At 45.8% G+C, this 72,089-nt stretch overlaps 1 long non-coding RNA gene across 1 annotated transcript; it reads right to left on the minus strand.

Annotated features, from left to right (window-relative positions):
- Window positions 1-21,237: 21,237 nt before the first annotated feature.
- Window positions 21,238-47,539, minus strand: LOC140188297 (uncharacterized). Its single transcript, XR_011883268.1, has 4 exons — window positions 47,380-47,539; window positions 27,558-27,728; window positions 24,786-25,054; window positions 21,238-21,398 (listed from the first exon to the last, which is right to left on the minus strand). It is a non-coding gene; the product is annotated as an uncharacterized lncRNA (long non-coding RNA).
- Between the last annotated feature and the right edge of the window lie 24,550 nt (window positions 47,540-72,089).

Raw genomic sequence — 72,089 nt, forward strand, 5'->3', positions numbered from 1 at the left:
GGGAGACAGCAACGCAGAACACAGAGCCTTGGTCTTGGGAGACAGGAACGCAGAACACAGAGCCTTGGTCTTGGGAGACAGGAACATGGAACACAGAGCCTTGGTCTTGGGAGACAGGAACATGGAACACAGAGCCAGGACCCCTCCTTGGGAACAGGATGTAGGGCTGGGACTCATATACAGAACACAGAGTCGGAACCCCTCCTTGGGAACAGGACACAGGGCTGGGACTCATACACAGAATGCAGAACACGACGAGACCGTTCACAACTCAAGGTAGCGGCAAATGGCCAGACCTACCTAGTGAAGGCGTGGACACAGAGACAGTTCCCAACTCTAAAGGTAGCAGCAAACGGCCAGACCTACCCAGTGAAGGCGTGGACACAGAGACGGTACCCAACTCAAGATAGCGGCAAACAGCCATACCTACCCAGCGGAGGCGTGGACACAGAAACGGTTCCCAACTCAAGGTAGCGGCAAACGGCCGGTCCTACCCAGCGAAGGCGTGGACACAGAGACAGATCCAAACAAGGATAGACAGTTCCTTATCTAGACAGAGCAAGGCTCCAGTCTTGCTCCAGAGGTAGAACCTGACAGTGATACAGGCAAGGACGCAGGTGAGGGAGCAGGCAAGTCTTCAGACCAAGGCTTCAGGCAAAGGTTGCAGGCAAGGCTTCAGGAGGAAGGTGAAGGGAAGGGAAAGGAACAGTCCAGCAACTGAAGCTGAACCCGAACCCAGGAGTTGTTTATGTAGCCAGCCCAAAATGAGAATCATGTGCCACAATTAAGGCACACAACAGGACAAGGGAAAACCGGAAAACCTGGATTAAGGAACAACGGACCGGACCATGAACCGGAATGCGGACTTCATGGACTAGACCATGACACTGGTGGGTTTAAGATCAGTAGCTGACCTGGATCAGACATAAATTGATCATGTTTACAAGAGCAGGTCAAACATTGGTTCTGTGGCTACTAGTGACAAACTAAGCACTCTGTCTGTTCAAAGCTTGTTCTACTGCCATGATGAGGCCAAACTCAGGTTAGAGGAACAACGTGTCATATTCTGTCTGGGTAGCCTCCAACCTGAAGGCATGAACATCAATTTCTCTAACTTCCAGAAATTTCTCACCCTCCTCGCTTCTCTCTTTTTCCATTCTCTATTCTGGTTATTCCTTCCCTTCTCCTCACCTGCCCATCATCTCCCTCTGGTTCCCCTCCTCCTTCCCTTTATGCCAGGGGCCACTGTCCTCTCCTATTAGATTGCTTCTTCTTCCACCGATCATTCCCGGCTTCTTACTATATTCCCCTCTCTCCCTTGCCCACTCACCTTCGCCCTCACTTAGTCTCACCTATCACCTGCCAATTTGAATTCCTCCCCCCTCCCCCTTCTTATTCTGATTCTGCATCTTCCTTTCCAGTCTTGATGAAGGGACTCAACCTGAAACGTCAGCTGCTTATTCCCCTCCATAGAAGCTGCCTCACTTGTAGAGTTCCTCCAGCATTTTCCATGTGTTGCTCATGATTTCCAACATCTGCAGAATCTTTTATGTTTATCCTAAACACTCACTCCCCCCATCAATGCTACATCCTGGAACTCCCCCACCCCCCTACCACGCCAACACCCTCACCAAGTCCACAGTACTTCCAGAACGAGGCTCATCCCACCTCTGCAGGAACAATTAGCAGTGCATGATAGAAATTGTTCATGATTTTGAACACTTTTTCAAATTTTCCTTCAACACTCTGCTCCAGGCAGAACAGCCTCAGAGTGTCTATTCTCTGCACGTACCCAAAGCCCTTCATCTCTGAGACCATCCGGGTGAATCTCATGTCTCCCCACCTACCTCCCCAAAGTTTTAGCATCCTTTCCGAAATCCAGTGCACAGGACTAAATGCAACAGCCCAGTTAAGACTGACCTTTGTATTGTGTCCTTCAGCCAATGAAGACTGAACCACATTCACTTTCACACATTCTCAACATGTTCTGTCATTTTCCTAATGAGTACACCTCCAAAGCATCTGCAAACTGGGATTGTGGGTGATCAGGGTGTTAATCATTAATAGATGTCATTCATATCAATGATTCCTGATAAACACTGGTGTTTACTTCCTCTAATCTAAAAGAACTTGCTGACTGTTATTCTCCAATTTCACTCCTTCAACCACCACCCAAGAGTAACCCACAGGGAGAATGTGCAAACTCCTCGCAGACAGAACCCTGCCACGTAGCATCTCTCCATTGCACGCTGCATGGAAGGTTTTATATTCTACCTAACCTTCCACTACAACATTGAATGAAATCTTTAGAATTGTTTTATGTTCCTACATAAATCTGTGAAGCTGTTCTGAAAAGCCCTTAATAAAGGATGAAATTTGTTAGCACCAGTTCCAAAGAGCTTGTTCAGTCTGAACGCAGAGTCTCAACCCAATACGTTGACTCTCCATTTCTTTTCTCAGATGCTGCCTGACTTACTAGGTGCCTTCAGTGAATTCTTTTTGATCCAGATTACCAGTATCTGCAGTGATGTGTGACTCCAGTGAGGCTGCTTTCTTCTATTTCAGGGGATATTAAGCATCAGAGATCAAATTTTCTATGTTAGCAGCAGTCTTCCTCACAGATGCGACCTCAGAAAATGGCCCCAAGAGGACCACTCGCCAACACAAGCAATGATCGAGCAAATGGGAGGACTGACAAGAAGTAGCCTGTGCTCCAGTCATGAGGAAGAGGGGTCAGTATAGTTTTGAATGACAGCAGAGTCCGGAGTATGGGGTTTGTGAAATCCCACATAGGAAGCTGATCCAAAGGGTTCGGGCCCATGGGATGAAGGGTAATTTGACCAATTCGATCCAAAACTGTCTTGGCAATAGAGGGTGAGTTGCAATGGTAGATGGCTGCTGTTCAGATTGGCCAACTATAACTATTGATGTTCCACAGGGACGGGCCAGGCAGCATCTATGGAAAAGACTAAGCAGTCGATGTTTCATAGAACATAAAACATAGAATAGTACAGCACAGTACAGGCCCTTCAGCCCACAATGTTGTGCCGACCCTTAAACCCTGCCTCCCATATAACCCCCCACCTTAAATTCCTCCATATACCTGTCTAGTAGTCTCTTAAACTTCACTAGTGTATCTGCCGCCACCACTGACTCAGGCAGTGCATTCCATGCACCAACCACTCTCTGAGTCAAAAACCTTCCTCTAGTATCTCCCTTGAACTTCCCACCCCTTACCTTAAAGCCATGTCCCCTTGTATTGAGCAGTGGTGCCCTGGGGAAGAGACACTGGCTGTGCACTCTATCTATTCTTCTTAATATCTTGTATACCTCTATCATGTCTCCTCTCATCCTCCTCCTCTCCAAAGAGTAAAGCCCTAGCTCCCTTAAACTCTGATCATAATGCATACTCTCTAAACCAGGCAGCATCCTGGTAAATCTCCTCTGTACCCTTTCCAATACTTCCACATCCTTCCTATAGTGAGGCGACCAGAACTGGACACAGCACTCCAAGTGTGGCCTAACCTGAGTTTTATAGAGCTGCATCATTACCCCACGACTCTTAAACTCTATCCCTCGACTTATGAAGCTAACACTCCATAAGCTTTCTTAACTACCTTATCTACTGTAAGGCAACTTTCAGGGATTTGTGGACACGTACCCCCAGATCCCTCTGCTCCTCCACACTTCCAAGTATCCTGCCATTTACTTTGTACTCTGCTTTGGAGTTTGTCCTTCCAAAGTGTACCACCTCACACTTCTCCGGGTTGAACTCCATCTGCCACTTCTCAGCCCACTTTTGCAACCTATCAATATCTCTCTGCAATCTTCGACAATCCTCTACACTATCCACAACACCACCAACCTTTGTGTCATCTGCAAACTTGCCAACCCACCCTTCTACCCCCACATCTAGGTCGTTAATAAAAATCACGGAAAGTAGAGGTCCCAGAACCGATCCTTGTGGGACACCACTAGTCACAACCCCCCAATCCGAATGTACTCCCTCCACCATGACCCTCTGCCTTCTGCAGGCAAGCCAATTCTGAATCCACCTGGCCAAACTTCCCTGGATCCCATGCCTTCTGACTTTCTGGATAAGCCTACCGTGTGGAACCTTGTCAAATGCCTTACTAAAATTCATGTAGATCACATCCACTGCACTACCCTCATCTATATGCCTGGTCACCTCCTCAGAGAACTCTATCAGGCTTGTTAGACACGATCTGCCCTTCACAAAGCCATGCTGACTGTCCCTGATGAGACTATGATTCTCTAAATGCCCAGAGATCCTATCTCTAAGAATCTTTTCCAACAGCTTTCCCACCACAGATGTAAGGCTCACTGGTCTATAATTACCCGGACTATTCCTATTACCTTTTTTGAACAAGGGGACAACATTCACCTCCCTCCAATCCTTCGGTACCATTCCCGTGGACAACGAGGACATAAAGATCCTAGCCAGAGGCTCAGCAATATCTTCCCTCACCTCGTGGAGCAGCCAGGGGAATATTCCGTCAGGCCCCGGGGACTTATCCGTCCTAATGTATTTTAACGACTCCAACACCTCCTCTCCCTTAATATCAACATGCTCCAGAACATCAACCTCACTCATATTGTCTTCACCATCATCAAGTTCCCTCTCATTGGTGAATACCGAAGAGAAGTATTCATTGAGGACCTCACTCACTTCCACAGCCTCCAGGCACATCTTCCCATCTTTATCTCTAATCGGTCCTACTTTCACTCCTGTCATCCTTTTGTTCTTCACATAATTGAAGAATGCCTTGGGGTTTTCCTTTACCCTACTCGCCAAGGCCTTCCATGCCCCCTTCTTGCTCTCCTCAGCCCCTTCTTAAGCTCCTTTCTTGCTTCCCTATATTCCTCAATAGACCCAACTGATCCTTGCTTCCTAAACCTCATGTATGCTGCCTTCTTCCACCTGACTAGATTTTCCACCTCACTTGTCACCCATGGTTCCTTCACCCTACCATTCTTTATCTTCCTCACCGGGACAAATTTATCCCTAACATCCTGCAAGACATCTCTAAACATCGACCACATGTCCATAGTACATTTCCCTGCAAAAACACCATCCCAATTCACACCCGCAAGTTCTAGCCTTATAGCCTCATAATTTGCCCTTCCCCAATTAAAAATTTTCCTGTCCTCTCTGATTCTATCCTTTTCCATGATAATGTTAAAGGCCAGGGAGCGGTGGTCACTGTCCCCCAGATGCTCACCCACTGAGAGATCTGTGACCTGACCTGGTTCATTACCTAGTACTAGATCTAGTATGGCATTCCCCCTGGTCGGTACCAGAGATGTGACCACTGCAACTTGTCCCTGGTAGGTCATCCCCACCAATAGTATCCAAAACGGTATGCTTATTATTGATGGGAACGGCCGCAGGGGTACTCTGCTCATTCTGTCTATTCCCCTTCCCTCTCCTGACAGTCACCCAGCTATCTGTCTCCTGGCTTTTAGGGGTGACTATCTCCCTGTAACTCCTGTCTATTTCTGCCTCTGCCTCCCGAATGATCCGAAGTTCATCCAGCTCCAGCTCCAGTTCCCTAACTCGGTTTGTCAGGAGCTGCAGCTGGATGCACCTTTTACAGGTGTAGTCGTCAGGGACAATTGAGCTTGCCCTGACTTCCCACATACTGCAAATGGAGCACTCGACTGCCCTAACTGCTGCCTCCATTACCTACTCCTGAGTTAATTAGAGTAATTAAAGGAACTTACCCGGCCTTACCTCACTGGGAGCAAGCTTGTCCTCAGCCTCCGCTCGCCGAAGTCTCTCGAGCCAAAGCCTTCCTACTCTGTCTCCCACTACTCCGTCGCCCGCTCTGTTAATCTGCGCGCTTTTGAAACTCTCCCGCCGTCTCATGGGCCTACTTTCACGCGCTTGCGCAGTCGTGCCCCGTTCAAACAGTTGAAGAAAAGAATTTCAGGCTGAGATCCTTCATCAGGACTCAAATTAACCTTTAAGGAATCCTGCACAAGGGCTACCAAGTCCCTTTGCACCTAGGAGTTTTGAATTTTCTTCCTATTTAGAAAATAGTTTATGCCTTTATTCCTTCTTCCAAAGTTCATAACCATGCACTTCCCTACACTATATTCCACCTGCCACTTCTTTTCCCTTTCTCCTAATTTGTCTAAATCCTTCTGCAGACTCCATGCCACTCCATCTGTCTTCATATCATTCCACAAACCTGGCCCCAAAGCCATCAATTCCATTATCCAAATCATTGACATATGACATGAAAGGAAGCAGTCTCAACACCGATCCCTGTGGAACACCACTAGTCTCCATCAGCCAACCAGTAAAGAATCAGAATCAGGTTTCATATCACTGGCATTTGTTATGAAATTTGTTAACTTCATGGCAGCAGTACAATGCAATACTTTATACTTATGCTTTGCTTTATACTTCATTGTCGCCAAACAATTGATACTAGAACGTACAATCATCACAGCGATATTTGATTCTGTGCTTCCTGGTCCCTGGAGTACAAATCAATAGTAAATATCAAAAATTTAAATTATAAATTATAAAAAGAAAATAGAAAAATAGGAAGTAAGGTAGTGCAAAAAAACCGAGAGGCAGGTCCGGATATTTGGAGGGTACGGCCCAGATCCGGGTCAGGATCCGTTCAGCAGTCTTATCACAGTTGGAAAGAAGCTGTTCCCAAATCTGGCTGTACGAGTCTTCAAGCTCCTGAGCCTTCTCCCGGAGGGAAGAGGGACGAAAAGTGTGTTGGCCGGGTGGATCGTGTCCTTGATTATCCTGGCAGCACTGCTCCGATAGCGTGCGGTGTAAAGTGAGTCCAAGGATGGAAGATTGGTTTGTGTGATGTGCTGCGCTGTGTTCACGATCTTCTGCAGCTTCTTTCGGTCTTGGACAGGACAACTTCCATACCAGGTTGTGATGCACCCTAGAAGAATGCTTTCTACAGTGCATCTATAAAAATTAGTGAGGGTTTTAGGGGACAGGCCAAATTTCTTTGTTTTCTCAGGAAGTAAAGGCGCTGGTGGGCCTTCTTGGCAGTGGACTCTGCTTGGTTGAACCAAGTCAGGTCATTTGTGATATTGACCTCGAGGAACTTAAAACATGATAATATAGGGAAAAAAGTAAATCAATGATGATTTACTTTATTATATAGGTGTACTAGATAGTTAAACTTAAAATCAGGGGAAAAAGTTGTTCTTGAATTGCTGAGTGTGTGTCCTCAGACTTCTGTACCTACTTCCTGGTGAGGAAGTCGAGGATCTTGTTGCAGAGGGAGGTACAGAGAGCCAGGTTCTGTAGCTTTTCAATCAAGACAGTAGAAATGATGGCGTTAAATGCTGAGTTATAGTCAACAAACAGCATCCTGACATAGGTATTTGTATTGTGTAGGTGATCTAAGGTCATGCGAAGAGCCATTAAGACTGTATCTGCTGTAGACGTATTGTGGCAATAGGCAAATTGCAATGGGTCCAGGTTCTTGCTGAGGCAGGAGTTGAATCTGGCCACGACCAATCTCTCAAAGTATTTCATCACTGTAGGTGTGAGTGCTACTGGACCTTTAAGAGCCGCCCCCCCCTTTATTCCTACTCAGCCGATCTTCTATCCATGCTGGTATTTTTCCTGTAATACAATGGGCTCTTATCTTATTTAGCAGCCTCGTGTATGACAACTTGTCAAAGATCTTCTGAAAATCTGAGTGAGCAACATCCACTGACCCTCCTTTGTCTATCCAGCCTATCGTTTCCTCAAAGAATTACAACAGATGCTGGGTTTGGTCTTTCTGGTTTTCTGGAGGGGTAGAAGTGGGTCAATTAACCTGGGGGAGTAACAGTGGAGGGACAGTCAATGGAGAGTTCATCAGTGAATGGATGAAACTGACAGTGTTCTCAGATAACATCACTGAAGGTTGAGAAAGAGGAGGACCCAGTGTCTAAAGGTGGTGAAGACACATGGGTTTGGAAGGCTGCCGTAGTCTTATAATTGAATGGCTGGGCATAACCTAGGTGAGGTGATCTTTAGGTTGGGAGAATGAATCAGTCACATAGAGCTTCCTTAGCAACCTTAATAAGAGCTTCAGCGGTACCATGGCAGGGATACAAATCAATTGGGAACAACAACATGTTGAAGGTCTTTGGAGAGAAGAGGGAGGCTGGGGATTGGGAATAATTTGCAGCCAAATTAAAGGAAGGTTTGAGGAGGAGGGAACTGATGAAGTCTGTTTTCAGAATGAGAGAGGTGGTACCCAAGGTGAATTGTGTGGAGAAGTGGTGCCATGAGTAGCAGGGAAACATCCAATGAGGTCACCTTTCATTCTTCTCAACTCCAGAGGGTTTAGACCGCATCCTCTTAATATTTGCATCACAGGAGTTAGATCAATTAACCTTTGCTGCACTTTGTCCATCACCCAGAATGACGTTCTGGAAGGGAGAACAGATCTGTACAAAATAGCCAAGGTGTGGTCTCAGCAGGGTCCAATATTGTTGCAATTAATATCTTTTCCATTCAAGTCCTCTCACAATAATGGTTCGCATTCCATTTGCATTCATTGTATCCTGCACCTGTGTGTTAACCCTCAGTGATTCAGTGAACATTCTCTCTATCAAAGATGGTGGTGAATCAGCATACAGCAGTGAGACTGAATGATTCCTGGGTGTTATTATTTCAGCGGACCTAACCTGGACTCAGCATGTAAATGCAATTGTCACGAAAGCACAACAGCATCTCTACTTCCTTGGGAGTTGGCAGAGATTCAGAATGACACCAAAAACTTTGACAAACTTCTATATCTGTGTGGTGGAAAGTCTATTGACTGGCTGCATCATGGCCTGGTATGGAAACACCAATGTCTGTAAATGGAAAACCCTACAAAAGGTAGTGGATTTAGTCCAATATATCATGGGCAAAGCCCTCTCAGCCATTGAGAACATTGACATGAAATGTTGTAGGAAAACAGCATCCATCATCAGAGATCCTCACCACCCAGGCTATGCTGCTGCCATCAGGTAGAAGGTACAGGTGCCTCAGGACTCACACCAGCAGGTTCAAGAACAATTACCACCCCTCAGCCATCAGGCTCTTGAACAAAAGGGGATAACTACACTCACTTGCCCATCCATTCAGATGTTCCCACAACCAATGATCTCACTTTAAGGACTTTTTATCTTGTTATTTCACGTCCTTGTTATTTATTGCTATTTATTTAACATAGAAACATAGAAACCCTACAGCACAACCTGTGCCAAACACGTACTTACTTTAGAAATTTCCTAGGGTTACCCATTGCCCTCTATTTTCCTAAACTCCATGTACCTGTCCAAGAGTGTCTTAAAAGACCCTATCATATCCACCTCAACCACAGTCGTCGGCAGCCCATTCCACGCACTCACCACTCTCTGCATAAAAAACTTACCCCTGACATCTCCTCTGTACCTACTTCTAAGCACCTTAAAACTGTGCCCTTTCATGCTAGCCATTTCAGCCCTAGGAAAAAGCCTCTGACTATCCACGCGATCAATGCCTCTCATCATCTTGTACACCTCTATCAGGTCACCTCTCATTCTCCGTCGCTCCAAGGAGAAAAGGCCAAGTTCACTCAACCTATTCTCATAAGGCATTTCCCCAATCCAGGAAACATCCTTGTAGATCTCCTCTGCACCCTTTCTATGGTTTCCACATCCTTCCTGTAGTGAGGTGACCAGAACTGAGCACAGTACTTGGGGTCTGGCCAGGGTCTTATATAGCTGTAACATTACCTTTCGGCTCTTGAACTCAATCCCATGGTTGATGAAGGCCAATGTACCATATGCCACCTTAACCACACAGTCAACCTGCTCAGCAGCTTTGAGTGTCCTATGGACTCGGACCCCAAGATCCCTCTGATCCTCCACACTGCCAAGAGTCTTACCATTAATACTATATTCTGCCATCATATTTGATCTACCAGAATGAACCACCTCACACTTAGCTGGGTTGAACAACAACAACAACTCCTCCTCCTCCTCCTCCTCCTTCTTCTTCTGTTTCCGGCTGTTTAGATGCATCTAGGCATATTGCAGCCCTCCACAGGATGTATAATTAATTATAGAACTTCAAGGGACTCAAATTCTCGAATACAACCTAGTCTCATGTATAAACTGAACAATAGACTCTTCAATCAGATGTTGATTCTCTTGATGACCAAACAAAGATTTAACAGAAAACCAAAATAAATTTAAGCCAGACAGCCTCTTGAACAACATGCTTCTTTCAATTTTGTATCGATTACAGCTCAGCAAGACATGCTGGGCTGTCTCTGGACTACCACAGTCACATAATCCAGTAGGATGTTTTCCTATTATCTTTAAATAATAGTTTAGCCCACAATACTCCAATCTTGTAAATTTCACCATATCTCTATGACTTTAAAGGTCGTACCTTTTTAACTAGCCATCTGCCACTTCTCAGCCCAGTTTTGCATCCTATCAATGTCCCGCTGTAACCTCTGACAGCCCTCCACACTATTCACAACACCCCCAATCTTTGTGTCATCAGCAAATTTACTAACCCATCCCTCCACTTCCTCATCTAGGTCATTTATAAAAATCACAAAGAGTAGGGGTCCCAGAACAGATCCCCGAGGCACACCACTGGTCAACGACCTCCATGCAGAATATGACCTGTCTACAACCACTCTTTGCCTTCTGTGGGCAAGCCAGTTCTGGATCCACAAATCAAGGACCCCTTGGATCCCCTGCCTCCACACTTTCTCAATAAGCCTTACATGGGGTACCTAATCAAATTTATATTTGCATTTGCACATTTTGTTGTCTTCTGCACTCTGGTTGATCTTTCATTGATCCTGTGATAGCTACTATTCTATAGATTTGCTGAATATGTCTTTAGGAAAATGAATCTCAGGGTTGTATGTGGTGACATACATGTACTTTGATTATAGCATTTACTTTACTTTGAGTCCCTTGGAACACCCACACCTCTAAACAATACATTAACACTCTGCCTTTCTATCTGCTCTACCAAACCAGACAGCTTTTCATTCTCCCGCACTTTATTCCAGTGGCCATGTCCCAGCCCATTCACTCAGCCTGTTTATAATTCCTTGACACCTTCACGTAATTCACCCTGCCAGCACCAGCAGAGAAGGACTGCATTTATTGTCCCCGTCCATATTACTGCCTTGCCTGTGCTTTTCCTGTTTTTTTCCAGACCCCAGTTGCTCCCCTCTCCTATTCACTCCTCCTCTAGGTACCCCTTTTGTACTCCATTTGCTTTCCCTCAGCATCTCTCAGTAGCCACCCCATCACCTGCATCAGCCAATGTTTCCTGTTCGATACACCTAATTACCTACCTTCCCCTTTCTTCTCCCACCAACTTCACTTTTATTGCAGCTTGCTTTATTTTAGTTCCAAACTTTCCCCACTATCATCAGTCAGAAATACTATCTCTGACACAAAATACTCTGCAGATGCTGGGGTCAAAGCAACACTCACAACACGCTGGAGGAAATCAGCAGGTTGGGCAGCATCCGTGGAAACGATCAGTCGACATTTCAGGACTGAAGAGGGAGGATGCAGAGGCCCTATAAAGAAGGTGGGGGGAGGGTGGGAAGGAGAAGGCTGGTAGGTTCCAGGTGAAAAACCAGTAAGGGGAAAGATAAAGGGGTGGGGGAAGGAAAGCAGGGAGGGGATAGGCAGGAAAGGTGAAGAAGGAATAGGGGAAAACACAATGGGTAGTAGAAGGAGGTGGAACCATGAGGGAGGTGATAGGCAGCTGGGGGAGGGGGCAGAATGAAATAGGGATAGGGGAAGGGAGGGGGAGGGAATTACCGGAAGTTGGAGAATTCCATGTTCATACCAAGGGGCTGGAGACTACCTAGATGGTATATGAGGTGTTGCTCCTCCAACCTGAGTTTAGCCTCATCGTGGCAGTCGAGGAGGCCATGTATGGACATATCTGAATGGGAATGGGAAGCAGAGTTGAAGTGGGTGGCAACTGGGAGATCCTGTCTGTTGTGGCAGACAGAGCAGAGGGGCTCGACGAAGCGGTCCCCCAATCTGCGTCGGGTTTCATCGATGTAGAGGAGACCGCACCGGGAGCACCGGATGCAATAGATGACCCCAACAGACTCACAAGTGAAGTGTTGCCTCACCTGGAAGGACTGCTTGGGGCTCTGAGTGATGGCAAGAGAGGAGGTGTAGGGACAGGTGTAGCACTTACGCTTACAGGGATAAGTGCCAGGTGGGAGATCTGTGGGGAGGGACGTGCGGATCGGGAAGTCGAGAAGGGACTGATCCCTGCGGAAAGTGGAGGGGGAAAGATGTGCTTAGTGGTAGGGTCCTGTTGAAGGTGGTGGAAGTTGCGGAGGATAATGTGTTGGATCCGGAGGCTGGTGGGTGGTAGGTGAGGACAAGGGGAACTCTGTCCCTGTTGTGGTTGCAGGAGGATGGGGTGAGAGCTGAAGTGCTGGAAATGGAGGAGATGCGGGTGAGGGCATCATTGATGATGGTAGAAGGGAAACAACGATCCTTAAAGGAAGAGGATATTTGAGATATCCTGGAATGGAAAACCTCATCCTCGGAGCAGATGCGGCGGAAACAGAGGGTCTGGGAATAGGGAATAGCATTTTTGCATGTGACAGGGTGGGAAGAGGTATAGTCGAGGTAGTTATGAGAGTCAGTGGGCTTGTAGAAGATGTCAGTGGACAGTCTGTCTCCAGAGATGGAGACTGAGAGATCGAGAAAGGGGAAAGAAGTGTCCGAGATAGACCAAGTGAATTTGAGGGCTGGGTGGAAGTTTGAAGTAAAGTCGATGAAATTGATGAGTTCAGCATGGGTGCAGGAAGCAGCACCAATGTAGTCGTCAACGTAGCGAATGAAAAGTTGGGGAGCAGTACCAGAATAGGTTTGGAGCACAGACTGTTCCACATAACCAATGAAGAGGCAGGTATAGCTGGGGCCCATGAGAGTGCCCATAGCTACACCCTTGGTCTGAAGAAAGTGGGAAGAGCCAAAAGAGAAGTTATTAAGTGTGAGTACCAGTTCTGCCAACCGGAGGAGGGTAGTGGTAGTGGGGAACTGGTGAGGTCTATTATCCAGAAAGTAGCGGAGGGCTTTGAGGCCTTCTTGATGGGGAATGGAGGTATATAAGGATTGGACATCCATAGTGAAAATGAAGCGATCGGGACCAGGGAACTGGAAGTTATTATCTCTCTCCCCCTCTTCCTCTCTCTCCCTCCCCCTCTACCTCTCCCCATCTCTCCATCCCCTTCCCTCCCCCTCTCCCTCACTCTCCCTGCCCTCTCCCTCTCTCCCCTTCCTCTCCCTCCCCCTCTCTCCCTCCCCCTCTTCCCTTCCTCCCCCTCTCCCTCACTCTCTCCTTCCTCTCCCTCTCCCTCCTGCTCTCTCCCTCCCCTCTCCCTCTCTCTCTCCCTCCCCCTCTCCCTCTCCCTCCCGCTCTCTCCCTTCCCCTCTCCCTCTCCCTCTCTCCCTCTCTCTTTCCCTCTCTTCCTTTCTTCCCTCTCCCTTCTAACAGATGCAGTAATGAGTCATCCACTTTGGCATTGTGTCGGTGCCCAGATTCTCAAAGGCTGTTTGATGTGATAATTTGCATTTAATTGCATCATCTTAATGGTCAGGGTCACACATCCAGTTTGCTAGAGGTCTGACACAATAAGCAAACTCCACACAGTAACTAACCCATGCCCCCAGCTTTGATCAGTACTTCTCTGCAGAAGTGTTTTGGGCCATTTCATTTGTTAATATCTATACATGTTAGAAGAAAATGTGGTGTTATTTTCTAGATGGGCTCTCTGGAGCCAGATTTTCCGCTGGAGACAACGCTGCAGCTGGTAAAGCCGCCCCCTCAAAGCCACAGAGACCAGGTTCAACCCTGACCTCCAGTTCTGTCTGTGTGGAGTTTGCTTGCTCTACCTGTGATTGTGAGTTTCTCCCAGGTGCTCCACTTTCCTCCCACCTCCCAAAGACATACAGAGCATCAGGTTAATTGCCTGCTGCCAGGGTCAAAAATTTGACAATCTCAGGATAATTTTCCTTGAGTGCCTCCTTTCCTTCCTGTTCACAATTTACTGGAATATTACTTGTATTTTATTGTGAAGATTAACAGAAAGAATCTGTTTAATTCCATATTTACTGTAATACAACGAATACTCTTTAGTGAGACAAATACCCAGCACATTAACAACAGTGAGTGCTTCAGGAACAATACAGTACCTGACCAGAGTTGGATTCTGTGTCAAGTTGCAACATAGAATCAAATAATGGCTACTTCCAGTCCACCTTAAGCCAAATGTTGCCAAGCCCAGATAATTGTCTATGCAATAGCATCATACAACAGAGAAGCAGGCTTTTGGCCAATCCTGTCCATGCTGACTGTAATCCCTATCTCTGCCAATCCCATAAACCTTTCCTATCCAAGAACATGTCCAAACATCTTTTAAACATTGTAATTGTACCTGTCTACACCATTTCCTCTGGCAATTCATTCCAGGGGTCACTTGTACTCCAAGTGAGGCCTAAGCAATGTTGTGCACAACTGCCACAATTTACATTCAGTAAGTTGGCCGAGGAAGGCAAGCATACTAAATGCCTTCTTCACTACCTTCTATGTGTGTGTCATCACTGTCAGGAGGCTATGGACTTGTACATCAAGGCCTCTTTGTTCATTAATGCTCTAAGGACCCTGCCATTTATTCTATTTGTCCTATCAGAATTTGACTTCCCAAAGTGCATTACTGTCTGGATTAAGTTTCATTTGTCATCTCTCTGCTTAACTTTCCAGCTGAACTACAACCCACTGCATTCTTAGGCAAACTCCTTTGCTATCTGCAACTCCACCAATTTTCATGTGACCTGGAAACTTATTAATCAGATCGCCTACATTCGCAATCATTGATACCTCTCCCAGTTAGTTACACATATTACAAACAACAAAGTTCAAAGTAACTTTATGATCAAAGTACATATATATACTACCCTGAGATTCATTTTCTTGTGGGCATTCACAGTAAATATAAGAAACACAATAGAATCAATGAAAGACCACACCCAACAGAACGGACAAACAACGTGCAAAAGGCAACAAACTGTGCAAATACAAAAAAGGAAATACCAATAATAAATAAATAAACAAACAAAAAGTTGAAATTCAGAACATGATATGAAGAGTCCTTGAAAGAGAGTCCACAGGTTGTGGGAACAGCTCAGTGATGGAGTGAGCGAAGTCGGAGTGAATTTGTTCCCAGTACCAATCCTTGCGGTACACCACTTGTTACAGATTCATCCACCACTACCCGCTTCATCTGATCGGCAAGAGAGCTATAAATCCACTCCTTCACCAGGCTTTGAATTTCACGTGCATAACTTCCTGGACCAGCCTACCATATGGAATCTTGCAAAAAAAGACCCTTTTAAGTCAATGTAAACTACCTACTCCTCAGTCCTGCATTCACCGTCTTTCTTTGCCGGTACAGTCAGTCCCAAGGTCATGATTTACCTAGTACAGTCAGAGACAGAATCATGACTTCCTCAGTACAGTCAAACCAAGGGTCACAGTGTCCCCAGTACAGTCAGACCAAATGTCACAGTGTTCCCAGTACAGTCAGACAGACCAAGAGTCTCAGGATCCTCAGTACAGTCAGACCAAAGGTCACAGTGTCCCCAGTACAATCTGACCAAGAGACATGGTGTCCTCAGTACAGTCAGACACAGGATCATGATTTCCCCAGTACAGTCTGACCAAAGGTCATGGTGTCCCCAGTACAGTCAGACCAAAGGTCACAGTGTCCCCAGTACAGTCAGACCAAAGGTCACGGTGTCCCCAGTACAGTTAGTCCCTGCATTCTACTGTCATGTTTCTACAAACTGCAATCTCCTGGCAGTTTACAGCAAATACCACCAGGATTCTGGATTCACTTTTCAGTTGATTAACTGCTGAAGCTTGTACCTGGCCCTACCCCTGCCTAATGAGTGACACTGCCCCACCATTGCTGGCTGTACCACTGGGAGAGGCCATGTGGTCAACAGCACAAAGCTGGTATGTCCTCCACAGTCCAATTCTCTGGGAACAAGAATGTGTGACAACCTCAAATGAACAGATGAGGTAGGAGGGCGAAAACTCTCACAGGTCAGGTCAGAGGTGTGTTTATGATCTACAATTCTAAGTAATTCATTAGCTGAAACTTCAGCTGCCCCCACTCAGTGGTGATAAGTTTACAGGTGTGTCTTACATTTATGATCAATTTGCTGGTTTATATGAAGAAAGACAGATTGGCATTTACCCAACACCTTGCTTGAGTTCAGACATCACTGCGTGCCCTTCCAACAGGGTAGTGACATCACTGTTCAAACGTAGGACATAAGGAGGCTTGAATTAGGAGAAGTTAGTGGGCAAAACTCTGGCAAATGTAATGTAAGGAAAGGTGAACTCTTCTGTTCTAGCTGGAAAAGTGAAAATGAAGCAATTAGCCTGAATGGTGATAGATGCAAAGATGATGAAGAGAGATTGAGGAGAGCTGGTGTATGACTTTCAAATGGCTAGTATGCATCTCCAGCAAGGAATTAGGGAAATCAACAATGTTAATGATTAAGGATGGACATTAAAGTGTTGGAAGCAGTTCAGGGAAGGGTTACGAGAGGACGTATGAAGTGATGACATTCTGATCTATTGCCCCTCTTGCAGAAACAGGTTCAGCATGTCTCAAGGTTTCCCAGATGATTCTTCTAGAATAGCCTTTACACCAAGCCAGAGAAGTGTGAGTTTCACAAGGAACAGGTATCATTTTTGGGTTATATCCTCACCGCTTCCAGTGTTAAAATGGACCCATGTAAAGTTCAGGCAGTCACAGAGTGACCGAAACCATCTATAACCCAACAGGTGCAGCACTTTATGGGGTTTGCAAATTCTTATCACCACTTCGGTTCCTTCACAGACCCCACAAAATCAATCACCTAGAGGACCTCTGTGGGATTCCTATGGACAAGTGAAGCAGGCCAGGTGTTTTCAGAACTAAAGTGATACTTCACCACTGCCCCGGTGCTACAACACCCAAACCCATCCCATCCACTCATTGTCAAGGTGGATGCTTCAGATGTTGGCATTGGAGCTGTACTCTCCCATGTTCTTCTGTGGATAACCAGCTGCACCTTTATGCTTTTCTTCCCATTTGCTTGACTCCCATGAAGTGTAACTATGATGTCGGAAACCAAGATCATTCTGACAGGCTGCATCACTGTCTGGTATGGAGGGGTGACTGCACAGGACTGAAAGAAGCTGCAGAAGGTTGTAAATCTAGTCAGCTCCATCTTGGGCACTGGCCTACAAAGGATATCTTCAGGGAGCGGTGTCTCAGAAAGGCAGCGTCCATTATTAAGGACCTCCAGCACCCAGGGCATGCCCTTTTCTCACTGTTACCATCAGGTAGGAGGTACAGAAGCCTGAAGGCACACACTCAGCGATTCAGGAACAGCTTCTTCCCCTCTGCCATCCGATTCCGAAATGGACAGTGAAGTTTTGGACACTACCTCACTTTTTTTTAATATACAGTATTTTTGCTTTTGCATATTTTTAAATATCTAGTCAATATACGTATTGACTTACTTGTTTATTTATTATTATGCATTATCTTATTTTTTTATTTTTTTCTCTCTCTGCTAGATTATGCATTGCATTGAACTGCTGCTGCTAAGTTAACAAATTTCACGTCACATGCCAGTGATAATAAACTTGATTCTGATTAGCTGTCAAAGAGGCCCTGGAAACAAGTTGAGATTGGCTGGAGGTGCAGAGCACCCCTTTTTGGTATGGACAGATCACAAGAATCTTTCCTAATTCAAAAAGCCAAGAGACCCAAATCCCATCAAGCCCATTGAGCTCTTTTCTTCACCTAGTTTAATGTCACCTTCACCTGCCGGCCCAGCAGCAAGAATATCCAGGCTAATGCTCTCTCCCGGCAGTTCGAGGTGTCTGAAGACAATGCCAGTTCCAAAGCCCATCCTTTATCGATCATGCATTGCTGCTCCAGAGATATGGGGAACAGAGGCAGAGATGAGGGCCTCCCAACAGTCAGATCCAGGCCCAGGTGGGTGGGGGACCTCCCAAATGGATGCAGGTCCCTGCCCTGATGTTGGAATGGGGTCACTCTTCCTATCTGATTGGACATCCAGGAATTCAATGGACCCTGGAATTTATCAAGAGATGACTTTGGTGATCATCTATGTCCCAGGATGTTCACAACTTCTTTTCTGCCAGCACTGCTTGTGCCCAGAACATCACGTCAGAGCCCTCTGGGACTCCTCTGTCCACTGCCAGTGTTTCACCACCAGTGGTCCAATATCTTGGTGGATTTCATCACTAGTCTGCCTCCATCTGATGGAAATGCTACCATTCTCCAAGACTGCCCATTTCATTGCTCTCCTAAGCTCCCATTGACTCATGAGACTGCCACCCTCATGGTTCAACATGTGTTCAGGCTGCATGGCTTCCCTCAGGGCATAGTGTCTGGTTGAGGACCACAGTACATGTCCCAGTTCTGGAAGGCATCCTGTTTTCTTGTGGGGGCCACACACAGCATCTAATCTGGTTTCCGTCCCTAATCTAACAGCCAAAACTGGAGACAACTCTACACTGCCTCGTCTTTTCTATCTCCACCTCCTGAAGCTCCCAACTAGTTTAGGCAGAGATTTCCCACAGTAACCTCCAGTCGTCCTCCACTAGCATGTACCCCTGTGAATAGCAAAAGGGATTCCAGCTACTGCTCTTCCCTGACCAGGAGACTGGCATAGGCATTCTTGCTGCTGAACTGTTGGTCCAATGCTAGAAGTGGACGTGGAGCCAGGTTAGGGCTTCTCTACTGCCTGTTCAGAAACATGCCTGGTGGGTGGTCGGCTCTGCCAACAGGCGAGGCCTCTCAAGCCAGGGGAGAAAGTCTGGCTGGCATCTAGGGATCTTCTCTTGAAGGTCAAGATCTGCAATTTAGCCTCACGCTATGTGAGACCATGCGTAGTGGAGAGGGCTATTAACAAGGTCTCATATAGATTGTGCCTACTATCATTCATGAAGAATCACCCAGTGTTCCATGTTTCTCAGCTCAAGCCAATGACTACCTCCCCCCTTGCTCCAGTCACCCCCACCCCTCCCTGTTTGGTGGATGGATCCCAGTCTATCCAATGCAGTGCCTCCTAACACCTCACTGGGTGTGGGGCATGGCTCAGTGTCTCAAGGACTGAGAGAGCCATGGCTTTGAGTAACGTCATGACATTCTGGACAAGTCTGTCATCCAGATCTTCCGGCAGGGCAGGTCTCTGGCACCTTGGGGTCTGTGCCTAGCGAGGGGGCCCTGTCACAACCACGGACTCTGTTGCGGGGTTTGTGTGCCCTCACAGCTGGGCTGCAGAAGGGATTCGGCAATTGCATTTGTGAGTCTGCACATTTCAGCCAAGTCGTGTTTGATTGTGATGGTATTTAACTCCCTTCCTCTCATTTTGGTCTGGTCTAGACTTGACCAAAAACAGAGCGATGCCAATGCCCCCTACTCACTGTTGTCCTGGTTCTGAGAAAGAAGACAACCATTTAGACTGACGCTGTTAAGAAGCAATATTTATTTAGTATCAAGCTACTACTGCTGAGCCGCTGTTTCAGTGTTAGCTTTAGTTTGACGGCTGTAGTTAACAGTTCCTTTTGCCTAACGTTTATTGTTTTTCCTCTATTTCTGCACAGTTCCTATTAAAAGTCAGTAAACTGTTGATTGGCTTCAGTGTCTTTCTCTCTGCACTTGGGCCCTGCCACTCTCATCATCTCTGTTTCCCACATTGCAACGGGGAATGCACTCGGAGGCTGTGGCTGTGAAGTGCTCGGGGATATTGAGGCTATGAAAATGCATGTCACTGCTGTGGTTGAGACTAAAGTCGCCCTACTACTCTGGGAGACAGAGCTGGCCTGCTGTTCCTCAGCTCTTGGTCCATGCTAGCCCAGTCCTGCATCCAGCAGCCTGGACAAGCATTGCTTTTAGCTTTCTGCTTATGTTGAAATTATAAAAGTAATGGTAAAATTATGCAAACACATTAACCAGATAGTCAAAAACCAGATGCTGATTACGAAAGGTCTTCTGTTGCCTTTAGTAAAGGGCAAACTTCTTTAATCAGTTCCTATCTCTGGTATCTCTTCTGATTTATATAAAGAAAGAAAGACTTGTTGTCAGCCCCATGGTCAAGGTGCTGGTATTTGCTGGCCTGAACTGTTTGTTAAGCAGTGCTGAGGCTGCATCTAGCACATGTGCTGTGTGAGCTCGAGCACCTCCGGGATGCGAAACAGACTGTTTGCTGAGGCCTCTTTCCAGCTCATTGAATCGGGGCCAATCTAAACTGGCACCCAGCACACACAGAATTCACACAAAGGCTAAGACTGGGATAAACACACTTTCAATGTTTACAGTGGGCTTTTCTCATCAGAAACAGCTGTTAATGAAACAAAAGAACAAGGGCATGGGAAGGAGAAGGGAAGGAAGGAGGGAGAGAGAATGGGAAGGAAAATAAGACAGATTTAGGCAGGCGAGAAGCAGCACACACCAAGTCATGGACCAATTTCCATTGGTGGTGCTGGCATGAAGGTGGGTTGAAAGTCTTCCTGCTCTGGTGGTACCAGCAGCAACTGTGCCACCATTTTGAAACAGGGTGACGACCAGTGCTGGATTCCCTCTTTAACAGGTCGCTAGCTCAAGTAGGTCCACCTCACTTGCTCAGAGACCTCCAGACACAGGTGGTGCTCAGACCATCTGACACCTGCCTCACCTTTGCACTTGAAGCTGCATCAGCCGCATGAGGGGTGAAGCTGGAGACAGGGCAACACTTCCTCGTGGAAATTCCTCCTGAACAATTATATGGGAACGTAGGAATGTCGGATCAGTCAGTGGCTCAGCCCCTCCAGGCTGACTCCTGTCCTTATTCCAATTACTTCCATTTCCCCACAATACATCTGGTTCATAAAAAATGGTTCAGTCTCAAAATTAAAGTTAATATGGACCATCTACGATTGTTATTAGAAGAGATTGTTATACCATATGTGTTTCAAGGTGTTTTGTACTTCTCTGTGAAAACCTTGTTCCAACTTTTACATTCCCTGGTCACAGACTTCACAAGGAGCAGAAACAGATTCTCTCAAGCAACACACACAACGTTCCTCAGTCTGAAGTGTTGACTGTTTATTTACTTCCATGGATGCTGCCCGACCTGCTAAGATTCTCCAGCATTTTGTCTGCGCTACTCCAGATTTCCAGCATTTCCAGAATCTTTTGTATCAACAGATTCTCTCCATCTCTTCCATCTCTTCCATTAGCAGTATTGCAAAAACTGAGGTGAGTTCATCTCTACTCTTCCATCTGCAAGGAAACACAGATTGTACCTTGGCTCGGAGGAGGATATAAGGAGATTACAAAAGAATGCAGTGGCACAACTGGTAGAATCACTGCCTTGTGGCCCCAGAGACTCTGACTGACCTCTGGTACTGTCTGTGTGGAGTCTGAATGTTCTCCCTGTGATGTGGGTTTCCTCCGAGTGCTCTGGCTTTCCCCCACATCCCAAAAACATGCCAGCTAGAACTAGAATGAGCATTACTATCACATGCAGCAAGACACAAGGGTATAATATCCAGACAGATCATTCCATACAGGAGGACAGCAGGCAGTACAAAAACAAAAGGTACAATGCAGAATGTAGTGTTGCAGCTACAGAGAAAGACTAGTGCAGTCGGCAGATTAATTGTCCAGTGTAAACTGCCCCTAGTATGTAGGTGAGTCTGGGGGAGCCAGTGATTGTCAATGTCAGATTAGTGTAACTGGTGGTCAACGTGGACCCAGGGGCCCAAGGTCCCGCCTCAACGCTGTACCTTCCTACCACTCCAGAGATGTGGCAAATGAAGTGCAATATGGGAAAATATGTACTTCTTTATTTTTGCACAAAAAAGTAAAATGAAGCATTTAATCTCAATGGTGAGAGGGCTAGAGATCAGAAGGTGTCTGAGAGTTTGATTTGCAAAAGTTTAGTTGGTAAGTGAAGCAAGTGATTAGGAAAAGCAGAATAATGTAGCAGTGTGAGGCCCTCTGTTGTTCAGGGTCGACCGTGGATATTGCGTCCTAGCTGCCTACGTGACACGCAAGCCAAGGTCGTACGATATGCACGTTCAGCAGGCTCATTACGTGACACGCAAGCCAAGGTCGTACGATATGCACCTTCAGCAGGCTCACTACATGACACACAAACCAGGGTCGTACGACATGCTATTGCTCCTGCAGCTGGCTCTCCCTCTCCACACTGCTGATGAATCCAAAGAATATGGCACCATCGTGTCGCAGGAGTAGCCAGTCAGCATTGAACTCAACGTAGGACTGCCATAGGGACTCCAGCTCCAGCCTTTCCCTCGGGGTTCACTCTTGAAGCCTTCCCCATGAGTGGGTATAGCTGCAAGGCAGCAGAGGTTTGAGATCAGAATTCTTCTTCTCCTGGGTGAACTGCCAACTACAGCTGTCAAACCCTATCTGCCTTAAGGCACCAGCAACCTTCCTTGTCAGGAGCTGTACTTGGCTGTCAGACGCACACTATTGGGAGTATTTAATAGGTAGTGGGTGTTTATCCCCACTATCTCCCCTGGCTATGACAACCTTAAGGAACCATGGTTGTATATTGACTAGGAAATTAAATACAGAAGTAATTGAGATTGGAATTTATTGTCACATGTAGCAAGATACAGTGAAAAGCTCACAATTTATCCAATTTCCCCCGGGATCAATAAAGTATGACTATGACTAATGAGAGAACATTACACAATATATTGCAGTAGAACAAGGTAAAACAATAACAAAGTGTAGTTGCCGTAGGGAAAGTGCAGTACAGGTGAACAGTATGGTGTAAGATTATAATGAGGTAGATGGGGGGGATGTTAATGTATTGATTATAATTCAGGGAAGATTTACTAGGTCAATACCTGGAATGAACAGATGTTATTAAGAGGGAGTTTTGGATAGTCTAAACTTCTGTCTCTGGGAGTCTGGAACATCCAGAGGTGACATCCACAGAAGTAGTCTTAACAGGAAGAACGTGGAAAAGATTACTCTTCTCATGGGAGCATGTCACTTCCCAAAAATTACCCATTTAAGACAGAGTAGAGATGAGATTTTTTTTCCCCTTTACAGTCCATCGCTGGGTAATGAGCAGGTTCTGTTTTTATGAAGGTCCATAAGGTGAAAACACATGAAAATCACTCGATACAGTAACTATTCCTCCACAGTGTTGTAATGAATGACAATGAAAGCACGTAATACTGATAAGAAGGAACTATTACCAAAAGAGGAGAGAGGGGAAACTCGTTCTGATATTCGTAGAAACATAAACATGCTCACACTGTACATTGGACTTTCCAGTTCAATAATATTATGGGAGCTCATTTGTCTGAAGGGGTGTCTACAAGTTGGAACTTCATAATCTGGGCATAGCTGGTAGATGGCTGTGAGTCTTTGGAATTCTCTTGCACTGAATACAGAGCTATGAATGATTTGAATGCAGTGGTCAACAGTCACTTGATAAACAAAAGTGAAAGGTTGCGGAGGGTAGACAGAAGGTGAAGTTAAAATGGCACCTGCTATGATTTTACTAAACAAAAGCAAGATTTTATTTCCCAGTTGCTGCCTTTGCTTTGATTTCAGACGTTTCCATTTTACACAGTTTCTTCTTTGTAATTCCAAGCTTCAGTCCCTCCAAGTCCTAGCACGGGCACTCGTTGTTCAATGTGTGCTTGAAAGCAGGCATGGAGCAGCACTGGAAAGGGCATTTGGCCTACAATATTGTCCTGCTGCTGATGCCAATTTATACTAAATGCTAACTAGTTAACCAACCTATCTCCTCCTCCAACTGACAGAACTGGTCCTCCAGCTCCACCCACTTACTCCAGACTCGAGGGGTAGCCATGGGCACTTGCTTGTCAGCTATGTAGAAAACTCTACGTTCGAAGCTTTCCCCAGTTAGACTCCTCACCTCTTCCTCTTGCTACATTGATGACTGCATTGGTGCTGCTTCATGTACCCATGCTGAGCTCATTCATTTTGTCAACTTTGCCTCTAATTTCCACTCTGCCCTTAAATTCACTCTGTCACCTCCCTCACTTTCCTCAATCTCCCTGTCTCCATCTTTGGAGACAAACTCTTTCATAAGCTACTGATACCCATGGTTATCTCAACCATACCTCTTCCCTCCCTATCTCCTGTAAAAATGCCATTCCCTTTTCTCAGGTTCTTCACCTCCACTGCATCTGTTTCCAGGATGTGGCTTTCCATCCCAGGGACATCAGAAATGTCCTCTTTTGTTAAAGAACGGGATTTCCCTCCCTTTACTATTGGTGCTGCTCTCACCCGCATCTCTGCCATTTCCTGAACATCCACCCTCATCCCATCTTCCTGCCGCTGTAATAGTGATGGAGTCCCTCTTGTACTTACCTACCACCCCATCAGCCTTCACATGCAACTCATCATCTCTACCCTCCGCAGCCTCTGCCATCTCCAAAGAAGGAATGCTACCATGTAACATCCCACCCCAACCCCCCGCTATCCACAGGGAATGCTCCCTCTGCGATTTCCTTGTCCATTTCTCCATCCCCACTGATCTCCCTCCTGGGACTCATCCTTTCAAGCACCCTAGGTGCTACAGCTGCCCATACACCTCCTCCCTCAGCTCTATTGATGGCCCTAAATCGTCCTTCCAGGTGAGGTACACTTTACCTGTGAATTGTCGGTGTTGTCTATCGTGTCCGGTGGTCCTGATGATGTAGCCTCCTCTACACTGGCGAGACCCTTTGTACATTGGGGTACCACTTTGTCGAGCACCTCCGCACCATCTGCCACAAACGACTTCCTGGTGGCCAAACATTTTAATTCCAATTCCGATTCCTGTTCTGATGTGTTGATCCATGGCCTCCTCGTTTGCTAAAATGAGGCCACCCTCAGGGTGGAGGAACAACACCTTATATTCCATCTGGGTAACCTCTAACCTGATGGCATGAACATCGATTTCTCAAAATTACAGTGAACAAGTTTTCCCCTCTCCCTTCTTCTATTCCTTATTCTGACCTTTCACTTCTCCCCGCCTGCCTATTACTCCCCCCGGGTGCCCTCCTCCTTCCCTTTCTCCTATTGTCCACTCTCCTTTCCCATCAGATTCTTTCTTCTCCAGCCCTTGTCTTTTCCCACCCAACTGGCTTCACCTATCACCTTCCAGCTAGTCTCTTTCTCCTCCCCCCCCATTTTATTCTGGTATCTTCCCCCTTCCTTCTCAGTCCAGAAGAAGTGTCATGGCCCAAAACATTGACTGTTTACTCTTTTCCATAGACGCTGTCTGACCTGCTGAGGTCATCCAGCATTTTGTGTGTGTTGCTTTGGATTTCCAGCATCTGCAGACTTTCTTGTGTTTGTGATCTACTAAATTTCCTCCTCCTGTGTATCATCCATATCCCTCTAGTAGCCCCATATTTCTTTGTTTATCTACGGGTCTCTTAAACCCCACTAAATTGCCTGATACTAGGTAATCCCTGGTAACTCTTTCAAGTCACCTACCATTCTGCATAAAAAAAACGTGGCTCTCACATTGCAGTTACACTGCTCCTCTTAACCTTAAAACATGTCCTCTGGTATTTGACATTTCTACCCTGGGCAACAGATTCTGACTGTCTATCCTATCTATCCCTCCTACAATTTCTTAAAACCTTTATCATGTTATCATATTAACTGTTAATTTCACATTATATGTTAATGATCTGGATGATGGAATTGATATCTTTGTTGCCAAGTTTGCAGATGATACAAAGATAGATGGAGGGGCAGGTAGTGTTGAGGAAACAGGGAATCTGCAGAAGGACTTAGGCAGATTAGGAGAATGTGCAAAGAAGTGGCAGATAGAATACAGTGTCGGGAAGTGTACGGTCATGCACCTTGGTAGAAGGAATAAACTGTTTTCTAAATGGGAGTGAGTTCAGAAATAAGAAGCATGAAGGGAATTTGGAGTCCTTGTGCACAATTCTCTAAAGGTTACTTTGCAGGTTGAGTCAGTGGTAAGGAAGACAAATGCAGTTTTAGCATTCATTTTGAGAAGACTAGAATATAAAAGCAAGGATTTCATGCTGAGACTTTATAAGACCACATTTAGAGTATTGTGAGCAGTACTCAGCCATGTATCTGAGAGATGATGTGCTGGCATTGGAGAGGGTCCAGAGGAAGTCTCAGAGAATGATCTTGGAAATGAGGGGGTTAATATCTGAGGAACATTTGAAGGTTCTGGTCCTGTAGTCATTGGAATTGAAAAATGAGGAGGAATCTCATTGATACATACTGAATATTGAAAGGCCTAGAAACTTAGATAGAGGATATTTCCATTAGTGGGAGAGTATTAACAAAGGACACAGCTTGAGAATAGGATGGCATACCTTAGAACAGAGATGAGGAAGAATTCTTTAGCTAGAGGGTGGCGTGTTTGTGGAATATATTTCCACAGAGGTTGTGGAGACCAAGTCATTGGGTATATTTAAAGTGGAGGTTGATAGGTTATTGTTTAGTAAGGGCATCAAAGGTTACAGGGAAAAGGCAGGAGAGTGGTTTGAGAGAGATAATAAATTATCAATGATCGAATGGTGGAGTAGACTCAATGAGCTGGATAGCCTACTTCTACTTCTATGTCTTATGGTCTTATGGCTTCCCTTAGCCTCCAACCCTCTAGAGAGAGAACAACTCAAGTTTGTCCAACCTTTCCTTATAGTTCATACTCTCTCGGTAAACCTCTTCTGCATCCTATCCATGGCCTACACATACTTCCTATAATGGGGTGACCGGAACTGCACAGAACACTCCAAATGTGGTCTGACTGAAGTTCTATATAACTGCCGAATTACTTCCTTACTTTTATACTCAATACCTCCCTCCAATGAAGGCAAGCATTCCAAATGCTTTCTTTACCACTTTATCCACTCGCAGAGCCATTTTCTGTGAACTATGCACCTGGACCCCATAATCCTTCATTTCCTCAGATCTAAAAGAGCTTAAAAGAGCTGGCTGTTCTTATCAGACAGAGGAAGCCATCAGGTACACATATTTTTCTGGTGCAGGGCTGGGGCAAACTGTACAGACCGCAGCGTGCACACAGGCCAGACTTCCAAATGAGCCGGTAGTCACGGGACTGGGTGAAGCTCAGTGAAAGGGGTGTAGGTGGAGGGGATGAGTCTTTCGGCCTCTGATCCTTGCACCTCTTGCAATTCTGGCATCCAATCTTGAATTTAACTTCAATTTGTGAAGAGGATGGGTTGTGGGTTGAGAGGGTTGCTGAGGTTTACAGTGACCTCTGGTTGGTAGATCATATGAGGGAAAGAGAGAGAGAGAAATCAAAGGGACATGTAAAAGCTGTGAAATGCGGGTCAGAACTGCGGTTGGGAACTGAAATTAAAAGAAGAATGATAGAAGTGACCTGCATATCACTCAGTTCTGTGAGAATTAGAGAAAGGAACTTACCAGAGATTGTTGAATTCAATATTGTTGGATCTGGAAGTTGAGGTATACTTCACCCAACTTACACTGAGCCTTAAGATCAGCGGCAGATGAGATGGGGCATTAAGCTGACAGGCAACTGCAGGTTCGGGGTCACTTCTGGTAAGATGGCAGTGAATTCAGTCACAGTGGCTTCTGCAAGATCAACTAAAAGTGTTATTGACTGTTTTAAAAATATTTTTTATGACGCAAGATCCTGCTGGACATTAAGAACTTAAAGTACTGCAGGTCTACCTCATCAGCGAGCTGCTTAGAGGCAGGAAAACTGAAGGAGTTGGACTTGGTGCAGATCGTGCTTGTGCCTATGTCAGAGAGGCGTTGGAGGGGTCAGAACACACAGGTGGTGTGCAGTCTAACAGCGAGTGATCATCCTAGTTGCTTTTCTTGTGATTGCAAGACCCTGTTGGACATCGTTAATGTGGAATGCTACAAGTCTGATTCACTGAATTATTGGCAGACAGCAGGGGAGCCATGTGGCCTCGCTTGTAGCAAGGACTAGGCCTCAAGCCACAGTGTCGCCTATTTACAGCCTCCCTGGAGAGAGATGTTGGATTCAGCGTGCTCCACTGGAGATGATGTGGTGTGGCGTTCAAGCTGGATTTGGTACTGCACCCCTACCACACCCCCACCCGATTTTTTTTTAGCAGAAGACAAGCTATATTGTGTTTAATTGTTTTATTTATTGAGATACAGTGGGGAATAAGCCCTTTGGCCCTTCAAGCCATGCTGCCCAACAATTCCCCAATCTAATCCTAACCTAACCATGGGACAATTTACAATGACCAAGTCAACCTATCAACCGGTATGACTTTGGACTGTGGGAGGAAACCAGAGCACCCAGAGGAAACCCACACGGTTACGGGAAGAATGTACGAACTCCTTACAGCAGTGGCAGGAATTGAACCTGGGTTGTCTGTTTTGTAAAGCATTGTGTTAACCACTATGTTATTGTGTTCAGCTGCAGGTTTCTGTAACATTCATGGACTGGACTATTTTCTTGTGTCACTGTATTTTACTGATAATTTATACGTGCTTGCTAACTTATATGTGCTTTATGCTGTGTGTGACTGTTGGTACAATGTTTACACCTTGGCCCCAGAGTAACACTGTTTCATTTCGCTGTATTCATGAGTATTCGTGTATGGTTGAGTGACAATTAAACTTGAATTTAAACAGAGTGTGGTTACCCAGTCTGTGATTGGTTTCTCCACTGCAGAAGGGATCATTTTGTGAACACTGAATGCAGAATGGTAGATAGGGAAAGCGTAAACGCTTCCCTAAAGGTTCCTGAACGGTAGGAAGGAACAGAAGCTGCACGGGCAAGTGCCAATGAAAGGTGCGTGTTAGGTGGAAATGAAGAAAGGAAGCTGGGAAGTGAACTCTTGTGCTCCCAATCTATCTTATCGTGCCCCATGCACTTTGTTTACCTGCACTGTGCTTTCTCCAGCTACAATTACATGTTGTGTATTCTGTTTCTCTTTTTTTCTACACTAATGCACACAAGCGTCTCATGATCTGTCTGGATTGCACATGAATGGAAGACTTACACTCTATGGCAAATGCTCTGCCCATGACTGCAAGAAGAGAGCTATGGACACAATTCAGCACATCACAAAGATTATAGACTCTGTCTACATTTCTCAATGCCTCGGTAAAATAGCAGCATAATCAAAGACCCCATCCACTCTGGCCATTCTCTCTTCTTCCTCCTTCCATTAGGCAAAAGATACAAAAGCCTGAAGCTCAAAGGCGGCTTCTATCCCACAGATATAAAACTATTGAGTGGTCCCCTGGTACAAATGATGGACTTTTGACCTTACCTCATTGACTTTGCATCTTATCATCCGTCTGCACAGCAATTTCTCTGTAACTGTACCACTTTATTCTGCTTTCTACTATTGTTTTCCCTCAGTGCCTAGCTGCAATGAAATTATCTGTATGGATGGCATGCAAAACAAAGTTTTTCACTGTACCTCGGTACCTGTGACAGTAATAAAACAATTTACCAATTTAGCATACTATATATTCCAAGTTTCTGCGGACAACCTCACATTTACTAGGAGCTTTGCAACATCCATTCTTCAAGCAGCAGCACTCACCAGGTGCTGGAAGAGTGCAGGTTATATCGCTGTTTACCCCTCCAATGTCACAGCTACAAGACTGGGTGTCCATAGCTGTTACGTCTGGCAAGAGATCAATGGAACTGCTCAGTGAAACTGACACACAGAGTTCTCATCCCCGCTTCTGAGGGAAACTCATTTATGAGAATCTCATAATCAAAGACTGTGATCCTAACAGGCCATATAAAAAGCTGTGTTAGACTGACACACAGAGCTGTCTAAACATCATTAAAATATATTGAATCAATTTCTATCCATATTGTTTTTAACTTCAACTTCCTCCCAAATGGCCAAATCTGATGAAGCCAGACCCTGAGATTCTGATATTTGCCATACCTGAGTCTTGCCATCTTCAGAAGTTTTCTGATGACTCTGCCATAGTTGGATGCATCAGCAGGGGAGATGAGGCTGAGTACAGGGCTACGGTGGGAAACTTTGTCACATGGTGTGAGCAGAATTATCTGCAGCTTAATGTGAAAAAGACTAAGGAGCTGGTGGTAGACCTGAGGAGAGCTAAGGCACCGATGTCCTCTGTTTCCATCCAGGGGGTCAGTGTGGACATGGTGGAGGATTACAAATATCTGGGGATACGAATTGACAATAAACTGGACTGGTCAAAGAACACTGAGGCTGTCTACAAGAAGGGTCAGAGCCGGCTCTATTTCCTGAGGAGACTGAGGTCCTTTAACATCTGTTGGACGATGCTGAGAATGTTCTATGAATCTGTGGTGGCCAGTGCTATCATGTTTGCTGTTGTGCGCTGGGGCAGCAGGCTGAGGGTAGCAGACACCAACAGAATCAACAAACTCATTCGTAAGGCCAGTGATGTTGTGGGGTTGGAACTGGACTCTCTGACGGTGGTGTCTGAAAAGAGGATGCTGTCCAAGCTGCATGCCATCTTGGACAATGTCTCCCATGCATTACATAATGTATTGGTTGGGCACAGGAGTACATTCGGCCAGAGACTCATTCCATCGAGATGCAACACAGAGCATCATAGGAAGTCATTCCTGCCTGTGGCCATCAAACTTTACAACTGCTCCCTTGGAGGGTCAGACACCCTGAGCCAATAGGCTGGTCCTGGACTTATTTCCATCTGGCATAACTTACATATTATTATTTAATTATTTATGGTTTTATACTGCTATATTTATACTTTATTCTTGGTTGGTGCAACTGTAATGAAACCCAATTTCCCTCTGGATCAATTAAGTACGTCTATCTATCTATCTTTGCTTCATAATTACTGATCTCATTGGCTCTTCCGCCACCTCACTGAAAGGTCAACCTCAGACCCACTGGAGGGTGGGCCAGGCAACCTCAGTCCCACCAGAGAGTGGTCCAAGCAACCTCAGTCCCACTGGAGGGTGGTCTAGGCAACATCAGTCCCACTGGACGAAGGTCCAGGAACCTCAGTCCATCAGAGGATGGTGCAGGCAACCTCAGTAACACTGCAGGCTGGCACGGACCTGTTACTTTTTTCTATTCTGTTAGATGACTTGCTCTGAAATATCCCCTTCCAAAACTTTTTTTTTCATAGCTATGGGTCCAAAACATCTCTAGAGATATTCCACAATGTGACTGCTCTGCCTGGGAATGAATGACAACCACCCTGTGCTCGCTGACAAGTCCAGCAACTGTTCCATCTCAGAAATCTCATCCTTATGATTAAATCTCTCTGCACTCTTCCCACCCCTATCATTCCGCATTGTTTCCAGTCCTGCAAGCTTCCCTCATCTCCTCACTCCCCCGGTCCTGACCTGCACTGATCTACAGCTTCCTTTACTCCTCTGATAACTGGCTGTGCCTTCAGATGCCTAACCTCTGGGGTTTGGAAATCTCCCTCCACTTCTCCTCTATTTGCATACTTACAAGGTAGATGGAGACCATTTGGCCTCTCGTCTATGCTCACTCCCCTATTGATGTATATCGCCACATTCCTATCAACTACCACCCTTCACATCAGGGGAAATTACAACAGCCAATTAACCCACAAGCCCAGATGCCTTGGAGTGTGGGAGGAAACTGGATCACCAGGAAGAAACCTGTGTGGTCACTGGGAGGACATGCAAACTCCACACAGACAGCACCTGACTTTAGGATTAATCCCAGGTCACTGGAAACCCTGCAAAATCTTCTTTGAGAATGTTCCTCATTACTTCATCCCTACTCATTTTGGTGCCAATATTGGCCAGTCTTTGCCCCTGTCAAGTACCTGGGGACATGTAACCACCTGAAAATGGCTGATGGTTGTTCCTAGCTTTATCTTCTGCTGAAGTACTGTGTTTTAAACCAATGGAAGAGAGCTGGAATTATTCAGACTGGATTAAGCCTGGAATGTTCTAGCATATACAGGAATCCCTATGGTATCAGGGAACTCACTGCCTAAACTAAACTAGTTCCTGGAGGTCAAAGAGCAAGGTTCAAGCCCAGGCAACGCCCTGAATTTGAGATGGAGAAGACAGTTTATTCAGCACTCTTACTAACAAAGGCATCCAATATTTCACCACTTCCCTAAACCACTTGATGGGAAACAGACTTCCCAAGTTCCTAAGAAGCATGTTTTCTGTCAAAGAATTTTTACAATGTATTTCACAGTTATACATAAAGACATTCAACACTTGCAAATACATGTACAGAGTGAAGTGGAATGATGGAGCACACAGAGTTCACATCCACTGCAGGCCACCGCCAGGCTAACAGATGCAACATTTTGCCTGCTCCTGGGCTCAGGGGTTCCTGCTTCATGAGGTGAAGGAGATTCTCCAGACCCACTTGTGCTGAAGCTGTTTTGGGCTCTCTCCCTCCACCAGCCGTGAATCACTTGTGCTCCCTATCATCAGCAACCTCACCTGGTCCCTCCTTACTGACTAATAAACATTAATAAAGAGCATCAGTATAGTTACTTTCTTGAGCATCTAAAAAGATCTGAGTTACTCACAAGGATTCTCTTGGACTCCTGTTAATGCGCTATAGAAAGAATCCTGGTCAGTTCTATCTCAGCCTGGTTTAACAATTGCTCTGCTCTCACTGCCCAGTCTATCGTGGGCTTGTCACTTCCTTCCATCCAGTCTATTTTCATGGTACGCTGTTTCAGGAAGGCTAATAATACCATCAAGAACGCCTGCCACTCTGGCCATTCCCTTTCTCTCTTCTATCTTCAGGAAAAAGATAGAGGAGCTCGAAAGCTCGGACATCCAGATTTTAGAGTGGCTTCTTCCTCACTGCTATCAGACTCCTGAACCATTCACCTCTTCCACGTGGTGCTGCCATGTTTTCAGATGAGAGAGGTAAGGAGGGCTATGATCTGGATGCAGGTGGACGGCCCTGGACAGAAGGCCCGGCTGGCAAATGGCCTGGTTCTGCACTGTAGTGCTCTACGATTCTGTGACTCTACGATTCTGTGACTCTACGATTGTGTGACTCTACGATTGTGTGGCTCCACGATTCTGTGGCTCCACGATTCTGTGGCTCTACGATTCTGTGTCTCTACGATTCTGTGACTCTACGATTCTGTGACTCTACGATTCTATAACTATGATTCTGTGGCTCTTAGCTCAATCTTCCCTGGATATTCTAGTGTCACTACAGCTTTTTTAACACTACCTCAGTTTGCACTACAACCTTTGCACCATCCCACTGGTTGGTGTTCGTTGTTGTATTTACCGTTACCATGTGCTATTTATTCTGTGAGTTTCACGCAAGGAAGGAATTTCATTGAATCCTGGTAGAAGTGACAATTAGCTAATCTAATCTCAGATAATCGTCCATTCACCCCACAGTATGGTTGGGCTACTGAGTGGCAACGATTCATTCCTTTAGCTACGGTTGAGGGTGTGGTCAGGAACCCACACCCCGCCTCACGGCTGGAAACCCATACGGATTGTGCTGTTTCCGTGAACATTGAGTGGCAGGCTCCATTCCACTGCATTGAGACCACTCCAGTGCAGACGCCTGGGAACTGCGGCAGTGGGGAAAGTGCATGAGGACACAGGCGGCTGAATTAGTAATGCCCTGCACTGCTGGGGTAGCTTGTGGGGAACTCCTCACCATACCCTAGTGCTATTCGGCCCAGTGGCACGAACAACGAATTTTCAGTTTCGGGTACCCTCTGTCCCTTTTTCTACAACCCCCCCCCCACCAAGCCCCATCACCCTGTTTGATTCCCCACTTCCTCTCCTCCACCCACTCCATCTCCCATCTTCCTAATACTCCTCCCACTCTCTCCCTTCCAACACTGTTCCCTTCTGCCCTCCTCACCTCCCTTCCTTAGTTACCTTCTCCTATAAGACTCCATCGTCTATAGCCACTCATCACCTCCCAGTCTATGTCACTGCCTCCACTCTCCCCTCCTCCATCTGCCCACCACCCTCCACACCTGGATCCACCTTGGCCTTCCTCTTCTCTTCACCCCTTTGCATTGGTTTTCTCCCCTCCATCAGGACTCGACCTAAAATGTCGGTTTTCTGTGACTCTGGCTTTCATCCTCATCACCAACTGCTGGACACGTCCTTCTTCCACAGAATCGTGAGCACCAGCACCAAACAGAGTTCACAGCCAGTCACAGATAAGAGTGAGTACTGTTTCAAAGTAATCAAGTTAGTACAGTGAGAGTAAAATTAACTTAATACACAAACAATGGAATAAAACATAAAACCCTTCTTCCCAACACCACTCCCCCAATTTTTCCCACTCCCCAACATTCCCCACTTCCCAACATCCCCAGTCACCCAACATTTCCCACTCTCCAACATTCCCCACTTCATGTTCCTCATTCCAAACATTCCCCATTCCACCAACATCTCCAACAATCCTCACTCACCCAATATTCCCCACTCCCCAACATTCCCCATTTACCCAATATTCCCCACTCCCCAAAATTCTGTCATTGGTCTGGTCCATGAAGACACATTCCGGTTCACGGTCTGGTCCATTGTTCCTTATTCCAGGTTTTCCAGTTTTCCCTTGTCCTGTTGTGTTCCTTAATTGAGGCACATGATTCCCATTTTGGGCGGGTTACATAAACAGCTCCTGGGTTCAGCTTCGGTTGCTGGACTGTTCCCTTCCCTTTCCCTTCCCCCTGTAGCCCTTGGCTGAAGCCTTGCCTGCTACCTTTTGCCTGAAGCCTCGCCTGCTACTTTCCCGTGTCCTCACCTGCTACTTTCCCGTGTCCTCACCTGTTATGCTGTCAGGTTCAACTGCCAGGGCAAGACCGGGGCCTTGCTGTGTCTAGTTAAGGAACTGTCTTTCATTGTTTGGAACTGTCTCTGTGTCCACACCTTCGCTAGGTAGGTCCGGCCGTTTGCCACTACCTTGAGTGGAAATCTGTCTCTCAGTGTTCTGTGTATGAGTCCCGGCGCTATGTCCTGCTCCATAGTAGGGGTCCTGACTCTCTATAGAGCCTTGGCCCCAAGTCCTGTTCCCAAGGAGGGGTCCTGGCTCAGTGTTCTATGTTCCTTTCCTCACTCGAGCAAGTCAAGGCTTTATGTTCACGTCCTGTCCATGTGCCTCGCCCAGCCCAGGAGTAGCATGGCCAGTCCGGTGCTGGTGTTCCCTCGTCCTGTCCAGGAGTTTCATGTCCGGTCCTGTAGCCATGCCACATCCTGTAGCCACGTCTTGTCCTCACCTAGATCTAGAGTCCAAGCTCATGTCAAGACCCAGGTTCCAGGTCCCTGTCCAGTCTCTGGCTCGGAGTCCTTGACCCGAGTCAAGACCCAGGTTCTGGATCCTTGTCCAGTCTCTGGCTCGGAGTCCTTGTCCAGGTTCCTAGTTCCTAGTTCCTCATCCAGGTCCCGCTTTCCTAGTCCAGTCCTAGCCCAGGCCCTATATCCTAGTCTCGTCCAGGGCCCGTGTCTTGTCCAGTGTCATCTCTTCCTCACTTCCCTTGCTTTCTTGACACACCTAGTTCTGTTCCTTGTACTTCAGTGTCTGTGTCTTGCATTTGGGCCCAGTCCCAGCACTCCCCATATGACAGAACAGTCCAGACAAATATGGACCCAGCGACACAGACACTGTCATTTTACTCTTGCCACCCGGGTTTCCCTTCTGTTAAATACCCTCCCACCCGGCCGTGTCGTCCTTAGTCCCGGAGAGCCTGTTTGGTCGCCAGGAGGCTCCCATGGGGGGGGCGGGGGGGTACTGTCATGGTCCGGTCTGTGAAGTCAGCATTCTGGTTTACGGTTCGGTCCATGGTTCCTTATTCCAGATTTTCCAGTTTTCCCTTGTCCTGTTTGCCTTAATTGAGGCACACGATTCCAATTTTGGGCTGGCTACGTAAACAGCTCCTGGGTTCAGCTTCAGTTGCTGGACTGTTCCCTTCTTTTCCCCTTCCTTCTGTAGCCCTTGGCTGAAGCTTCGCCTGCTACCTTCACCAGTGTCCTTGCCCGTTACTCCGTCAGATTCAACCGCTAGGGCAAGCCGGGGCCTTGCTGTGTTTAGATAAGAAAATGTCTTTCATTATTTGGAACTGTCTGTTTGTGTCCTCACCTTCACTAGGGAGGTCTGGCCATTCGCCACTACCTTGAGTTGGGAACTGTCTCTGCGTCCACACCTTCGATAGGTAGGTCCGGCCGTTTGCCGCTACCTTAAGTTGGGAGCTGTCTCTTTGTGCCCTTGCCTCCACTGGGTAGGTCCGGTCGTTTGCTGCTACATTGAGTGGAGATCTGTCTCTCAGTGTTTTGTCCTGCTCCCTAGTAGGGGTCCTGACTCTGTGTAGAGCCACGGCCCCAAGTCCTGTTAGTAAGGAGGGGTCCCGGCTCTGTATTACATGTTCCTGTCCTGCCTCGACCAAGGCTCTGCGTTCCTGTCTCTCTCAACCAAGTCAAGGCTTCATATTCTCATCCCATCCATGTGCCTCGCCCAGCCCAGGAGTACCTCACCCATCCCGATGCTGGGGTTCCCTCGTCCTGTCCAGGAGTCTCATGTCCAGTCCTGATGCCATTCCTCGTCCTGTAGCCACATCTTGTCCTCGCCTAGATCTGGAGTCCAAGCCCGAGTCAAGACCAAGGTTCCAGGTCCCTGTCCAGTCTCTGGCTCGGAGTCCTTGTCCAGGTTCCTAGTTCCTAGTTCCTCGTCCAGGTCCCGTTTTCCTAGTCTAGTCCTAGCCCAGGCCCTGTATCCTGGTCTCATCCAGGGCATGTGTCTTGTCCAGTGTCGTTTCTTCCCCACTTCCCTTCCTTTCCTGACACAGCTAGTCCTGTTCCTAGTACTTCAGTGTCTGTGTCTTGCATTTGGGCCCGCTCCCAGTGCCCTCCTTATGACATATTCCCTACTCACCCAACATTCCCAACTCACCCAATATTCATCATTCTAATCCTTCCCCATTTCCCAATTCTTAATATTTCCACTTCTCAACAGTCCCCAGTCACCTAACATTCCCCATTCCCTCAACCTTCCCCACTCTCCCAAAGGTGTAGGTTAATTGTAAATTTTCTTGTGATTAGGCTATATGGTTAAATAGATGGGTTGCTATGTTGTGTGACTCATTGGACCAGAAAGGCCTGTTCCACACTGATGTCTCAAAATTAATTAATTAATTAAAACATGGCTAACATTCCATAATCCTTAACATTCCCCATTCCTCCAACATTCCCCACACCCCAACATTTCGCATTCTCTTAACTTCCCCACTCCCCAGCATTCTCCATTCCCACTACGTTACTCACTCCCCCATTTTCCCCACTCTCCCTACATTCCCAACACCATCCACGGTAGCTTAATGGTTAGTGCAGCGTCATTACAGTTTGGGGTGTTGGAATTCGGAGTTCCATCACGACATCCTCTGTAAGGAGTCTCTGTATCTCTTCCCCATGGGATGCTGTGTTTTCTCCAATCCTCGTTTTCCTCCCTCTGTCCAAAGACCAACCAGGTAGGTTAATTGGTCTGGGTAAATTGTCCTGTGGTTATGTTAGGGGTAAATCGGGATTGTTGGGGGTCGCTGGGCGGTGTGGCTCGAAGGGCCGTAAGGGCCTATTCAGTGCAATATCACTAAATAAAACAAATAGAACATGTTTCATTCCTTCCAGAGTTGCCCGTGCATGGCTGCCCTTGAGAAGGTGGCATCTGAGCCTCTGAAGGTTGGATGAGGATGGTGCTCTGATCTGCTAAGGGGCAGCCTGACGAGAGGAAGTTGAAATGGGCTGTTGCCCTTTTTCCCTTGTTCTTTGCTGTGGTGAACGCATTGCCATGAGTTCCGTGAACATTGAATATCAGCATCTTTCTCATAGCCTTGAATCACGGAACCCTCAAGGTGCATGCCTCACGTAGGAGTCACTCACGTTATCTTGCCCATGTTGACCAAAAGTCTGATCACTTAAACTTCCCAATTCTGCTGATTTGGTTCATGGTTCTGCTGATTACAGCTCTTTGAGCTCATGTTTTAGGTACAATGGTCTTTGAGCTCATATTTTAGTTACAATAGTCTTTCCTATCTCCATTGCCTTTTTAGGCAGTGAGTTCAAGTCTCTTTGCACTTTAAATAAACATGAGGGTGTTACAGCATGTAGTGTCAGGTTCAAACCTAGTTTTGGACTTGTCTACATGGATGTTCCACATTCTTCCCATGACTCTTTTGGATTCCCCACCCCCACCCCCCCCAGCTTTCTCCAAAGACTGCTGTAAATAGCCCCTAGTGTTGGTTTATGTAAAAGAGACAAAGTTGAGCTGATGGGCATGTGAGAGAAACGTGTTGTGTTTAAATAGGACTGATGAGATTGTTCAGCTGGCAGCTAGCATAGGGCAGTTGGTCAAGCAGCGTCCTTCTATGCTGTAGTAGGTACCTTTGTTTGCTCAGCTCCCCTTGATCTCTCCACCAATTAACAAATTACCTCTCTGACATGGGAAAAGCTTTCAAAGTCAAAGTAGAGTGTATTGTCTTACCACAAGTACACGTACACAGGAACCATTTTGACAATGATATTGGAAGTGTGCTTAGCCACACCATGATTGTGTATAGGAAGTAGAATGAGGGCTATGCACCCGACCTTGAGGTGCACTGTGTTGATGGTCAGCAAGAAGGAGATGTGGTTAGCAATCCTCACTGATTGAGATCTGCCGATGAGGAAGTTGAGTTTGTTAAGCTTGGGCTATCTGCTCAACACCTCCACTCCATCTCATCCAGGTCAATCTCGTTTGCTTCATCACTAATGTTGTCACATCTGTCTTCTGGAAGAGTGATCAGAAATACACAGTGCTCTAGTTTCAGTCAAACTAATATTTTATGTCTTTCTATATTCAGTGACTTGGCCAATAAAAACAAGTATCCTATATGCTTTCTTAACCATCATAATTTCATGAGTCCATAGACGAGTCAGATGCTGCACACTTCTCAGTATCATCATGTCTTCTCACACTTTGTTTGCTGTTCCCAACACCATTCCGGACTGAATTCCACTTGTCCTCATGTGCCAACCGTACAGTTACCTGAGTCCTTCCCATAGATGCCACTTGCTTCCTCACTTTCAATCACAATGTCAGCTTTTGTATCATTGACAAACTGTTTATCGTGGCTCCTATATTTAAGTCCAAGTCATTAATAATGTCAATAATAGAAAGCAAAGGCCAGGGCCTCACTGCACACAGGCCTCTGGTAACAAACTCCAGTCAAGCATTATCCTTTGTTTTCTTCCATTGAACTTGCTTTGAATTCAATGTGTTACTTACATTTTATGAAAGTCCTGGGCTTTCAATGTCCTGACCAATCTGTCACATGGGATTTTGTCAATTGTTTTATTGAAATTGATATAAACTACAGCAAATCGGGGTTTGATTGGTGCACGACTGCACAAGTGTGTGGACGTCAGCCAGTGAGAGCAGCGAGAAGAGTTTAAAAGGAGAACCTTATTGAGCAGGTGACAGAGTAGGAAGGCTTTGGCTCAACAGGGCTATGGCATTAACGCGTTGAGGCAAGGTAGGTTGCCTGTGTAGATTACAGACAGGAAGAATGTGTGTGAGGCCGGTATTCTGGGCTCGGTGTCAGATGTTGGAAGTCCAGGAGGCTCCCAGCCACCCGGTCGGCCACATTTGCTCCATGTGTGTCGATCTGCAGCTCCTTAGGGATGGGGTTAAGGAAATAGAGATTGGAGGTGCAGCTCGATGACCTTTGTCTGGTCAGGGAGAGTGAGGAGGTGATAGGAGCTACAGGCAGGTAGTCACACCGAGGCTCAGGGAGACAGATAAGTGGGTAGCAGTCAGGAGAGGGAAGGCCAGGAGTCAGAGGCTAGAGAGCACCACTGTGGCTGTGCCCCTTGACAATAAGTACTCCTGCTTGAGTACTGTTGGGGGAGACGGCCTACCTGGGGAAAGCAACAGTGGTCATGCCTCTGGCAGGGTCTGGCTCTGTGTCTCAGAAGGGTAGGGAAAGGAAGAGAATGACAGCAGTGATAGGAGACTCTATAGTTAGGAGGTCAGACAGGTGATTCTGTGGACGCAGGAAAGAAGCATGGATGGTAGTTTGCCTCCTAGGTGCCAGGGTCTGGGATGTTTCTGATTGCATCCAAGATATCCTGAAGTGGGAAGGAGAACAGCCAGAGGTCGTGGTACATATTGGTACCAATGACATAGGTAGGAAAAGGGAGGAGGTCCTGAAAACAGACTACAGGGAGTTAGGAAGGAAGTTGAGAAGCAGGACCTCAAAGGTAGTAATCTCGGGATTATTGCCTGTGCCACGTGACAGTGAGTATAGGAATAGAATGAGGTGAAGGATAAATGTGGGGCTGAGGGATTAGAGCAGGCGATAGGGATTCAAATTTCTGGATCATTGGAACCTCTTCTGGGGCAAGAGTGACCTGTACAAAAAGGGCAGGTTGCACATGAATCCCAGGGGGACCAATATCCTGGTGGGGAGGTTTGCTAAGGTGACTGGGGAGAGTTTAAACTAGGATCACCGGGGGGTTGGGACCTGAACTGAAGAGACGGAGGAAGAGACGGTTGGCTGACAAATAGAGAAAGCTTGGAGACAGTGTGAGAGGGAGGATAGACAGGTGATAGAGAAGGGACGCGCTCAGACTAATGGTTTGAGATGTGTCTATTTTAATACAAGGTGTATTATGAACAAAATGGATGAGCTTAGAGCGTGGATCAGTATTTGGAGCTATGATGTTGTGGCCAGTACAAAGACTTGGATGGCTCAGGGGCAGGAATGGTTACTTAGAGTTTCAGGCTTTAGATGTTTCAGGAAGGACAGGGAGGGAGGCAAAAGAGGTGGGGGTGTGCACTGTTGATCAGAGATAGTGTCACGACTGCTGAAAAGGAGGAAGGCATGGAGGGATTGCATATGGAGTCTCTGTGGGTGGAAGTTAGGAACAGGAAGGGGTCAATAACTCTACTGGGTGTTTTTTTTATAGACCACCCAACAGTAACAGGGACATCGAGGAGCAGATAGGGTGACAGATTCTGGAAAGGTGTAATAATAACAGGGTTGTCATGGTGGGAGATTTAAATTTCCCAAATACCGATTGGCATGTCCCTAGAGCGAGGGCTTTAGATGGGGTGGAGTTTGTTAGATGTGTTCAGGAAGGTTTCTTGACATAATATGTAGATAAGCCTACAAGAGGAGAGGCTGTACTTGATCTGGTATTGGGAAATGAACCTGGTCAGGTGCCAGATCTCTCAGTGGGAGAGCATTTTGGAGATAGTGATCACAATTCTATCTCTTTTACCATAGCATTGGAGAGGGATAGGAATAGATAAGTTAGGAAAGCGTTTAATTGGAGTAAGAGGAGATATGAGGCTAATCAGGCAGGAAATTGGAAGCATAAATTGGGAACAGATTTTCTCAGGAAAATGTACTGAAGAAATGTGGCAAATGTTCAGGGGATATTTGCGTGGAGTTCTGCATAGGTACGTTCCAATGAGACAGGGAAAGGATGGTAGGGTACAGGAACCATGGTGTACAAAGGCTGTTGTAAATCTAGTCCAGAAGAAAAGGAGATCTTATGAAAGGTTCAAAAAACTAGGTAATGAGAGAGATCTACAAAAATTATAAGGCTAGTGGGAAGGAGCTTAAGAAAGAAATTAGCAGAGCCAGAAGAGGCCCTGAGATGGCCTTGGCGGACAGGATTAAGGAAAACCCCAAGGCATTCTACAAATGTGTGAAGAGCAAGAGGGTAAGACGTAAGAAAATAGGACCAATCAAGTGTGACAGTGGAAAAGTGTGTATGGAACTGGAGGAGACAGCAGAGGTACTTAATGAGTATTTTGCTTCAGTATTCACTGCACAAAAGGATCTTAGCGATTGTAGGGATACTTGCAGCAAACAGAAAAACATCACAACCGGACAAGATGTACCCCAGGCTACTGTGGGAGGCGAGGGAGGAGATTGCTGAGCCTCTGGCGATGATCTTTGCATCATCAGTGGGGACAGGAGAGGTTCCAGAGGATTGGAGGATTGTGGATTTTGTTCCATTATTCAAGAAAGGGAGTAGAGATAGCCCAGGAAACTATAGACCAGTAAGTCTTAATTCAGTGGTTGGTAAGTTGATGAAGAAGATCCTGAGAGGCAGGATTTATGAACATTTGGAGAGGCATAATATGATTAGGAATAGACTGCATGGCTTTGTCAAAGGTAGGTCGTGCCTTACAAGCCCGATTGAATTTTTTGAGGATTTGACTAAACTTATTGACGAAGGTAGAGCAGTAAATGTAGTGTATATGGATTTCAGCGAGGCATTTGACAAGGTACCCACACAAAGCTTATTGAGAAAGTAAGGAGGCATGGGATCCAAGGGGACATTGCTTTATGGATTCAGAACTAGCTTGCCCACAGAAGGCAAAGAGCTGTTATAGATGGGTCATATTCTGCATGGAAGTTGGTGACCAGTAATGTGCCTCAGGGATCTGTTCTGGGACTCTTACTCTTCGTGATTTTTATAAGTGGCCTGGATGAGGAAGTGGAGGGATGGGTTAGTGAATTTGCTGATGACACAAAGGTTGGAGGTGTTGTGGATAGTGTGGAGGGCTGTCAGAGGTTACAGCGGGGCATTGATAGGATGCAAAACTGGGCTGAGAAGTGGCAGATGGAGTTCACCCAGATAAGTGAGAGGTGGTTCATTTTGGTAGATCAAATATGATGGCAGAATATAGTACTAATGGTAAGCCTCTTGGCAGTGTGGAGGATCGGAGGGATCTTGAGGTCCAAGTTCATAGGACACGTAAAATTACTGTGCAGGTTGACTCTCTGGTTAAGAAAGCATATGGCACATTGGCCTTCATCAATCGTGGGAGGAGTTTAGGGGCTGAGAGGTAATGTTGCAGCTATATAGGACCCTGGTCAGACCCCACTTGGAGTACTGTGCTCAGTTCTGATTGCCACAGGAGCTTGCCTTATGCGAATAGGTTGAGTGAACTCAACCTTTTTTCCTTGGAGCAACGGAGGATGAGAGGTGACCTGAAAGAGATGTACAAGATGATGAGAGGCATTGATCGTGTGGATAGTCAGAGGCTTTTTCCCAGGGCTGAAATGGCTAGCACGAGAGGGCATAGTTTTAAGGAGCTTGGATGTAGGTACAGAGGACATGTCAGGGGTAAGTTTTTTTTACACAGAGAGTGGTGAGTGCATGGAATGGGCTGCGGCAACGGTGGTGGAGGCAGATACGATAGTGTCTTTTAAGAGACTCCAGGACAGGTACATGGAGCTCAGAAAAATAGAGGGCTATGGTAACCCTAAGTAATTTCTAAGGTAAGTATGTGTTCGGCACAGCTTTGTGGGCCGAAGGACCTGTATTGTGCTGTAAGTTTTCTATGTTCTAAATCCATTCTTCTCCTCTACACCCTTTATCTTGCTTCAAAAATAATTCAATCAATCTAGCCAGACTCCCTTTACAAATCCATGCCAACTAAAAACTTGATTAACCTGTGCCTCTGGAACTGCTGATTTGTGCTGTTCCTCAGGATTTCTGTCTCACACTTTGTCCACACCCTGTGACAAACTGAACAGCTTCTGATTCCTCGTCCTCTCCCTTTCAAACTGCAAGACGCATCATCCTTTGGAATGTATTACTCAGAGCTTGAACTGCCCCCACCATTATTTACATTAACTTACATTCATCTCCTTCTGTCCCTTCTATCTTTTGCTTTTTGTAGCTCTCTCTCTCTTTCTGTCTCTCTCTCTCACACAAAGTTTGCTATTTTCAATATTTCCCATTCTTCCTCCTTAATCAATAGGTTCGATAGGTTTCAATGTTTGAGAAATGTATGCAATATACACCCTGAAATTCTTTTTCTTTGCAAACATCCATGAAAACAGAGGAGTGCCCTGAAGAATGAATGACAGTTAAACGATAGAACCCAAAGACCCCACCCCCCCAGCTCCCCCTCCCACACACAAGTAGCAACAAGGTAACAACCCCACCCCAATTCCCACCAGCAAAAAAAAAAGCATCTGCACCCTCCACCGAGCACTCAAACATGCAGCAAGCATCAACAAAAGGCACAGACTTGCAGTACCCCAAAGACTACTCGTTCACCCGGTAATTCGACGTACCACAGGCTCACGCTCTCTCTCTCTCCCTAATTAGGGAAAAAGAGGTGTCCCCATTTCAAGGTTTAGTGTCAATGTTTTCATTGTTTCCCTTTTCCACAAAGGTACAGAGTAATCATTTGGAATCATACTTCTTATTATTTCCACACTTTGATCTCTAATTGGCCACACTCCTTCCCTGTTCCCCTCATTCCCTTCATGTGTTTGAGAAATCTGAGCCTTTCCTTGTTTTTTACCCATTTGCATGTTTCCATAACCCCTCCTTACCTCCCCATTTTACTTCTAGGTTTCACCCTGCACCTCCTGCTCTCTTCCAGACCATCTGCAGTGTGGAGCTTGTGGCATTGTCCCTCTTTATCTCTCCAAGCCAGTACCTCTCCTTGATGTCTGAGTCCAGACTTGAGAATTACTTTGTCTATCATTGGAAAGATATCAAGGCTGAAGTCTTGCTCTGTTCTTCTCTTATGTCTCCCTCTGTTTTGATCTTTTTCATCATCAAATGTCTCTCTGCTCTGATCTTTTTCACCATCTAAGTTTAAAACTTTCACACCCAGCCTTCCATTTTCCTTTTGTCATAACTGTACTTTTTGATCACTGCTTCCAAAATGCTCTCCACACTCTGAGGAGCATTCTCTGAAACTAAATCCAGTAATGCTTGTTACAATTCATTAAATAAGTTCTACGCAAGCCATTTAAGAACTTTGTATTTTTTTACGCTCTCAACGCTGTCACTGAACTGCTGATGTTGGCTGTTGAAATCCCCCACTGTTACTTTTTATTTCTGCTTTTCTCAGAAACACCTACATATTTCCTCTTCTATCTGCTTCTAACAGTCAGGGGGCCCCTTTAGGGTGACTTTCCTAATGTCATTCCTCAATAACAAACATGCTTATTTGATGATGTTTCTTTGATATCATTCTTCTTCAATCCTATCAATGTTTCCTGAATCGATATTGCAACACACCCATCTTTTCTATCCATTTTTATCTTAACAGAAAACCTTGTAACCAGGAATTTCAGCTGTCTCTCTCACCCATCTTTAAGTCTTGTGTTTGTCAAACCACAATATCATACCCGCTGCAACCTCTGTTTACCACTTTTATTTCCTCGGACCTGCATTAACATAAACACGAGATAGAAGCTAAACGATCTGCGGTAGCTGGGTATCTGAAATAAAAACTGAAAGTGCTGGGAAGTCTCATTCTGATGAAGAGCCCCATACCGAAGCATTAAACGTTTCTCTTTCCACTGATGCTGCCTGAGCTGCTGAATGTTTCCAAACTTTATGCTTTTAATTAAGCAAACACAATGAGGGTATTGTGTTCAGTTTTGGTCACTCTGCAATAGGAAAGATGCTATTCAGCTGGAAAGGGTGCAGATAAGATCTACAAGGATGATGCCAGATCTTGAAGGACTGATTATAGGGAGAGTTTGGACAACTTAGGAGTTTATCCCCTGGAGTGTAGGAGACTTAGAGATGATGTTTTTCCCAGGGTTGGGGCATCAGGAACTAGAGCGCATAGGCTCAAGTTGAGAGGAGAAAGATTTAATAGGTACTTGAGGGACAACAATTTTACACAAAGGTTGGTGCACGCATTGAATAAACTGTCAGAGGAAGTGGTTGAGGCAAGTACAACAACAACTTTTAAAAGATAGTTGGACAGATACATGGATAGGAAAGGGTTAGAAAGTTATGGGGCAAACATGTGCAAATGGGATTAGCTAGGACTGGCATCTTGGTCTAGTTGGACCTGTTTCCATACTGTATGACCCTAATTCATTAATGCAAAGCTTCTGTTTCCCTTTTCCTCCCTCTGTTTTCTCAGCTTTACAAGCCTATTTGTCTGCTTTTCCGTCTTGTCTAATTCCCTCCCTTTCACACCTCTCTCTCCCTTTGAAATTGCAGACATCCACATCCCCATAATGAACCCTTTCCAATGACACTAGCAAGGCTATTGGTCCCAGCCCTGTTTCGGATGCGATCTGTCTGTCATGTACATGTCTCACCTCCATTAGGAACAATCCTAATTCTGGAATATCCAACGCTCTCCTTCCTGCACCATCTCTTCCCAGCCACACATAAACATCTGCACCACTGACCTATCCCTGGCATGTAGCACTGTGAATGATCAGCAGTCTTGAGGAGAATATTTCAATGTAATCCTGTCTTTGTAATCTGCCTGTTTGATCCTATCCAACTTGTGACAAGAGTACTGACATGAATCACAACGTCCCCTCAAAATTCCCCCCGGCTGCTCTGAGATATCAATGCCCCAGCACTGTGGAAGCAGAATGTGTGGAAACAGAAGCCTCTCCAGCTCCCTGAAGCAATGTAGATTCTCGATCTTTACTGATCCACAAGCTTCAAAACTCGGGCCTCTGTACCTCCCTTGGCAACTGGATTCTTGACTTCTTCATCAGGAGAAGTCAAGTCGTCCTTCACTTCCTCGCTGACAGTCAACACAGGTGCATCTCGAGGATGCATATTTAGCCTATTACTCTACTCTCTCTACACTTATCACTGTGTGGTTAGGCACAGCTCAACTGCCATTTATAAAGCATATTCAATGTTTTAGGAACAGCATCTTCCCCTCTGCAATTACATTCCTGAATGGTCCATGAACCATGAACACTGCCTCATTATTCATGTTTTGTACTATTTATCTGCTTGTTTATTTATTTATTGATGATAACTTACAGTCATTTGAAATGTCACCATACTCAAGTGCCCATCAGAGAGCCTGATGCACTGCTGACCGTCATTCTGTTTGCCCGCTGTCTCCCTCTCCCACAACAGCCCTAGCTGTGGGCTGTTGGCTGAGCATTTACTCCAGTAACAGGCGGCACAGTCAGACATATTGAGTGCAGGCAGGAGGACCCTACAGACACTCACCTGCACACTTACCTGCCACTCCAGGACCCCCACCAAACCTGCCTGTGGTCACTCTCAGACCACACCGTGCATGGGAGACACAAACTTCAAATTATGATTTCTGATTGGCTAAAAGATGAGTCAAGTTGAGTTTATTTTCATGTGCTCAAGTTCAGATGAAAGACTTGATTGCAACATCAGAGGCATATAGGTACAGTCAACAAACAGGATGTACAGTACTTTAAGCACTACATAATTATAAGACAATACCGAAGAATGGATTTTGATGGAATGAAACATTAAGCATCAGACATTTACCTGGTGGAGCTTTCTGGGGAAGATGTGCCTTCAGAGACTCAAGCAGTGATGTTGCCAGCAGTTGTGGGTTAATTAGTTTCTGCTGATGTATGACAGTCGACAGGCCTAAACGCAATGGAAATATTGAACATGACAAACTGTGAGAGTTCTGGTTGCCACTGTAAAGTTCTCTGGGTTAATTCTGCTCACAAACAATCAAAGAAATGTATTTAAAATCATTTTGATCCATCCGGTTCCTATGGACTCAGGTCACTCTCATGTTCTGCCAACCTGATCTGCAGCTGCTCCATTAAAAGCTGCTGTGCTCTAGCTGCTCGGTGCTTCAGCTTAAGGTGGGCTGCTACATCGAGCTGCTGTGCTCTAGCTGCTCGGTGCTTCAGCTTAAGGTGGGCTGCTACATCGAGCTGCTGTGCTCTAGCTGCTCGGTGTTTCAACTTAGGGTGGGCTGCTACACCTTTTGAACGCCAAGGGCAGCCTGACAGTTCCCGAGTTCCCAGTTTGGACTTTCACTCATCCAAGCACTCAACACATTGTCCCAGTTGTAGTTTACTGAGGTTAACTACAGCCATCAAACATAAAGATATAGAGCACAGAAGCAGGCCCCTCATCCCACTTAGTTGGTGCTGACTGTCAAACATCCATTTCTTCCTGCACCAGTCCCAGTTTACTCTCCCCTCATTCCCATCAACTTCCTCCCAATTCAATCCACTCTTCCCAGATCTACTGCTTGCCTACATACAAGGAGGACAGGGTGAAGCTTTCCTAGCCTGCTTCTTGGTCATGGGAAGGCATATCACGTGGGATCCAATCCATCACACACCTTACCATTGACTAACCAGCAAAATAGCAGGACACTGCAGTGCATTAAAGAGATACAGCATAGAAACAGGCCCTTCAGCCCTCTGTCCATGCTACCCTTCAACCACCTACTACACTGATCCTACAATACTCCCATTCTCCTCACATTCTCAGCATCTCCTCCAGTTTCTATCCATCAGCTATGCACCTGCAGTTAACCTACTGCATGTCTTTGGGATGTCAGGGAAAACTGGAGTACACAGAGGAAGCCCAGGAGATCCATGCAGGATGTGCAATCTCCAGAAATATAGAGGCCAAGGTCAAGATTGAACCTGGGTCTCTAGAGTTGTGAGAAATTTCAGACAGTTTCCTAGGAGTATGAAACTATGTCCTATGGATGCTGATGTGCTCCACTATCATCCAGTTTTAGGAACACTCACTAGTATTTCATTCTTTGGACAATGAATAATTGTTAAAAATGCCCCAACTATCCCATCACATCAAGGTCATTTAGAAATGGACCCAGCATCAATACAGCAACAGGGTGGTAAGCCAGCATCTAACATCAGTGCTGAAGTCAGAACTGAACATCAGGCAACATCAGTGTCTTCACAAGGCATCAGGGAGAAACCTGAACCAACAGCAATACTGCATTGTGCAGTATATTAGACAAAGCTGAAAATGTCCCCAAGAAGTTGGCATACTTTCTTGTTTATTCCTCCATTGAAACCTCCTCAACTACCAGTCCTGATGAAGGGTTTAGGAACAAAACATCTACCATTTATTCCTTTCCATAGATGCTACATAACCTGCTGAGTAGTTCCAGCATTTTGTGTGTGTTTCTTTATGAGGCACACATTTTTTGTCACCCTCTAACTGTTCTAGTCAATATTTATTTTCACAAACACCCTAGCCTCTCCAAAATGTAGATATTCACTCTGCCCTTATTGCTTCCCCAACTTCGCCACAAATAAAAACCAACTTGTATTTGCTTTTTCTTAGGTCAGTAGCATCTGTGAGCTGTTCTATCTCTGGGTCTGACCTAGGATAGGATAAGAACATATGAAATACTTTATACTTTATTGTCGCCAAACAATTGATACTAGAACATACAATCATCACAGCGATATCTGATTCTGTGCTCCCCGCTCCCTGGATTACAAATATTAAATATTAAAAATAGTAAAAAATCAGTAGATATAAAAATTTAAATTATAAATCATAAATAAAAAATAGAAAATAAAAAATGGAAAGTAAGGTAGTCCAAAAAAAAAACCGAGAGGCAGGTCTGGATATTTGGAGGGTACGGCCCAGATCCGGGTCAGGATCCATTCAGCAGTCTTATCACAGTTGGAAAGAAGCTGTTCCCAAATCTGGCTGTACGAGTCTTCAAGCTCCTGAGCCTTCTCCCGGAAGGAAGAGGGATGAAAAGTGTGGTGGCTGGGTGGGTCGTGTCCTTGATTATCCTGGCAGCTCTGCTCCAACAGCGTGCAGTGTAAAGTGAGTCCAAGGACTGAAGATTGGTTTGTGTGATGTGCTGCGCTGTGTTCACGATCTTCTGCAGCTTCTTCCGGTCTTGGACAGGACAACTTCCATACCAGGTTGTGATGCACCCTAGAAGAATGCTTTCTACGGTGCATCTATAAAAATTAGTGAGGGTTTTAGGGGACAGGCCAAATTTCTTTAGCTTTCTCAGGAAGTAAAGGTGCTGGTGGGCCTTCTTGGCAGTGAACTCTGCTTGGTTGGACCAAGTCAGGTCATTTGTGATATTGATCTTGAGGAACTTAAAGCTTTTGACGACCTGTTCCACTTGCGCACCACCGATGTAAATTGGGTCGTGCGGTCCGCTACTCCTTCTGAAGTCAACAACCAATTCCTTCGGCTTGCTGATGTTGAGGGATAGGTTATTGTCTTCGCACCATGCCACCAGGTTCTTAATTTCCTCTATGTACTCAAATTCATCATTACCCGAGATACGGCCTACAATTGTTGTGTCATTGGCAAACTTATATATTGAGTTTGATGGAAACTTGGCTACACAAACATGGGTGTACAGTGAGTACAGCAGGGGGCTGAGTACACAGCCTTGTGGGGCACCGGTGCTCAGAGTGATTGTAGAGGAGAGCTTGTCCCCTATTTTTACAGCCTGAGTCCTGTCTGTGAGGAAGTTGAAGATCCAGCTGCAGATCTGAGTGCTAAGGCCCAGGTTCCAGAGCTTAGGAATCAGTTTATTTGGAATGATGGTATTAAGGGCAGAGCTGTAGTCAATGAAAAGGAGCCTTACGTATGCACCTTTATTCTCCAGGTGTTCTAAGGAGGAATGTAGGGCCAGAGAGATGGCATCTGCTGTTGACCTGTTGTTCTGGTAGGCGAATTGCAAAACGTCGAGATTGACCGGTAGGCTGTGCCATTACCAATCTCTCGAAGCACTTCATAGCAGTTGATGTCAGAGCCACAGGTCAATAATCATTCAGGCATGCCATCTTGCTCTTCGTCGGCACTGGGATTGCCATTGCCTTATTAAAACACGAGGGGATCTTTGACTGAAGCAAGGAGCAGTTGAAGATGTCAGCAAACACGCCAGCTAGCTCGCTTGCACAGGCCCGGAGAACCTGTCCCGGGATACCATCTGGGCCCGTCACCTTCCTTGGAATTATCTTCAGGAAGATCCTTTTAACGTCCTCCTCGGTGACGATGAATCTCGATGACCAGGTCCGGTTCATCCGGAGGGAGCAGGACGCTTCTCTTCTGTTTGAATCTTGCATAGAATATGTTAAGTTCATCAGGAAGAGAAGGGCCACAGTTATTGATATTCCCAGCCTTTTCTTTGCACCCAGTGATCTCATTTAGACCCTGCCATAGTCTACTGGCAACCCTCTGGTTAGCCTGGGTTTCCAACTTGGCTCGATATTGCTTCTTGGCTTTCCTGCGTTCACACCTGGATTCCGTGTAGCGACTGGTATCCCTGGAGCTAAAAGCCCCAGCTTTAGCCTTTAAAAGGGACTTGACCTCATTCATCCAAGGTTTCCGGTTAGGGAATACCCGGATCATCTTGCGAGACACACAGTCCTCCGTGCATTTCCAAATAAAGTACGTGACAACTGAGGCATACCCATCGAGGTTAGCTGCCGAGTCCTTGAATACTAACCAGTCCACCAATTCAAAGCAGTCACGGAGGACCTCATCCGTTTCCTCCGTCGAACGCAACACTAATTTTGACACCGTGACCTCCCACTTCAGTTTCTGTTTGTAAGCCGGGAGGAGGAGTACGGCCTGATGGTCCCATTTTCCAAAGTGAGGTCGTGGGACGGAACGGTAGGCATCCTTGACTGCTGTTGGCATACAGTATGTTCAGAGCACACTCCACGTCTGCCTGGGAGGGAATGTGGACCGCTGTCAGTATGACCGAGGTGAATTCCCGTGGCAATAGTAGGGACGACACTTCACGGACAGGTGTTCCAGGTCCGGGCTGCAGGAGCTTGTCAGTGCCACTGTGTCCGAGCACCACGCAGTGTTGATCTGTAGGCAGACACCACCTCCCCTCGTCTTGCCCGAAGACGCTGTGCGGTCCATCCGATGGATTGAAAATCCCTCCGGTCGGATGGCACAGTCGGGGGTGGCAGGGGAGAGCCAGGTCTCGGTGAAACAGAATACACAGCAATTCTGCATCTCCCTGCAGTAGGTGAGTCTCCCTTTAAGATCATCCACCTTGTTCTCTATGGCTTGCACATTAGCTAGTAGGATGTTGGGCATAGGGACCCTGAAGCCCCTCAGCTTCAATCTGACCAGCAGCCCAGCTCTTTTCCCACGCTTCCTCTGTAAATAGTGCATCTTTCCATCGACGCAGTGTTGTTGTCAGCTCTTTGAGGTAGATGGACGTGTCCCGCGGGGATCCCTTGGCGAGTCGCATTGTCGGACGCACCAGGTCAGGCCAAGTAACGGGGGAGGCTTCACTGCCACTTCTAGCTGCCGGGGGCCCCGAAGCCAACACTTAATCCCGGATGGCCGGGTTCCTGGCTGAAACAAGTCCTTAAGCCGAGTCACAGTTGCGGAGGCCTCCGGTCCAGCCAAGCTTCAGGCTTGATTTCCGAGGTCGGCGGCGGAGGCCTCACTTCTGGCAGCTGTGGATGGCCACCAGCGAGGCTTTACTGTGGTTGCTCCAGCAAAAAGTCTGGGGCACCTTGAGGTCTCCGCCATCACTTCTGCGTTGTCGTCTGCTCCGGAGAGGTGCTGGTCGGAATGGGCCGAGTCTCCAAGCACTCCAGCACGGCAGGTCTCCGGGAACGTGGTGGACCTCGCTGGTCGGGTCCAGGTGCGGTCCGGAGGTTAAGAAGCAGTTCTGGCGCGGTGGTCTCCAGCTGGGTCAGTAGCTTCGCCAGGGTGTTGTTGATCTTGATCTTGCTAGATTGGAGGTTTAGAAGGGTTTCTCGGGTATAGGATAGTGGAGAGGGCAGTTTGCTCAGGAGAGCACGCGCAAAGTCACCGGTTACCGGCGCCATCTTTAAAATAGGAACAGGACCAGACCACTTGGCCCTTCCAGGCTTCACTGCTTTTTACCAAGGCTACAGCTGATATTTTATCTCAAAGCCATGTTTCCAGACTATCTCCAAGTCCCTTGATACTCTCATTATGCAGAAATATATGTAAATCTGCACTGAATATGCCAGTGTCCAAGCCTACTCTACCCCTGGCTTGAAGAGTTCCAGATATTCACTATCCTTTGAATGAAGAATTTTCTCCTCACCTTTCAACCCTCTTCCAACCACTTATTGTGAGATTGAGATTCTGGATTCTAGAACAATAGATCATTCATGTCTTCGGCTTGGTGGAACCTGTGAAAATGTTGTAATGAGATTTCCTCGCACTTATCTAAACTCTAAATAATGCAATCCCCGTCAACACAATCTCTACCTAGATGACAAACCTACTATGTCATGGTCCATGTAAGTACCAATGACGTAGGCAGGAAGAGTGACAAGGTTCTGCAAAGTGAGTTCAGGGGGTTAGGTGTTAAGTTAAAGGACAGGGCCATCAGGGTTGTGATCTCAAGACTGCTATCCTTGCCATGTGTTAGTGAGGCCAGAAATAGGAAGAGCGTACAGTTTAATAAGTGGCTAAGGAGTTGGTGCAGGAGGGAGGGCATCAGATTTTTGATTAATTGAGCTCTCTTCCAGGGAAGGGGGGACTGTACAGAAGAGACGGAGGGGTCTAATATCCTAGCAGGAAGGTTTGCTAGTACTGCATGGTGGGGTTTAAGCTAGAGCTACAGGGAGATGGCAACCAGAGTGACAGAGCAGTTAGTGCAGGGATTGTGGAGATAGATATTGTTAAGACCTCAGACAAAGTCAGGAATCAGAAGGTTGAGCACGGTGCAACTAATGATCTGAGCAGAATATATTTCACTGCAAGAATTTTTTTGGGAAAGGCAGATGAGCTCAGGGCATAGATCAACACATGGATTTTGATATTGTAGTCATTAGTGAGAATTGGTTGTAGGTGGGGCAGGACTGACAGCTCAATATTCTGAGGTTCCATTGTTTTAGATGTGATAGAGCAACAGGCATTTCCCCAGAGGTGGCATTACTAGTTAGGGAAAATGTCACAGCAGTTCTCAGTCAGGACAGACTGGGGAACTTGTCTAGTGAGGTGTTATGGGTGGAACTGAGGAATAAGAAAGGTATGACCATGTCAATGGGGCTGTATTATAGACCACCCAACAATCCACGGGATTTAGAAAAACAGATTTGTAGAGAGAATACAGACTGTTGTAAGAAACGCAGAATCGTAATAGTAAGAGAAAATCAGCTGATGCTAGCAATCCTGCTGAAGGGTCTCGGCCTGAAACGTCAACTGTTTACTCTTTTCCGTAGATGCTGCCTGGCCTGAGTTCCTCCAGCATTTTGTGAAGTTGTTATACTATGGTGATTTTAAATTTTCCAGTATTGACTGTGACTCCCATACTGTAAAAGGACTAGATGGGATAGAGTTTGTCAAACGTGTTCAGAAAAGTTTCTTAATCAGTACATAGAAGTACTGACTAGAGAAAGTGCAATTCTTGATCTGCTATTAGGGGATGAGTCAGGGCAGCTGGCAGAACTTTGTGTAGGGCATCTACTTTAGTTTCAGAGTAAATATGGAAAAACATAGGTCTGGTCCATGGGTTGAGATTCTAAATTAGAGAAAGGCCAATTTTGATGGTATCAGAAAGGATTCGGCAAGTGTAGATTGGGACAGGCTGTTTTCTGGCAAAGGTGTACTTCAAAAGTGAAATTTTGTGAGTACAAAGCCTGTCAGATTAAAAGGTTGTAGGGAACCTTGTTTTCAAGAGATATTGAGGTCCTGGTCAAGAAAAAAAAGGAGGTATATAGTGGGTATGGGCAGGTAGGAAAAATTAGGTGCTTATGGAGTATAAGAAATGCAGGAGGACTCTTAAGAAAGAAATCTGGAGGGCTAAGAGAAGGCATGAGGTTACCCTAGTAGACAAGGAGAAGGAGAATCCTAGAGGATTCTACAAATACGTTAAGGACAAAAAGATCGTAAGGGCCAAAATTGGAAGATCAGAATGGTAATCTATGCCAAACGAGATGGAGGAGATCTTAAATGGATTTTTTGCATCTACTATTTACTCGGGAGATGGACACAGAGTCTATAGAATTGAAGCAAAGCAGCAACGAGGCCATAGACCCTATACAGATTACAGAAGAGGAGGTGTTTGCTGTCTTGAAGCAAATTAGGGTGGCTAAATCCCCAGGGCCTGACAAGGTGTTCCCTTGGACCCTGTGGGAGACAGGTGCAGAAATTGCAGGGGCCCGAACAGAGATATTGAAATCATTCTCAGTGACAGAGTAACAGGTGAGGTGCTGGAGGATTGGACTGGAGAATAGCCAATGTTGTTCTGTTGTTTAAGGAAGACACAAAAGTAAAGCAGGAAAATATGGCCAGTGAGCTTGACATCACTAGTGGGAAAGTTGTCAGAAGGTATTCTAAGGGACCGCATATATGAGTATTTGGATAGACATGGACTGGTTAAGAATAGTCAGCATGACTTTGTGTGTGTTAGGTTATGTCTAATCAATCTTTCAGTGTATTTCGAAGAAGTTAACAGGAAAGTTGCTGAAGCCAAGACAGTGGATGTTGTCTACTGGTAAGGCATTTAACAAAGTCCCACATGGGAGGTTGGTCAAGAAGGTTTAGTCACTTGGCATTCAAGATAAGGTAATAAACTGGATTGGACATTGGCTTTGTGGGAGAAGCAGAGAGTGGAGGTATATAGCTGTCTCTCTGACTGGAGGCCTGTGATTAGTGGAGTGCCACAGGGATCAGTACTGGGTCTGTTGTTGTTTGTCATCTATATCACTGATCTGGATGATAATGGGGTTAAGCGGATCAGTAAATTTGTGGATGACACCAAGATTGGGGGCGTAGTGGACAGTGAGGAAGACTTTCAGAGCTTGCAGGGGGGCCTGGACCAGCTGGAAAGTGGGCTGAAAAATGGCAGATGGCATTTAATGCAGACAAGTGCCAGGTGTTGCCCTTCGGCAGGACAAACCAGGGTAGGTCTCACACAGTGAATGATAAGGCGCTGAGGAGTGCAGTAGAACAAAAGAATCTGGGAATACAGGTACGTAATTCATTGAAAGTGGTGTCACAGGTAGATAGGATCATAAAGAAATCCTTTAGTACATTGGCCTTCATAAATCGAAGTATTGAGTACAGGAGATGGGATGTTATGCTGAAGTTGTTTAAGACATCGGTGAGGTCTAATTTGGAGTGTTGTGTGCAGTCCTGGCCACGGGACAGGTGGTAATAAAGTTCATCAAATACAGAGTAACCTTACAAGGACGTTACCAGATTGCAGGGCCTGAGTTATAAGGAAAGGTCGAAAAGGTTAGGACTTTATTCCTTGCAATATAGGAGATTGAGGGGAGATTTGAGAGAGGCATACAACATTATGAGGGGTATAGATAGGGTAAATGCAAGCAGGCTTTTTCTGCTGAGGCCGAGTGGTACCACAACTGGAAGTCATGTGTTATGGGTGAAAGGTGAAAAGTTTAAGGGGAACATGAGGGGAAGCTTCTTCACTCAGAGGGTCTTGAGAATGAGGAACAAGTTTCCAGTGCAAGTGGAGCATGAGAGCTTGATTCCAGCATTTAAGAGAAGCTTGGACAGGTACATGGATGGTAGAGGTATGGAGAGATATGATCCAGCTGCAGGTTGATGGGAGTAGGCAGATTAAATTGTTCAGCATGGACTAGATGGGCCAAAGAGCCTTTTCCTGTTCTGTTCTTTTCTATGACTCCATGAGTCTACCAACCCTGGTACAAGTCAGGTGAATCCACTGTATGTTCGCCCTTAATGACAATGATATCATTTTGAAAAGGAGACCACCTAGTTTGTCTTATCAACAAATTTGAAAACAATTGCATTGGGTCATTTCAGATAAATTGATCAAGATTGTGAGCAACAGATGGTCACATCCGGACAATCTGAGAACCATCCCTTTACTTTGTTTTCCACTCTCAGACCACTCTTTGCTTTCTGTTTGACAATCATTTCTCAATCTGACAACACATTACCGCAGCTCCATGAAGTCTAATCTTCCAAATGCCTTGTAAAATCCTAAATACGCTATATCCACTGATTCACTTCACCAATCTTTTTCAGTCAAATGTGCTCTTCTTTTTTGAATCCATGCTGAATCTGTCCAATCCTATTACTGTTTCGAAGCTGTTCCGTTATCTCATCCTTCATTATAGATTCCACATCTTCATTGGTTCGTCATAATATCTTATAAATGTTAGTTTAATCACACCTACTTCACTTTCTAAAATCCAAAGAACATAGCTTTAGTTTGTACAATCTTTCTTTGTTCTGGCAACTACATGCTTTGCCCCTTCCAAAGCTAATATATTTTTGTAAGATGTGATGCCCAGAACTGTTTTGAGTGCAGCAGATGTGGTCTTTGTATATGTCTGCCATAAATTCAAACCCTTTGTACACCAGTCCTCTGGTTCTAAGGCCAAATTTAAAGTGGTCTTTATGATAAATTACTGAACCTGACCTTGGCACCTCAATGATCATTGATCATTTACAATCAATGATCATTTCCACTATTACAGTCATTACACCGTTCCAAACAACTTTGGTAAAAATAGAAGGCATTTACTAACATTGAAATCTTACATTAAAACATGAATGGGGAGTATGGTTAGGGTTTCAAGAGCATGAGTTGAGGGTGCAACGGGAAACAGGATTGCCAGACTTGGTATGTGTCTGGGCTAGGGAACTGGTGAAAAGGCGTTGGAGAGGCAAGGAGGGAAGCAGAGGGCAGGGGCTGGGTGTGTGGGTGTGTGTTCCCCATAACCCTTAATTCCTTTGCTTTGCAAAAATATATCTTTGTCTTTAACATATTTAATGAGGTACTTAATGATACTCTGCAAAAAAGATGTCCAACTGCAGTAATTACAGAGTGATCTCTTTGCTGTCAGCTACAGGGAAAGACCTTGCCAGGATCTTTATCAGCTCCCATTTGTCAAAAGGCTGCTCCCTAAATCACCCCACAACAATGCCAAGGAAAATGTAGGGAGCACCGGCCACCATACCTTATCTCTTCCAGACTCATTAAAACCTTTGATGTCATTAATCATGATGGATTGTGGAACATGCTGTATAACTTCATCTGACCACAGAACCTCATCTGTCACCATGAAGGCATGCAAGCCATGATACATAACTGGAAACAATCCTGGTGACGGCCTGTTTCAAACAAGCTCTGACATTGTTAGTGAAGAAACAAGGATCATTGTCAAAACCCCAGCAATCTCCTCACCTCCTTCTTTCAATATTTTGGAATATTGGCCATCAGACTCTGAGGACTTATCCTCTTCATGCCTTTCTGAAGACTTAGCACTTCCTCCTCCTTAATCTCAGAACGTCTCAGCACATTAGCATGCCCAGTTCTGGCTTCAATATCCTTCAAATCCTTCTCTTTGGTAAATAACAACACAAAGTACTCACTTGCCACTTGTTCCAACTCGAAGCATAAATTCCTTCCTTTACCCTCTCCCTAGTTTTCCCCTTTTTCTTGACATAACTATAAAATGCTTAGGATTCTCCTTGATTCTGCTCACTAAGGATAATTTATGCCCCCTTTTAGACTTCTTAATTACCTGCTTAAGCACTTTACAGCTGTCTTTATATTCCACAAGGTCAAGCTGAATTTAGTTTTCGATGCCTTACATTTGCTTCCTTTCACCTTTTGACTAAATTTAGAACCTCTCGGGTCATCCAAAGTTCTCGTACCTTACCATCCTTACTAGAACACGCCGATCTTGAACTCTGATCAGATGATCTTTAAACAATTCCCACATGTCAGACACAGACTTGTCCAACTGCAGCTGCTCCCATCAGCACACCTTTGCTCACATCTTATTCTGACACAATTTGCCCTCCACCAGTTCAGTAGCTTCCCATAAGATTGGACTTTATCCTTATTGATAACATTCTTAAAACATAATGAATCGTGGCCAAAATGTTCACCCAGATTCAGGACTGTCAGCTATCCTGGTTCATTTCCCAAAACCAGGTCCAGCATGTTCTCTCCTCTAGATGGACTCTCCATGTACTGTTTCAAGAACCCTTCTTGGATGCACTGAAGGAATTTTGCCCCTTCTTAAGGCTCTTGTATTAAGCAAGTTCCAATTAATACTGGGGAAGTTAAAGTTTCCTGCTATGACAATCCTGTTGTTTCTGCACCTTTCCAGGTGTCTACATGTCTGTTCTTCCACCTCTGGGTTGTTATTAGGGGGACTAGAGTGTAATCCTATTAGCATAATTTCATCTTTCTTATTTCAGAGCTCCACCCAAAATTGCCTCTGTGGATGAGGCCTCTGGTGTGTCCTCTCTGAGTACTGCTGTGACGCTTAGCTCTTTGGTGTGTGTTTGGTAGATTACTGATGACCAGGTGCTGACTGTGGCATTGTCCTCTAAGATAGACTGAACAATAATTAGTCAGGTTGTTTTAATGAGGGAAGGAACTGTATGTAAATCTGATTTAATACTAGCTTTCTCAAGCCATCTTCCTCTTTTGTGAAGACCAACATAATGCAATCATTTTATATCTGACATTTCCCAATATCACCTGAAAGCATCTGAAACTGCAGATGCTGGAAATGGAAACCAAATGCTGGAAGAACCCAGCTAGTTAACCAACATCCATGCAATTAAAAACAATTAACATTTTAGGTCAAAGACCTTTCATCAAAACTGAGAAAGAGAGAAAACAAGTTAGTGTACATGGCAGAGAAAGTGGGGGAGAGGATGAGTGGAGCAAAGGGGATGGACAGTGAATCTCCTCTGCCTGCTCATAGCCTGGATTCTGTGTACCGTTCAATCAACTGTGGATGGTTATGTTTGTCAAGTACTGCTCTTGCCTCTTCGAGATTTAAATTGTCCTGCATTGTATAATTCTGTGGACCTACAATCATTTTATACAATAACAGACGCTCAAATTATTGTGGACAGGTCTTTGATTGACACATGGAAATTAGTTATCTGCAGATGGAGAATTTTGGAAATTGTTTGACATTTCTTCCTCCTAAACATAACATTGAAGACAATCACACACAATACAGCTGTGAACCAAATATGGTTCTTGGGTGTAATATTGCAGAAAACTATCTTGAATTTTACTGTGTTTCAGCCAAACACATCACAATCAATCTCCACATTAAAACTGTACTGCATGCTTGTCTAATTGCCATGTTTGTGCATGGTATCTGCTTACAGGTGCCTCTCCTCAGGTTAGATACATAACTCTGAACAGAGCCTCAAATCTTGCTCACATTCTTAATTCCCTCCATAAATGTATTGGCTCCTTCCCTCTTGTTCTATTGCCTGATCATTAACATGATTTCATTCTTAGTCTGCTGATTAGCCTGCTGGTTATTCCTACCCAACCTCTTCCAGCTGTTCATTGAGACTGAAATTACTAAAATATTTCAGGTTGATGACTAATCAATTGAAAATTTTGACAGTTACTGACCTGAATTGCTGCTCTCCCCAAAGATACTGTCAGACATTCTGAATATCTCCAGTTTTTCTCTGGCTCACTTGCGAGCCATCCATACAGATCATCTCAAAGCGGAAAGTACATTGAGACAGTGCACAGGGAAATAGAATACAGAATGTACAGTATGGTGACAGTCAAAGAGAACGTGATGCAGACAGACAATAAATTGCAAGGAAGATTGTGAGAGTCCATCTTATTTGTTGATTTTACTGTGAAAAGGTTGAGGGACATGTTTCCTGCATGATAACTGTGGCTGCACTTCACATGAGCTTCCCTTACTTGGGAACACGTCACTTTGTCCACAGGGTACGAAAAGCACCAAATTATTGCAGGCTGTCCATGACCTTGTAACACACACCTTTGATAGAGTTCATGGGGGTGTGGGGTGTGGGGTGTGGGGTGTGGGGTGTGGAGTTGTGGGGTGTGGGGTGTGGGGTGTGGGGTGTGAGGTGTGAGGTGGGGGTGTGAGGTGTGGGATGGGGGTGTGGGGTGTGGGGTGTGGAGTTGTGGGGTGTGGGGTGTGGGGTGGGGGTGTGGGGTGTGGGATGGGGGTGTGAGGTGTGAGGTGTGGGGTGTGGGGTGAGGTGAGGTGTGGGGGTGTGGGGTGTGAGGTGTGAGGTGTGAGGTGTGGGGTGTGGGGTGTGGGTGTGGGGTGTGGGGTGTGGGGAGGGGGTGTGGGGTGTGGGGTGGGGGTGTGGGGTGTGGGGTGTGGGGTGTGGGGTGTGGGGTGGGGGTGTGGGGTGTGGGATGGGGGTGTGAGGTGTGAGGTGTGGGGTGTGGGGTGAGGTGAGGTGTGGGGGTGTGGGGTGTGGGATGCGGGTTGTGGGATGCGGGTTGTGGGGTGCGAGGAGTGGGGTGTGAGGTGTGGGAGTGAGGTGGGGGGTTATGGGGTGTGAGGGTGTGAGGTGTGGGGTGTGGGGTTATGGGGTGTTGGGTGGGGGTGTGGGATGGGGATGGGGGTGTGGATGTGGGGATGTGGGGTGTGGGGGTATGAGGTGTGGGGTTATGGGGTGTGGGGTGTGAGGGTGTGCGTGGGGTGTGGGGAGTGGGGTGTGGGGAGTGGGATGGGGGTATGGGGTGTGGGACAAGGGTGTGAGGTGGGAGTGTGAGATGTGGGATGGGAGTGTGGGGTGTGGGGTGTGAGGTGTAGGATGAGGGTGTGGGGTGGGGGTGTGGGATGGAGGTGTGGGATGGGGTTGCCATGGAACTGTCTCCAGTCTTTGTGATTCGTTCCTATAACTGAACTCCATGGCGCAGAGCAAACCATCTGTAATTAACTTCTATCTCGCACACACGAACATAAGATGAGCAGGTGAGAAGCAGGTCATCCTCTGAGGGACTGTAACCTTTAGCCAGCTGCAAACATGCCATATGGCTAGAAATCATTCAATAACATTTCCTGCAGAACTATTTCAAGTATTCCAATCAACTAGTCAACAAAAGCAGCCTCCCCTCCATGGACTCTGTCTATACTTCTCGCTGCCCCGGTAAAGCAGCCAACATAATCAGATCCCAAAGACCCCACCCACCCTGGACATTCTTTCTTCTCCCCCTCCCCCATCAGGTGGGAGTTAAAAAACCCTGAAAGCACTTACCACCAGAGCCAAGGGCAGCAACCACACTGTTAGAAGATTCTTGAATGGATCTCCTGTACATTAAAGATGGGCTCTTGACCTCAGAATCTATCTCATCATGACCCTGCACTCTAGTATTAGTTTCCCCCGTATTCCACCTCAATAAACCTAAGTTTTGAAATGATTTGTATAGATAGCTAGCAAAACTAGTGTATCTTGGTGCAGGTGACAATAATAAAGCAATGCCAATTCTGATTATAATAGCAGGTGAGTGCCAGATGTAACTTGGTATCCCCCCCCACCCCCATCCATCCATCTCTCTCTCTCCCTCCCCAATGGGAACTAGCATGAGACATACATCATCATCATCAGGTGCTATGCCCAGTTTGAGCTTTGACTGCCATGGCCCACACACACTCCTGTTTCAGGTCAAGTGGATCAGTTCATTGGTATTCATTTCCAGTTCTCTGGCTGCTGTCTCCATCATCATTTGTCTTTGTCTTCCTCTTGCTTTCTTCCCTTCACTTTCCCATAATTACCATGCATTCTAACTCCTCTTTCCTAATCACATGTTCAATGAAGTTATATTGCCTTTTCATGATCTCATATATTATTTCTGTTTTTGTGTTTGCTCTGTTCATGACATCCTCGTTAGATATTTGTTTCATCCGTGATATTCTTTGCATCCTCCTCAAAAACCGCATTTCTGCTGCTACAATTCATTTCCTCATGTTACTAGATATTGTCCAACATTCTGAGCCATATAACATAACTGGATAAATGTAACATTTCAGTACTTTGAGGCAGGTTGTCATGCCTAGTTTAGTATTGGTCAGTATACTCTTCATTCTCGTAAAGGTGTCTTTTGCCATCCCTATTCTTCTTTTGATGTCCATGTCAGACCTGTCATCTGATCTCACCCAGCTTCCTAAGTAGCAGAAGTTCTGTAATTGTTTTATGTCTGCCCTGTTTATTATCAGCCTGCAGATAGGATTCTCCTTCTTTTTGGATATCACCACACATTCTGTCTTTTTGCAGTTGATAGATAGTGTAAAAATGGGTCTTTCTTCAATAATTATATCAATTAAGTTTTGTAGTTCTTCCTCCGTACTTGCCAGTGTCACCTGCCAGAGTTTTATCTATATTTATGAGACCACAATGAAGTTATACAGTCATTGGCCAGCTTCTGTGTAACAGCTGAGCCTTACCAGCTGCCATCCCAGGAAATGTTACACTCACATGGACATAAACATCTGTAAGTGTGTAGATCCAGCTGTGTGTAGACTTCCATAGGTATGTACCTTCACATTGGCCCGTGTGTACACTTGACCGTACACATAACTACCTGGAACCTCAGTGGGTGCCCTCAGTGATTACCTTCCCTCGCAGATAGAAGGTGATGGGCACGTGCACAGTGTCCCGGTGTACCGGTGACAGGCACGTGCACAGTGTCCTGGTGTACCAGCACTAGTTTCAAAACCATGAACAGCCATGAAGGGAAATTCAGAAGACTAGTCACTCTGTAATGTGTGAAACTCAGAGTGACAATGACCACGATATCAGTTGATGGACAATACCCTCTGTCCACCCACCCAAGGACAGGTCACAGTACGGCACTCCATCGTGACTCGCGTCAGACTCACTGGATATGCTTCTGAATCTCAGTAGAGGGCCCTGAGCAGCTGCAAGGTGAGAGTAATTCCAGCTCTGTGCTGGCCAGGAAACACACTCTCCAGTTAAACGACAGACCTTATTTATTCAGAGATAGTGCAGAACAGGCCCCCCAGCAACCCACATATTCAACTCTATCATAATCATAGGACAATTCACAATGACCAATTAGCCTGCTAACAGGAATATGGGAGGAAACCCAGACACACTCAAAATGGATATACAAACTTCTGACAGATATTGTCGGAAATGAAACCTGAACTCTGACAACCCAAGCTGTAATACAATTGTGCTAGCATGACCTTCCCCCAGTACAGGAACCTTCAGTGCAGCATTTCCATGCTAACTTTTTACCCATCTGTATTAATCCTATTTGTCCACATTGAACCCATATCTTTCTATAACTTCTCTACTGAACTGTCTGATTGTGTCTTAAACATAGTGATGATATCTGACTCTACCACCTCTTCTGCCTGTAAGTTCTTAATATCAACAGCTCTTTGTAAAAAGCTAGGCAATGAAGCTGGTTAGGTGACAGATCTCTCAGTGAGTGAGTGTATTGGGGATGGAAAACACAACTCCATGACCTTTACCATAGCCTTAGGCAGGGATAGGAGCAGACAGTATGGAAATATGTTTAATTATGACACTGAGTTAGAAACAGATGTACTCAGGGAAATGCTCAACAGAAATGTGGTTTTTTAGGGAGCACTTTCATGAGGTTCTAGATAGGCTTGTCCCTTTGAGGCAGGGAAAGGATCATGAAGTAACCATGGTTGACAAGAGATGTGGAACATCTAGTCAAGAGAAAGAAGGAAGTTAGGTTTATGAAGCAAAGATCAAACAGGGATCTGGTGAGTTATAAAGTGGCCAGGAAGGTACTGAAGAATGGACTTCAGAAAGCTAGGTGACAAGATAAGACCTTGGAGAATAAGATTATATGGATGATCTTAAGAAACTGCAAGGATAAAATAAAACCCTGATGGGAAGTATATACAGACATCCGAGCAGTAGCCGGGATGTGGTGTGCAAATTACAAAGGAAGATAGAAAAGGTATATAAAAAGGACAATGTTATGATGGTCATGAGGGATTTGAATATGCAAGTTGGTTGGGAAAATCATGTTGGTGCTGGAATTTCTAGAATGTCTAGGAGATGGCTTTTTAGAGCAGCTTGTGCTTGAGTTCATTTGGGAAAAGGCAATTCTGGACTGGATATTGTTCAATGAACCAGATTTGATTAGATAAAGGAGCATTTAAGAGGCAGTGAGCATTATATCCACAAACTGCTGGAGGAACTCAGCAGGTCAGAGGGCATCTATGGAAAGGAATTAAGAGTCAACGTTTCAGGCCAAAACCCTTGATGAACCTGACCTGCTTATTTTCTCAAGAATTTTGTGCGAGTTACTCTGGATTTCTAGCATTTGCAATATCTTTTGTGTTTGATTTGCAGGCTCTTTATTCATTTCCATTAATGTTGCCTAACCTGCTGCGTTCCTCTAGCATTTTGTGTGTCAATCTGCAGAATCTCTTGCGTTGGTGAACATAGAATTCACCCTGAATGTATTGGAATTACAGTGGAGTAAAGGAAACTACAGAGGCATCAGAGAGGAGAAGACCAAAGTTGAATGGAAGGGGGACACTAGCAGGTACGATGGTAGGGCAGTAAAGGCTGGACTTTGAGTGTAATTCAGAAGATGCAGCATTGGTTCATCCCTGCGAAGCAGCATTCTATAGGGAGAATGAGGGCTAACCATGGCTGATAAGGGAGGTCAAAGACAGAATAAAAGCAAGAGAGGGAAAAAAGTATAGCAAAAATTAATGGGAAGCTAGAGGATTGGGTAACTTTTAAAACCAACAGAAGGAGGCTAAAAAATCCATAAGGAGAGCAAAGATTAAATGTGAAAATAAGCTAGTCACTGAAACTATAAGAGCCATAAGACATAGGGCTATTAGACCATTTGGCCATCGTGTCTGCTCCACCATTCTATCATGACTGATTTGTTATCACTCTAATCCCATTCTCCTGCCACATCTCTGTGACCTTTGATGCCCTGACTAATCAAGGCCCTATCAATCTCTGCTTTAAATATATTCAGGGACTTGACCTCCACAGCTGTCCTTGGCAAGGAATTCCACAGATCACTACCCTTTGGCTAAAGAAATTACTTCTCATCTCTGTTCTAAATTGATGTCCTCTATTCTGCTCTTTAGACCAAGACTCACCTACTATATGAAGCATCCTCTCCACATCCACTGTATCTAAGTCCTTCAATATTTAATAGGTTTCAATGAGATCCTTCCTCATTTTTCTAAGCTCCAGCGTGTACAGGCCCAGGGCCATCAAACACCCATATGTTAATCATTTCATTCCCCAAATGATTCTCGTGAAACTCCTCTGGACCTTCCCCGATGCTAGTACATCTTTTCTTAGATCAGGAACCCAAAACTGCTTATCATGAAGGGTCTTGGCCCAAAACAATAACTCCTCTTTTCCATAGATTCTCCCTGGTCTGCTGAGTTCCTCCATTATTTTGTGTGTGTTGCTTCAACGTCCTTTGTCTATCCTGCTTGTTATTTCCTCAAAAAATTCCAACAGATTTGTCAGGCAAGATTTCCCCTTCAGGAAATCATGCTGACTTTGGCCTAGTATATCATGTGCCTTCAAGTATCCCAAAACCTCATTAACAATCAATTACAACAACTTCTCAACCACTGAAGTCAGGCTAACTGACTGATAATTTCCTTTCTTTTGCCTCTCTCCCTTCTTAAACAATGTAATAGTCATGGTCCGGTCTGTAAAATCTGTATTCTGGTTCACGGTCCAGTCCATCGATCCGTATTCTGGATTTTCCCTGTTTTCCCCAGTTCCACTGGGTGCCTTAATTCAGGCATCTGATTCTTGTTTTGGGTTGGCACATAAATACCTCTCAAACCAAGGATTCCCTGCTGGACTGTTCCCTTCCCCTTCCTTCTAAAGCCTTGCCTGAATCCCCATCAAGTTCAACTGCTGGAGTGAGACCAGAGCCTTGCCACACCAATACAAGGAACCATCTATCATTGAGTTTGGAACTATCTCTTTGTGTCCCTGTGTTTAGTGTCTGTGTCAAAGAAGAGTCCCGGCCCTAGGTCCTGTTCCCAAGAAGGGGTCCTGAATTTGTGTAAAGCCCCGGACCCAAGTCCTGTTCCCAAGGAGGGGTCCCGGCTCTGTGTTCGAAGTTCCAGGCGCCGTGTCCCTGTCCTGTCCGAGTCAAGGCTTTGTGTTCTCATCCAGTCCAGGAGTCCCTCAGCAGTCCTAGAAAGGGTCCCGGCCCTACACTCCAAGGAGGAGTCCCGGCTCTGTACCCAAGAGCCTCACCAAGCTGAGTCCAAGAGCCGAGCCAAGCCTAGTCCAAGAGACTCATCCTGCCCTGGAGTAGCTTGTCCAGTCCATGTCCAAGGCTCTGAGCGTCCAGTCCACGTCCAAGGCTCTGAGCATCCTGTGTTTCAAGACCAAGTCCAGGCGCTGTGTTCCAGCCCTGTCCAAATCTGAGCTTCGTGTCTTCATCTAGTTCTGGTGCCTTGCCCAGCCCAGGGGTTCCTCGCCCAGCCCGGTGCTAGAGTACCTCGTCCTGTCCTGTAGCCATGTTCTGTCCTTGCCAAGATCCTAGTCCCGAGTCCTAGCCTAGACCAGTGTTCCGGTTCCTAGTCAAGACCCAGGTTCCAATTCTCAACCAAGACCCAGGTTCTGGGTCCTTGTTCAGGCTCTGGTTCCAGAGTTCCGTGTTCCTCGTCCAGGCTCCTCATTCTTAGTTCCCTGTCTGAGTCCCGTGTTTCTAGTCCAAGTCCTAGCTTAGACCCTGAATCCTAGTCTCGTCCAGGGCCTGTGTCAATGTCCAGCGTCGTTTCTTCTGTACTCACCTTGTTATCCGGCTAAACCTAGTCCTGTTCCTAGTACTTCAGCGTCTGTGTCTTGCATTTGGGTCCACTCCCGACGCCCTCCTTATGACAGTAATGACATTTGCAATTTTCCATTGGTCTGGAATCATTCCAGGATCCAGTGATTTCTTGAAAGATCATTACTATTGCCTCCACAATCTCTTCAGCTAACTCTTTCAGAACCCTGGGGTCTAGTTCACCTGAACCAGGTGACTTATTTACCTTCAAACCTTTCAGCTTCCCGAGCACCTACTCCTTAGTAATTGCAACTAGATTCATTTCTGCCCCCGATACTCTCAAATTTCTGGAATACTACTAGTGTCTTCTACAGTGCAGAATGACTCAAAATAATTATTAAGTTTGTCTGCCATTTTTGTCCCCCTTTTCTACATCTCCAGCATCTGTCAAAGGCCTTCTGAAAATCCAAGTAACAACATCCACTGATTTTCTTTGTCTTCTGCCTGTGACTTCCTCAAACAATTCCAACAGATTTGTCAGACACGATTTCCCTTTAAGGGAAGCCATTTCTTCTTTGGCCTACTTTATCAAGCGCCTCCAAGTACCCCAAAACCTCATCCTTTATAATGGTCTCCAACATCTTTGGAACATTTTCAGGCTAACTATCCTATACTGTAATTTCCTTTCTTTTGCCTCCTTCCCTTTTTAAAGAGTGGATTGATATGAAATTTTCCAGTCTACCAGAACCATTCCAGTATCGAGTGATTCTTGAAAAACCATTGCTAATGCCTCCCCAATCTCTTCAGCTATCTTTTTCAGTATCATAGTCCACCTGCCAATGCCTTTTTGTTGGCTTTGTGGAACAATCTATGTTCCGTGCCTATTCTGGTATCAGTCCCCCGCTGTTCCTTCGCTACATCGACGACTGCATTGGCGCTGCTTCCTGCACGCATGCAGAGCTCGTTGACTTTATTAACTTTGCCTCCAACTTTCACCCTGCCCTCAAGTTTACCTGGTCCATTTCCCACACCTCCCTCCCCTTTCTAGATCTTTCTGTCTATCTCTGGAGACATCTACTGATGTCTACTACAAGCCTACAGACTCTCACATCTACCTGGACTATTCCTCTTCTCACCCTGTCTCTTGCAAAAATGCCATCCCCTTCTCGCAATTCCTCCGTTTCCACTGCATCTGCTCTCAGGATGAGGCTTTTCATTCCAGGATGAGGGAGATGTCCTCCTTTTTTAAAGAAAGGGGCTTCCCTTCCTCCACTATCAACTCTGCTCTCAAACGCATCTCCCCCATTTCACACACATCTGCTCTCACTCCATCCTCCTGCCACCCACTAGGAATAGGATTACCCTGGTCCTCACCTACCACCCCACCAGCCTCCGGGTCCAACATATTATTCTCCGTAACTTCCGCCACCTCCAACGGGATCCCACCACTAAGCACATCTTTCCCTCCCCCCCTCTCTCTGCATTCCGCAGGGATCGCTCCCTACGCAATTCCCTTGTCCATTTGTCCCCCCCCCATCCCTCCCCACTGATCTCCCTCCTGGCACTTATCCTTGTAAGCAGAACAAGTGCTACACATGCCCCTACACTTCCTCCCTTACCACCATTCAGGGCCCCAAACAGTCTTTCCAGGTGAGGCGACACTTCACCTGTGAGTCGGCTGGGGTGATATACTGCATCCGGTGCTCCCGATGTGGCCTTCTATATATTGGCGAGACCCAACGCAGACTGGGAGACCGCTTTGCTGAACACCTACGCTCTGTCCGCCAGAGAAAACAGGATCTCCCAGTGGCCACACATTTTAATTCCACATCCCATTCCGACATGTCTATCCACAGCCTCCTCTACTGTCAAGATGAAGTCACAATCAGATTGGAGGAACAACACCTTATATTCCGTCTGGGTAGCCTCCAACCTGATGGCATGAACATCAACTTCTCTAACTTCCGCTAATGCCCCACCTCCCCCTCATACCCCATCTGTGATTTATTTTTATACACACATTCTTTCTCACTCTCCTTTTTCTCCCTCTGTCCCTTTGACTATACCCCTTGCCCATCCTCTGGGTCCCCCGCCCCCTTGTCTTTCTCCCCGGACCTCCTGTCCCATGATCCTCTGGTATCCCCTTTGCCAATCACCTGTGCAGCTCTTGGCTCCATCCCTCCCACTCCTGTCTTCTCCTATTATTTTGGATCTCCCCCTCCCACTTTCAAATCTCTTACTAACTCTTCCTTCAGTTAGTCCTGACAAAGGGTCTCGGCCTGAAATGTCGACTGTACCTCTTCCTAGAGATGCTGCCTGGCCTGCTGCGTTCACCAGCAACTTTGATGTGTGTTGCTTGAATTTCCAGCATCTGCAGAACTCCTGTTGTGTTCCCAGAATCTTCAGCCATTTCTGTTCTGCTGTTATCCTTGATAGTGTCCCCTTCCAATCAAATTTTGGGCCAGCCCCTCTCTCATGCCTCTGTAATTCCCTTTATTCCACTGCAATATTGATACACCTGATTTCATCTACTCCTTCTCAAACTGCAGGGTGAATTCCATCAAATTATGATCACTGTCTCCTAAGGGCTCCTTTACCTTAAGCTCCCTAAACAAATCTGGTCCATTACACAACATCTAATCTAAAATTGTCTTTCCCCTGATGGGCTCAATCACAAGCTACTCTATAAAGTTATTTCATAGGCATTCTACAAATGTCATCTCTTAGGGTCTAGCACCAAGTTGATTTTCCCAGTCTATCTCCATATTGAAATCCCCCTTGACTATTGTAACATTGCCCTTTTTACATGACTTTTCTATCTCTTACTGTAATTGTATCCCATCTCTGGCTACTGTTCAGAGGCCTTTATTTAACTTTTTACTTCTGCAGTTTCTTAACTCTACCCACAACGATTCTACATCTTTCGAATGATTCACCTCTTCCTAAGGATTTGCTTTCATTCATTACCGACAGAGCCATCCCACCCCCTCTGCTCACCTGCCTGTCCTTTCGATATAATGTGTATCCTTGGATGTTAAGCTCCCAATTATTACATTCTTTCAGCACGACTCAGTGATGGCCACAGTCATACATGCCAATTTCTAACTGTGCTACAAAGACAGCTACCTTATTTTGTATACTGCGTGCATTCAAATATAACACCTTCAGTCCTGTATTCATCACCCTCTGATTTTGCCATGTTACACTTCAACTCAACCTACTAACTGCAATTTTGCCCTATCTGCCTGTCCTTCCTCACAGTCTCAGCACACACCTAAATGACCTGTATAACAACTGCTCCGTCCTCAGCCTTATCACCTACCATCCACCTACCAAATTAATTTAAACCCTCCCAAATAACTCTAGCAAACCTTCCCACAAAAATATTGGTCCCCATTGAGTTTAGGTGTAACCCACCCTTTTTGTAGAGGTCATACCTTCCCTAGAAGAGATCCCAATGATCCAGAAATCTGAAATCTGACCTGTGCACCACTTCCTCAGCCACTCATTCATCTATACTGTCATGCTATTCCTGCCTTGACTAGCATGTGGCATTGTCAGTAATCCAGAGATTACTTGGAGGTTCTGCTTCTCAGCCTTTCCTTAACTCCCTATACTCGCTGTACTGGACTTCTTTCCCCTTCCTACCAATGTCATAGGTGCCAATGTGCACCACAACCTCTGGTTGCTCACCCTCCCACTTGAGAATACGCGGCAGCCGCTCTGAGACTTCCTTGACCCTGGTACCGGTGACCCCTGTTTCCATCCAGGGGGTCAATGTGGACATGGTGGAGGATTACAAATACCTGGGGATACCAATTGACAATAAATTGGACTGGTCAAAGAACACTGAGGTTGTCTACAAGAAGGGTCAGAGCCATCTCTATTTCCTGAGGAGACTGAGGACCTTTAACATCTGCCGGACGATGCTGAGGATGTTCTATGAGTCTGTGGTGGCCAGTGCTATCATGTTTGCTGTTGTGTGCTGGGGCAGCAGGCTGAGGGTAGCAGACACCAACAGAATCAACAAACTCATCCGTAAGGCCAGTGATGTTGTGGGGATGGAACTGGACTCTCTCACGGCGGTGTCTGAAAAGAGGATGCTGTCTAAGTTGCATGCCATCTTGGTCAATGTTTCCCATCCACTACATAATGTACTGGGTGGGCACAGGAGTGCATTCAGCCAGAGACTCATTCCACCGAGATGCAACACAGAGCGTCATAGGAAGTCATTCCTGCCTGTGGCCATCAAACTTTACAACTCCTCCCTTATAGGGTCAGACACCCTGAGCCAATAGGCTGGTCCTGGACTTATTTCACAAGTTACTGGTATATTTTACATATTACTATTTAACTATTTATGGTTTTATTACTATTTATTATTTATGGTGCAATTGTAACAAAAACCAGTTTCCCCCGGGCTCAATAAAGTATGACTATGACTGACTACCTGGGAGGCAACACATCATCCTGGCATTTCTTTTACAGCCGGAGAATCTCCTTTCCGTACCCCAATACTTAGTGTCCTATCGCTATCCCTCTGCATGACTTTACCCCACCCTGCTGATCCTCAGAGCTGGCCTGGCTCGTACTGCTGTGTCCTGATAGGTCATCCCCCCAGCAGTATCCAAAGGGTTATACTGGTGCTGAGGGGAATGGCCACAGGAGAACCACTGCTTACTCCCCTTACTTCCGGTGGTCACCCATCTATTATCTGAAACTT

This window comes from Mobula birostris, chromosome 26, assembly GCF_030028105.1.
Source record: "Mobula birostris isolate sMobBir1 chromosome 26, sMobBir1.hap1, whole genome shotgun sequence".
Classification (NCBI taxonomy): domain Eukaryota; kingdom Metazoa; phylum Chordata; class Chondrichthyes; order Myliobatiformes; family Myliobatidae; genus Mobula; species Mobula birostris.